Source organism: Ixodes scapularis, unplaced genomic scaffold (assembly GCF_016920785.2).
Source record: "Ixodes scapularis isolate PalLabHiFi unplaced genomic scaffold, ASM1692078v2 PGA_scaffold2__306_contigs__length_199485367, whole genome shotgun sequence".
NCBI lineage: Eukaryota > Metazoa > Arthropoda > Arachnida > Ixodida > Ixodidae > Ixodes > Ixodes scapularis.
Genome location: NW_024609857.1, coordinates 162,061,732 through 162,133,820, shown reverse-complemented (window position 1 = coordinate 162,133,820; position 72,089 = coordinate 162,061,732). Strand labels below are relative to the sequence as shown.

Below are 72,089 nucleotides of genomic sequence, written 5' to 3'. Positions count from 1 at the left end.
GTGAAGGGGAAGCCGTAAACATCACAATGCTGCGCAATCTCGACTGCAGCTTTGACACCGAAAATTTGAAAACGGTCATTCCCCACCCGGAAACTCAAGAGCCTGTCTTTATTTTCCTTTATCCCCGTCACATGTTAAAATTGATGCGAAACTGTCTTTGTGACAAAAATCTTTTGTAGATGGAGATGAGGGCACCATCCAATGGAGACTCATCGAGGACCTCCATGAGGTGCAGAAAATTTGGGGAACAAACTGAAGGAATCGCATGTCCACTGGAAAAGGCAGCCAATGAAGGTTTCGCTTGCAGCGCAAGTCTTCAGCAGATCAGTTGCGATTGCGATAGAAGAGTGCCGAAATCTCAGGGTTTCGGGATTCTATGGAGCACAGTCAACATTGCGTTTTCTGAGGAAGGTCAATGACGTATTTGACATTCTGAACTCTAGACACTTAAACCAAAGGCTATGGAAAAAAACGATGTGTCAAGAGAACATCTGGGATATTCGTCTTATCCTAAACGACGCACCGAATTATTTTGCTTCTCTAAAAGAATCAAAGACCGGAAGGCTCATGACCAGCACCAACCGGAAGTTGGGCTTATTGGATTTTTCATCCGTATCAACAGCGTCCTCAAGCTTCACAAATACCAAGTTGAGGAAACGTCACTGCTGAGGTACCTCCCGACCATAAAAGTTAGCCAAGACTACCTCAAACGTTTCTTTGGGGCCATCAGGTCACATGGGGGATGCAATGATAATCCTACTGCGAGACAGTTTGCTACAGCCTTCAATAGGTTGATTGTGGTAAACGAAGGTGCGAGATGTCACATCTTAAAACTGCCTGCCACTTGAGCACATTAAAATCCTTCATGTCAGCAACTCAGTGAAGCAAGACTCCCTGGATATTATTGACTGGTCCACAGCTCGAAGAAGACTCGTGGAGGAATCAGAAGGCACGAGCATGGATAGAGATGACGATATTCCTCTCGACCACGATTACTTGCTGGATCTAACATTTGTGTTATAATTAATTGAAAGGATTATTACTTGCACTGCTGGGTTCGTGGCTCGTCACCTCCAAAAAAGGTTTCATTGTGGAGACTGCATTACGCACTCACGACCAGAGCTCCCACAGATTCGATCTACTCACAAGGCATAAAATGCGTGTGTGTGTGGGGGGGGGGGGGGGGGGGGGGCTGCTCTACCCATCTGGAGATATTGTGGAGATTTGTCGAGAAGGTGAAAATTTTTTTCTCCAATCTACCCTGGACCACTCCTCCACATCGTCAAAGAATTTGCTCCAAAAGCTACTTGGCAATATTCTCAAATCATTAATTGGGAAGGGCATGTTCAGCACCTTCAATGAACACGTGCTTGACAACGACCTGATGGAAAGCCATGCATTTTATCTCACGCGATGCACCGCCCATAAGTACCTTGAAATCAGGCTGCACAGCTAAGCCGAACTTCTACGCAAAACCTCCACCCGCAGAAGAGAGGACAAAAATGTACATAGTTGGCACAGTTCCAGGGCCATGGAGTGCACATACTCGAATTTGAACAAGGATGATGTGCCAGGAGCAAACAGTTAACGAAAGCAAGGCAGAGAAAATTTGAGGTAACATTACATCTCAGTCTAAAGCATGTTTGTGTCGATGGACATCAGTGTGAAGAGAGCGCAGCAAGAGTTAAAATGCAGAGACGGTACATATTTTCACAGAGTGGACTCTATACCAGTTTGCTTGTGTGCAGTAAAGAGTGTTCATATATAATGTCGTACATAATTTCCAATTCGTTTGCAAGAATATAGTCAATACAACATCTCCCAACCTCGATTAAAGTTGAGCTGGTTCAATTTGTTACGACAGCAATAAAAAATCCCAGTGGACGACCTGCAAAACGGTCGCAACGAAAAGAAAAAAAAACGTATTGTAGCGTGATATAACATGAAAGCGATGAGAGCGCAGCTATTCTTTGCAAACGGGCCCGGAAATCATCGCCGTAAAATCCGTAAGTATTGGGCCAAACTGTTAGGTGTATATAATTTAATATTGCTTCGGCAACTGAAGTAATTAGCGGCCAGGAGATAAAAAGAATACTCCTTGCTGATGCACGCATATGCACGGTGCATTACCCAAAACACGCCAACAGGCAATCGTTAGAGCTTTGACGTTCCACGTTGAATACTACCGTTTTCAGGATGTTAACGGTCTGTAGAAAACAGAATGCAATTACTTTATAGCTGAGGGTATATAACAAAGCGCAGCAGGCGTAGAATCGGTCGGCTGAGCGCGAGCAACAGTATATATCTGTGATGACCGATAAATAAAACCCACCAGCATTACGCTCCCTGCTACCCGCAACCATCAACTATGTGACGGTCATGTGCTGTGGTCACGTTGGCCCAATCAGTAAGAAGGAAAATGAGAAAGAGGTGAGGCGACAAGAGAGCATGGCTTGTGGTGGCTACAGAGCTGATGTCATGCCCCCTCCCACCTTTCTAACCTCCTTGCCCCGGAAGCTTCGGCACTCAGCAGCTAGCACGTCGTGACGACAGCGACGCTAGCGTTGGTCCGTGCTTTTCGCCGTAAATTCTACGACCAACCTTCATATCGCGATATCCGACCAGTCGGTATGCATAGGCAGAGTAAGTCGCTAAACACACTAGTCGGAGAGGCGTTCCAAACACCGAAATTGTATGATAGAACGCTTAAGCCGGGATCGCACTGCTTATGCATCCTACAAACCACAGTCTGCATAGAGATTCGAACACGAGTCAGCGCGAGATCCGTGCATCGAATGCCACTCGGCATTCGAACGAGGGATATTGCGGTGACTCCTGTTTGCAGACTGCCTTTTGCGTGATGAATGAGCAGTGTGACCCCGGCTTTATGGTATGCAAGGATGCATAAAGGAAAAGTAAAAAGAAATGTCACTACGCCTCAACAGAGCAGGACATTAAAAACATATATCGACGACCAATCAAGCTTCGACTCACCTGGCGCCCGAACGGGGACTCCGTAATGGAGTAAATTTATGGGGCACGGCGGTCATTATCAAATACCCCATTAAGCTCTTGGTATCAACGAGAAGGCTTAACTACAGAGTTAACAACGAAGGACAAAGACTGCGTAAAAAGCGGCAGTGACGCGTCGTTGCAAGCTAAATTTGAGTCGGCAGTTGCACAAAGCGAAGAACTTCAGCGGATCCTTTCGAAGAGGGACGAAGCAATCACTGAATTGAGGCAACGCATCACAGAGCTTCTTAGCCGACAACTGACTGTACCCGAATCGACGCCCGTCTACTCCGCAAGGGCTGCAGGGGACAGCGCTTCCCTGAAATTCGTGGAGATCCTGGTGTACGGATTACTGTCCCCAGTAATACAGAGGTTAAACTGCTTGGAAGTCGCGAGCACGAGAGGCAATTTTGAAAGCAGCGACAAGGGCTTTAACCAGCAACGGCAAAATCATAAAAAGTCTAAAAGAAACAAAGAGCAGCATCGGTCGCTGCATGCCGAACTACAAGAGAGGGTCCCAAACTCATGCAGCACTTCTCAAAGCAGAGACAAAGGTTCGAACCAGCGAAGCCGGGGGAGATGCCTGGGATATACCATCAGCCATCAAGTTCCGCCATCCACCGAGGCCGTAAGCGCAGCTCGCGTTCCCTCCAGTGATGTAATTGGTTGGTTCCATCGGGGCGAACCTTCCGAAATTTTTGGTTGGATGCGCTTTCAGCAAAAAAGGGTCATAAAATAAATGTTGGGCTGCAAAAAAAAAAAAAAACTTTATATTTGAATCTTATTGATCGCATACCGCTTAGTGGGTCAAAAGAAAGAGGGTAGAAAATCAAAATCCAGCTTTTCAAAATGAAAATTCACAACTATAACGGACTATTTCGTACGTTCTTTCCTTCGAAATCTTTCTGCCTTTTTATTGTGGTACACCCGCGGCACCCAATGCTCGTCGGCTTACCCCACCTCCCGCATTGGAAAAGAGCACTGCGTCACTCGGACGAATGCGAACGCGTCAACAATCAATTCCTCGACAAACATTTAAATTCGCATTCGTGGCCTATGAGTGCTGTGGCGGCACTCATCATCGCTAAGGGATGATAAGTTCCATGGTGTGCTTGTAAAGGACGGTGGAAGTTTGAAGTCACCCAGGCAGCATACCAATGCTGGACCTACATTGGGCCAACAATGGCAAACGCTGGCTCCGGAGGTTGGTCCAACATTGGTATTCTGGCCAAGCGCAACTTCTTCCAATGTTGGCCCAGCCATTGGCACCAACGTTGGGCCATCGTTCAACCAATGTTCCAGCCATCATTGGCACCAACGTTGGGCCATCGTTCAACCAACCTTCCAGCCATCATTGGCACTAACGTTGGGCCATCGTTCAACCAATGATCCAGCCATCATTGGCACCAACGTTGGCCCATCGTTCAACCAATATTCCAGCCATCATTGGCACCAATGTAAGGCCATCCTTTAACCAACTTTCCAGCCATCATTGGCACCTCTGTTAGGCCATCGTTAAACCAATATTTCAGCCATCGTTGGCATCCACACTATGTCATTGGCTATGCCAATTTTGGCTTTCACACTAATTCAATGGCTATGCCATCATTGGTATACAACTTCATTCATTGAATAGGCCGTTATTGGCAGTCAAGCTAATTCATTGGCATGTCCCAATGTTGATGCCATATCTTTAATGCTGGCTATGCAATGATGGCAATGCGTTTAAATCCTGGTTATTCCAACATTGGGTTTCAAGAACCCCTGGCCAGTTTCGTATTAGCAGCCCACTGCAAGAAAAACATTCCGGGCACAAGTGGCAAGGTCCTCCTATGCTTTGTCTATGCACTATTTTATCTGGCGAGCAAATGACTAATTCAAGATCAATTAATACTTTTTTCGGAGCTTCTATTGAAAGGGGCTAGGGAGGAGGCTCAGCGGGGAGCCTATGCCTGGTCCTGGGGAGGGTCCTGGGGAGGGTCCTGGGGCGAGTCCTGGGGCTGGGGAGCCATTACGGCTTCCGAACGCCTCTTCCTGCGGCCTCCCCTGTCGCAAGACCCTGGCAGCCACTTCAGCACCATTTTAGAGCGCAGCTCTTAGGGGCCCGTTTCCGGCTTGAGCGGCGTCGCCGTCGGCGTCGGCGTCGGCGTAACCGCGCGGTGCATCATGGGAAATGTCCCATAATGCACCGCGCGAGCCCCCCACCGGGGTCACGTGACCTCGTGGGGGCACGTGACCCCCCCGAGGTCACGTGACCCCGGTGCATCATGGGAAATGTCCCATAATGCACCGCGCGAGCCCCCCACCGGGGTCACGTGACCTCGTGGGGGCACGTGACCCCCCGAGGTCACGTGACCCCGGTGCATCATGGGAAATGTCCCATAATGCACCGCGCGAGCCCCCCACCGGGGTCACGTGACCTCGTGGGGGCACGTGACCCCCCGAGGTCACGTGACCCCCCGAAGTCACGTGACTCCCCTGAGGTCATGTGACCCCCTCCTCGAGGTCACGTGACCGCCCGAGGTCACGTGACCCCCTCCTCGAGGTCACGTGACCGCCCGAGGTCACGTGACCCCCGCCGATGTCGCGTGACCCCCCGATGACGTCATCCTCACTGATGACGTCACCGGCATCCACATCGTCATCGTCATCATCACTGATGACGTCACCGGCATCCACATCGTCATCGTCATCATCACTGATGACGTCACCGGCATCCACATCGTCATCGTCATCATCACTGATGACGTCACCGGTATCCGCATCGTCATCGTCATCATCACTGATGACGTCACCGGCATCCACATCGTCATCGTCATCATCACTGATGACGTCACCGGCATCCACATCATCGTCATCATCACTGATGACGTCACCGGCATCCACATCGTCATCGTCATCATAACTGATGACGTCACCGGCATCCACATCGTCATCATCACTGATGACGTCACCGGCATCCGCATCGTCATCGTCATCATCACTGATGACGTCACCGGCATCCACATCGTCATCGTCATCATCACTGATGACGTCACCGGCATCCACATCGTCATCATCATTGATGACGTCACCGGCATCCACATCGTCATCGTCATCATCACTGATGACGTTACCGACATCCGCATCGTCATCATCACTGATGACATCATCAGTGACGTCACTGATGTCGTCACCGGCATCCGCATCGTCATCATCACTCATCACTCGCTGATGACGTCATCATCACTGATGACGTCATCAGCGACGTCACTGATGACGTCACCGACATTCGCATCGTCATCGTCATCATCACTGGTGAAGTCATCAGTGACGTCACTAATGACGTCATCGGTACCCGCATCGTCATCGTCAGTGATGACGTCATCAGTGACGTCAGTGATGACATCATCGGCACTGGGGGTCACGTGACCCCCAAGGTCACGTGACCCCCCACTGGTTAGTTTAACCCCCCCCCCCCAGTGCCCTTCCCTCCTCCTCCTCAAGAGCTGCGCTCTAATTCGGTGTTACAGGGAGTTGTAAGCGGCTTTCATTTTTTAAGCTGCCGATTCTTCAATTGTTAGCTTCGCACTGATAGCATCTACGAAAAGATCCAAAGGTCGAAGATCAACGCTTTCAAACCCACATTAGTCTTAGTAAAGCACACTCCCAAGCAGCACGTTGTGAATGGGCCAAGACTCTACATAAGGTCACTTGTTTCTGTGGCATCGCGATGTTCTGAAGAGCTTGGTTCACAATGGACTAAAAGTTCTTCCGCAACCTCAACAAAGTCGTCGTGAAGTCAAGGATGACTGGCTACCATTACCTCTTTCTGAACTATGTAACTGAATATATAATGCACAAGCAAATGAACCGACGCGATCAAGCCACGAAAGGCAGTGATGGCTCAATTTCTCTAACAGAAGCCTAGCCGCGGCATCCCTCCACTGACAAAGGCTTCCTGAAAAGTGTCGCTCTCGAGCTATCATCTGGCACCCATGCGAATTATTCGTTACCTCTGATGGGTATCGTCTGGAAGGTTGGATATCTCAAACTTATTTAAAACGTCCCGAGCTGAATTAACCTATTTATTACACGAAGGAAACGCGTAAAGAAAAAGTACTCGCACATGAGTTTGTAAACAGGTAGCAAAACAGACACAAAATATTCTCTTAAAATTTCCCAGAAGCTTATTACACCCAGCATGTTCCGTAGAGCAGTACAAACGTGCAAGCGATCTGCGAAATGCAAGGAGGTACGGGGTAATTCTAGGCCACATTGTCTGTTCTCCCGGCAGCTGGAAAAATATTTTCCCCAAAATTCTCCCGACAGACGCCTCTCATTGGCGGTGGGAGTCAGTTCATCGAATGACGTTTCATTGTGTTTCATCAGCAGATTGTTTTACAAAATATGATTAGCTTTCTTTTCTTCTTTCTGGTAACAAGTTACCCCAAATCATCGCCGCAAATGGCATGTAGGGGGGGGGGGGGACGCGTGGGTTAGAATTCTTGTAATGAGCCATCGCAAAGCGTCGCCGCGAAGCAGAGTAGACGGGTCTGCCGGCCGGTGACACTCCCGCGAAAAAAGGAAGTAGATATTCTGCTGCCGGCAAAATAGCCCTGGGAAACAAATGCCGGCAGTTGTGTCCTATTGGGTCTTGTATAAAACGAATTGTGAAAACAACTATTTTAAGCTGTACAGTTACTCCCTGGTAAGGTGCCCGTCTCTTATGCGGCGGGACCCTGGTTTAATCGTCAGTGTGGGATTACTTTTCTTTTTTCCTAGGCATATGGCGATACTTACGGCATTTGTTGTTTTTTTTTACGATTAACACTGAAAAAAATAATTAAAGTTGTTAACGAAACTTTATGAGACTCCCTTTCGGGCGGTGAATGGAGGACAGCGAGGCTTGGGACGCCGGCGCGCCGCTCGGAAGCGGCGTGTACAGGTGGGGCAATCGGGTTTATATTTTTCTAATGAGCATCCGCAGACTGTGATACACGCGCTGTCCATGTGATACAAGCGCCGTCCAAAACTGGCGGAATTTGTTTTCCCCGGGCTATGTCCTCAGTCCCATACCATTTAATTAAGCGAAGTTTCGTGCACAACATTCGTTTTTTTTTTTTTTTGGTGTTAATCATTAAAGAAAAAAAAACATGTAAATATCGTAAAATGCTTAAAAAATGTTCGAGAGAAAAACAAATAAGCCCGGACTGGTGGATTGAATCAGGGTCCCGCTGTGTATGAGACGCACTTTACCAGTGAGCTACTCTACAGCTTCAAATAGTCGTTTTCACGATTCGTTTTGTACGAGACCCAATAGGGGACAGCTGCCAGCATTCTTTTCCCTGGCTTCCGGCAGAATATCCACCTCCGCGAAAAAATTTCCCCGCAGCGTGCGATTCGAGAAGCGAGTGTCGGTGATATGTTAGTGTCGACGAAACGTGTCCATGAAACGTGTGTACATGAAAAGTTGTCCATGAAACGTGTTTCCACGAACAGCCGGGAGAACAAGAAAGCCAGTATTCTACCGGGAGTTGCATAATTTTAGGCAGCTAATGGGAGGCGACTCTTCGTAGAATTTCGGAAAAATTATTGTCCCGGCTGCCGGGAGAATAGACACCGCCTAATTCTATAAATAATCTGGAAGAGTACCCGTAGAACAGCGGCCACTCGTTGCCAACAAGCAGGTTGCCATGCACTTACCAAAATATTAGCGGACTTCAAAGATGTATTCCGAGATATTCGTTGATATGGGCACTGGAGAACAACCACATACACACACAAACGAGATGGTAGGGCTCCGTGAAGATTCAACACGATGCGGTACAAGCTGCCATTTGCCGAACCAAACCACATCAAGAGAATTTCTGTGGCTTCTTCGAAGAAATCGCTTGTTGCCGATATACGCGTAGGACTTTTCAAACACTGAGCCACACAGGCCGCAGCCAGGGACAGGAATGCTGGTAGGGAAAAGCATATGGGTTGCTGGAGAGGAGAGGAGTAAGCACTCCCCTCCTTGCAGCATTTCGCCTGCATCCTGCTTCTTCAAGGTCTCACTTCCCAGGCGGGTGCGCACACAAAAGGCTTATCTTCGAGGGTCAACCGAACAATGAACTAGGCGAGAGGATTTGTCAGTGGATACTTTTGTGAGTTCGTACCAAAGTTGATAGTGCAGTGGATGCTATGTGAGTGGTCTACCAAGCAGTGTCCTTCAGGCAGGTGTCGTTCTATGCCTTGTGACCCGCTTGGAGACTATAGTCACGTGACCGTAACCGGAGACACGCTTGGCCTAAAATACGCATAGCGTTTACTGTGCTGTCAATACCGAGTGAACAGGACAGCAGTACGAAGGCTACTCGGGGACAACTTTTCTTGGCAATGCAGTGGAATGTACAGGCCCGCCCTCCCTCTCCCAGTTTGAGCGCTGAATATAGCTGTGCGCGCCCTATTGAAAATCGCTCTGACGGGACTTCAGGATTTTTTTTAAAGGGTGTGAAGGGGACTTCAGGAATATCTGAGATGTTTGGAGGGGGCACCGATATTTCCTGGTGGGTTCGCTGGCCCCGTCAGAGGCTCTCCTGAAATGTCTGAAGTGCCCTTTACAATGCCTTGAAATGTTTGAAAGCCTGTCAAGAACTTTTCTAATGGGATTGGGAAAGCCTTCAAGCATCTTGAGATGTCTGTGGGCAACGGCTTAGGTGGAGAAAACACATTTCGCAGAATTAGAACATAGCTGCTTATTGTACGCTACGGGAAAAAATAAGTATTTGGAGAATGCCGATCGTATATGTGTACCGTCAGATTTCTATTACTGCTCTTCTATCAAATACGAGTGGGCCCCTGGACCCGTCTGTCACTGCCCGGGTGTTCGGTCGCCGAGGAGGCCACTGAAGGCGACCGCCCCATGTGGAGAATTAACGAGCGCTGGCCGAGTGGTGTTGGCCGAGCACGTTTTGAGACGAACGCAATCCTGACCGCTCAAGGCGAAATCCGTGCAACCATGAATGAAAAAAAAAGAAAAAGCCGAGAGCAGTGCGCGCTTTCCAGGAACAGGGACGCACGCGGGAGCGACCCGTTCCGGGAACCGGTTCCTCCACGGGGACGGTCCCCAAAAGCTGTGCCTCTCTCCGCCCGGCGATGGGGAGAGGTTGCAGGGCTGCCAGGCCAGCGCTAGGCGGGAAAGGGTGGCGTGTGCAAGCGGGGGAGGCCAGCCGCCAGTATAGCCATTTTCTCTCTGCTCTTTGGCGGTTCCGGCTAGCCCACGAGTCGCGGCAGATGTTTGGATCGGACCAATTTCCTCCAGGAAGGTGAACATGCATGGCTTTGAGGGCTCGCCCCTTGGTCTGTTTTGATATCCGTGCAGTTTCTTCATTGGTTCCGCAGGTTCGGCGCTGGCCGCCTTCAGCACCGCTCGAGCGCCATCATGTTCAGCGCATTCAACGAGATGGTGGCCGGTGTCGGATTACTCGCTGCAAAGCCTGGCAGTCGGGGTCAGCGTCCCACCGCATGTTGTGCCTGCGCACTGGGATTATGGCACTGTGAGTCCTGAGACGGAGGATGGCGGCCGCTGTCCGGACTTGTTCCTTGCGCTTCTTCGTCCGTCCGACTTCAGAAGCATCCAGCGAGCGAAAAATACGCCGAAGACGCCGGTGCGACGTCATCATGGACGAAACCGTGACTGTGCTCGGGATTTCTCAACGGCGGCGGGTGCTGCTTACGAGTTCGTGGTTTTCGCTAAACGTGCTTACTGAGACTGTATGTGTCCGTGAGGTGCACCTGCTCGGTTTTATTAGCTGAACCACCGTACATCAGGAATATACCCAGCGGCATTGTGAGTACTTTGAAAGATATTTTTCTTTGTGATAAAGAAGATAGTTGTCCCTGTTTGATGTGATCTCTTTCGTCTACAGCTCCTTGCGCCGGGTTTGAACAAACGTTGCTTTTTATCACCTTTTTGAGTTATAATATGCTTGTAAAACTAAATGTCTGCAATAAATTTACAATAATGTTTTGAACTGAATTTTTGTCTATGGTTCACAGTCATTTGGGCGTCTAAAGGGTTAATGGGCTAAAGGTTCTGACGGGTTGAAGGGCTGTGGGGCTAAAGGGTTTTTCTATGGGGTATCCCAGAAGGGTTTTTCTGTAGGGTATTTTTGAAGGGTTTTGAAGGCCTGTGAGGTCCCATAATCCTTCAAGGCTGACGGGCCCTTTAGAAATATTTTCAATAGGGCGGGCTCTCCTCCTTGTCACTGCATTGCGAAGAACAGTTCTCGCCGAGATAGTTTTTGGAGTCCCGAAGGAACTGCCCTTCCCAAATGTTAACCAAAAACGGGATGCATGAAGATGCTATGTTTTACGCCGTAAAACCCACACTCTAAACTAAAATGCAAAAATAACAGCGTATTCTTTCTGCGCACGATGTCCCCAAATAAATTGAAATTATAAAGAAAAATATTACTCAGATATAACCTGTGCCATATATTTCGCAGCACGCTAATATATTTTTTGTTTCGCGAGGTTTGTGTACATGTAATGAAAACTGTACCATTTCTTAAACCATGTAATTATAAATGCAACACAGATGCAAAGATCCCTAAAGCTGACGTTCAAGAAAAAAAAACGCGAATCTCACAAAACGATGGCAACACATGGAGGGGTTCTGGGCTCGAAAGTGCTAACGACTTATCATATCGCAGAATAATAAAAAAAGAAATATATCAGCAATAGTGTCTGCATATTTGAGGAATTTACAGAACAGTGAGGTAATAGGACGTCCCTAAGGTGGCGCAAAAATCACGATTAAGTAATTAAACATTTGCTTCGGGTGTTAAAAAGTGTTTTTAATGTATATTTCGTTGTTCTCGACGTGGGCGTCGACGGACATAGCGCCGCTGCTTGCGCCCCTGTCGAGGTGAGGACTACTTTTCACACGTTGTAGCGACACTATATCGCGCTTATAGCGCGATATAGTGTCGCTATATCGCGCTTATCGTGGAAAAATGTACACGTTGTAGCGATACTATATCGCGCTTATAGCGCGATATAGTGTCGCTACAACGTGTACATTTTTTCCCGTAAATTTTTTCCCGCTTGCAGCCTCAAGCGAGTTGTTTCGAATGTCGGTGCAAGACGGAGCAACGGCGCAGCAATCGCGGCATGAGAACCGACTACGCCTCGATCTGGCCGACCGCGCACGCTCTGCTGTAAAGTGAGCGTGGGAACTCCGAGCACGGTTAGCTCACTGGTGTTACAGGAGGCTGCTTTGTCGTTGAGACTGTGTAAACGCCTGCGGAGCCATTCCAGTGCTTCGCGCATCTCTCGCGCAGCATCGCAACCTTTTTGGCGCCTGATAGGCCAAGAGAGCCCGTAGCATGGGCTGCGGTTCATACTAAGTTGAAGCAGAGTAGCCGCGAAGTAACTTCTTCATGAAGAATCTATTCAAAATACTTTTCAATTGACACCTTTTCCATCAAATAAGTATTTAATAAAGTTTGCCAATTAGTTTTAATTCATGAATAACTTACTTAATTACAGCGTCTTCCTAGCAGCCTTTTTATCACGACGCCTTCTGGCAACAGTGATCTTCATTGCCTAGAGTACTTCATTCGTTTTTAAAGCTCGGTTCCAGAAAACGAGGCACCCTGATACCTTGCGCCAACACATTTTCAATGTTGGTAACCCATCGGCTAAGACAGGCCAACGTTGGTCAGCCTAAGCCAATCGAATACCAATGTTGGTAAGCCATAGGCTAAGACAGGCCACTGTTGGCCAGACTAAGCCAATCAATTACCAACGTTGGTAGGCCACAGGCTAAGACAGGCAATTGGTGGCCAGCTTAAACCAATCGATTACCAACGTTGGTAACCCATTGGCTCTATTACAGTTTATATTTCTGTTGTTGTCACTACCAGTCATTACAGCAGCTGCCGTATTTTGTACGCACTTTGAAGTCATTTTTGGGCGAGCAGACATAATGCTCAGCTCCTTCTGTTATATATTGCGTGATAACCTTTCTTTGCAGATTGAAATGCGCATCCACTTTATGTCCCCTCCTACCTCAAACATAGGGTGTTCGAGATGTTAATTCAACGCGATGTTTTATTCGTGAAGACATGTAATTGCTTAATCAATCGCTGGATATTTGTTTAAGGTTTTATTTTTCTGCTAAAAATATAAGTGCTTTTTATTTATTTTTAATTTTGTCCGGTTCAGTCTGAATTATAGGCCCTGTTTTGCGGCTCAGCAAAGTGGGTTGCTTTGAGATTTTCAAGATCACATACAGCTGACAATACACCCGTTTCTTAGGTACTGGGGAGGCGGCTGGAGCTTTCGGGGTTGAACCCTGCCTCCCTCCTCCCCCCCCCCCCCCCCCTTTTTGGAAATGTTTCCCGGCTGTGTCGCTAAATGGGCATAAGAGAAGAGGCACTATGCTTTTTGCCGTATAAACATATACACAAATCAAAGGAAGCGTGCATTTTGTATTTCGCGTGAAATTTACTGAGCATAACTATCAGTTTTGGGAAGACGCGTGTTAGTTATAGTCGGTGACAGGTACGTAGTAGAAGCTCCTCCCATTTCTTTTCATATTTGTACATCGAAAGATCGGGAGGAGGCGGCTTCCTTCCCAGCGTTTACTTTTAACCTGTCACCGACTACGGTTTTTTTCTTCGTGGACGTTCAAAATTGCTACAGCTGGCAATGCATACAGCGTTCTACTTTAGTTGCTAACTTGCTCTGCGTGTGAAAACAGAAGAATCGTTCCTTCCCGGAGCCATAGCTACAGACTGTTCTCAGCGTGCGCGATCAGCACATTAAAATAACTAAGCCAATTAATTATAGCATCGGTAAGCCACTGGCTAAGACAGGTCAATGTTGCCCAGCCTAAGTCAATCGATTACCAATGTTGGTAATCGATTGGCTTAGGCTGGCCAACATTGGCCTGTCTTAGCCAATCGATTACCAATGCTGGCAACTCATTGGCTAACATAGACCACTGTTGGCCAGCCTAAGCCAATTGATTACCAATTTTTGTACCCAATTGGCTGAGACATGCCAATGTCGGCCAACCTAAGCCAACCAATTGCCAACGTTGCTAAGCCGTTGGCTGAGATTGGCCAATGTTGGCCAGTCTAAGCCAATCGATTGCCAACGTTGGTAAGCCATTGGCTAAGATAGGCCAATGTTGGCCAGCCTAAGCCAATCGACTGCCAACGTTGGTGAGCCGTTGGTCGAGTCAGGCCAACGTTGGCCAAGTCAGGCCAACGTTGGCCAGTATATTCCAGCGTACCACCAATATTGGTTGTACGATGACCACATTGGCCCAACATTGGACCATTGTTTGCCAATTAAATACCACTGTTGGCCCGACGTCGTGTGCTGTCTGGGTTCGCACCGGTGCCCAGCACATCAAGACACCGTGATTTCTTATTTCGCGTTTCAGTTGAGGACAGAGGTCGGCATTTTAGGTCGCCCTCACTCACCCTCACCCTCACAGCCACACTGACCCAAGTCCCTCACTCACCCTCACCCTCACAGCTACACTCACCTTCAGCCCCTCACTCACCCTCACCCTCACAGTCACACTCACCTTCAACCCCTCACTCACCCTCACCCTCACAGTCACACTCACCTTCAGCCCTTCACTCACCCTCACTGAACCTCACGGCCCTCACGCACTCACCGCCCTCACGGCCCTCACGCCCCTCACTCACTCATGGCCCTCACGCCACTCACCGCCCTCACGGCCCTCACCGCCCTCACGGCCCTCACGGCCCTCACCGCCCTCACCGCCCTCACGGCCCTCACCGCCCTCACCGCCCTCACGCCACTCACCGCCCTCACGGCCCTCACGCACTCAGAGCCCTCACGCCACTCACGGCCCTCACCGCCCTGACGGCCCTCACGCCACTCACCGCCCTCATGCCACTCACCGCCCTCACGCCCCTCACCGCCCTTGCGGCCCTCACACCCCTCACGCCCCTCACGCACTCATGGCCCTCACGCCACTCAGGCCAGCTTCAGATGGGGCGATTTCGCCCAGAAACTTTACGTCGCAACACCAGCAACACGGGCTGCCCGTGATCACACGCAGCAAACAATTGCTGCAATTTGCCATCGTCATCATAAAATTTTATTTTTCTTGTACTATTTAGACACCATTACGCTTTATAAACGTGTTTTTATGCATTTAAACCTCGTTAAGAATACTAATGCACCTTTCTGAAACAGTTTATTTCCCAAAAACGATCGATTTCAAACCAGAACTAAGTCTTTCGGTGTCATCATCACCGGCACGAGGTATCACGTGCAAAGTTTGCATCCCTGATTGGATGCAGCCGCTTCAAACGTATTCGAATTGCTCCGAGTTGCTTGCTTATTTCGAGCCGGACCCGATCTCAGTAATTCGTGTCGATCTAGGGAAAGCTAGAGAACAACCCGCCATTAACATCAAAATTGCTGAGAAAGATGCTCGATCTGAAGGGGGCCTCACGCACTCACAACCCTCACGGCCCTCACCGCCCTCACGGCCTCAGCGCCCTCACCGCCCTCACGTACTCGTAGCCCTCACCGCCCTCACGGCCCTCACGCCACTCACCGCCCTCACGCCACTCACCGCCCTCACGCCCCTCACCGCCCTTGCGGCCCTCACGCCCCTCACGCACTCATGGCCCTCACCGCCCTCATAGCCCTCACGGCCCTCACCGCCCTCACGGCCCTCACGGCCCTCACTCACCCTCACACTCATGAGTTTTCCTGGTTCAGAAACTGACTCACCCTCACCTCACCTGTGAAGATGAGGGTGAGTGAGGGTGAGTGAGGGCCCTCATGAGTGAGGTTTGCCGAGGTATGGTTGAGGATTAAAGCTAATGGGAAAGAAGTTAAAAATCGTTTCATGAGCCCTTTAACTCCAACAAGATGAGCACTTGGAATGACATGAAATACGCGTTTCGGCGGCACTACAGTTTAGAAAGCCCTGTAGAAAAGCAACGAGCAATGTTCGCTCGAAAACAGACTTCTACAGAAACGTGCTTGAATTACGCTATTAAGAAGCTGCAACTAATAGAAGAACGTGTATTCACAGGAACCGAAGCCGAGAAGTGTGAATTGCTTCTTGAATCGCTGAACCACAAGGCGAAGGGAAAGTATTACGATAAAACCCTATTGAAAATCGCTCTGATGGGACTTCAGGATTTCTTTAAAGGGTGTGAAGGGGACTTCAGGAATTTCTGAGATGTTTGACGGGGGCACCGATATTTCCTGGTGGGTTCACTGGCCCCGTCAGAGGCTCTCCTGAAATGTCTGAAGTCCCCTTTACAATGCCTTGAAATGTCTGAAAACCTGTCAAGAACTTTTCTAATGGGGTCGGGAAAACCTTCAGGCTTCTTGAGATGTCTGTGGGCAACGGCCTAGGTGGAAAAAACACATTTCGCAGAATTAATGAACATAGCTGCTTATTGTAAACTACGGGGGAAAAATAAGTATTTGGAGAATGCCGATCGTGTGTGTGTACGGTCAGATTTTTATCACTGCTCTTCTATCAAATACGAGTGGGCTCCTGGACCCGTCTGTCACTGCCCGGGTGTTCGGTCGCCAAAGAGGCCACTGAGGGCGACCGCCCCATGTGGAGAATTGACGAGCCGCGGGCCGAGTGGTGTTGGCCGAGTGGCGTTTTGAGGCGAACGCAATCCTGTCCGCTCGAGGCGAAATCCGCGTAACCATGTATAAAAAAAAAACAAGAAAAAAAGAAAAAAAAAAACAAGCCGAGAGCAGTGCGCGCTTTCCAGGAACAGGGACGCACGCGGGAGCGACTCGTTCCGGGAACCGGTCCCCCCACGGGTGACTGTCCCCAAAAAGCAATCGCCCCTCTCCGCCCGGCGATGGGGAGAGGGTGCAGGGCTGCCAGGCCAGCGGTCGGGGGGAGGAGGGTGGTGTGTGCAAGCGGGGGAGGCCATAGCCATTTTCTCTCTGCTCGTGTGCGGTTCCGGTTATCCCACGAGCCGGGGTGTTTGGAGCGGACCAATTTCCTCCAGGAAGGTGAGCATGCATGGTTTTGAGGGCTCGCCCCTTGGTCTGTTTTGATCCGTGCAGTTTCTTTCTTGGTACCGCAGGTGAACCATAGTTCGGCGCAGGCCACCTTCAGCACCGCTCGAGCGCCATTGTGTTCAGCGCATTCAAGGAGATGGTGGCCGGTGTCGGCTTACTCGCTGCAAAGCCTGGCAGTCGGGGTCAGCGTCCCACCGCATGTTGCGCACCGGGATTATGGCACTGTGGGTGTTGAGACGGTGGATGACGGCCGCTGTCCGGACTTGTTCCTTGTGCCTCTTCGTCCGTCCGACTTCAGACCAGCAAGCGAAAAATACGCCGAAGACGCCGGCGCGATGTCATCATGGACGAATCCGTGACTGTGCTCGGGATTTCTCAACGGCGGCGGGTGCTGCTTACGAGTTCGTGGTTTTCGCTAAACGTGCTTACTGAGACTGTATGTGTCCGTGAGGTGCACCTGCTCGGTTTTATTAGCTGAACCACCGTACATCAGGAATATACCCAGCGGCATTGTGAGTACTTTGAAAGGTATTTTTCTTTGTGATAAAGAAGTCAGTTGTCCCTGTTTGATGTGATCCCCTTCATCTACAGCTCCTTGCGCCGGGTTTGAACAAGCGTTGCTTTTTATTACCTTTTTGAGTTATAATATGCATGTAAAACTAAATGTCGGCAATAAATTTTCAATGTTTTGACCTGCATTTTTGTCTATGGTTCACAGTCATTTGGGCGTCTAAAGGGTTGATGGGCTAAAGGGTCTGACGGGTTGAAGGGCTGTGGGGCTAAAGGGTTTTTCTATGGGGTATCCTTGAAGGGTTTTTCTGTAGGGTATTTTTGAAGGGTTTTGAAGGCCTGTGAGGTCCCATAATCCTTCAAGGCTGACGGACCCTTTAGAAATATTTTCAATAGGGTAGCTTCAAATCGCTTGATGACTTGCTAGACTCCTCTTCGAAGTTTGATTGGGCAAGCGGAAAGGCCAAAAAGCCTGAAGAAAAGTCATTAAAAGTTTCGAACTTCCACGAAGAAGGGGCCTATGAGCTCTGCACTTTCGTCAAAAATGATTGGCAACAGCAGCCCAAATGAAAATGTCAGGAATACGGTGCAGCGCGCGGTGCGAATGACAAACCACGGTCAAGATTGACCAACCAAGGACAATTCCGTCACCAAAACGATGCAGTCTATACCAAGGCTCAAGGATTCCACCAAAAAGTACTCAAGCTTTGCCTAAATTGCAAACAGGACTTTTATTTTGTTACATGGTACCCCCAGCCTCTCACTCAAGAATTTCTTGAAAGGCAGCCCTATTGAAAATAATTCTAAAGGCCCATCAGCCTTGAAGAATTATGGGACCTCACAAGCCTTCAAAACCCTTCAGAAATACTCTACAGAAAAACCCTTCAAAGATACCCCACAGAAAAAACCCTTCAGCCCCACATCCCCTCAACCCTTCAGACCCTTCAGCTCAAACCCCTTAGCCTATCAACCCTTTAGACGCGCAAATGACTGTGAATCAGACAAAATACAGTTCAAAACGTTATTGAGAATTTATCTCAGACATGTAGTTTTACATGCATACTGTAACTCAAAAAAACGATAAAAAACGTTTGTTCAATCCCGGACGGAAGCAGCTGTAGACGAAAGCGATCAAACCAAATAGGGACAACTGATTTCTTTATCACACAAAACAAAATATTGAAATCTTTTTTTACACAGTACCTACATCGCCACAGAGGCATTATTGTAGGGGGTACATGATACAGGAAAGTAAAACGATTTTACGTCACATTGTATCAAACATGTTCATGAAAAGTAAGACTATTGATTAAAAGAAGTACAATAAGACTGTTACAAAACTGTCACACAAAATCAGAAACATAACAGTACAAAACAAAAACTACAGCAAGCCACTATTAAAGGATGTCTAATAATGAGGAGGAAAACATACCATCCGAAGTCTCAGTGACCACGTGCTGCGGAAGACTGTTCCAATAACTAATTGATTTTGGGAAATATGAGTTCTTAAACATTTCAGTTCTACACCTAATATTCTTTAACTTGGCGGGTGGCCCACTCTTGAGGAAAGGTAATCAGGATTATGTAAGTAGTTGTCCTTCACGATACCTGTTTGTCCTAAGTAAATATTTCTGAAAAGTTTCATTCTAAGATATTTTCTCCGCGAAACCAGAGATTTCCACTTCAGTTGTTTCTTTAAATCTGTTATGCTTGAGCAAAATTCATAATTATTTGCAACAAAACGGGCTGCTCTATTTTGCACGCGCTCTAGTTTCGATATTAAATTTATGTAAAACGGGTCCCTCGCTGGACAAGCATACTCTAAGATTGGCCTAACATTAGTTACGTATAACAGCTCCTTAATATTTCTTGGGGCCATCTTGAAATGCCGTTTGATAAACTTTAAAGCGCGGTTTTCCTTTGCTGTTTTGCGTCGACGTGCTTAGTCCAGGCAAGATCGCTGCTAAGATAAACCCCTAGATATTTGACATCAGCTACCTCCTGAAGGGCAACACCGTTCAACTGATATGGTCGACTAAACGCTGTGACGAAGAAGGACGTCTATCCGCTCCCCCGCATCGACGATACGTTAGACCGACTGCGCCACTCCCGATATTTTTCGTCGATGGACCTGAAGAGTGGTTACTGGCTGTTTGAAGTTGGCGAACGTGACCGGGAGAAAACTGCCTTCGTCACTCCCGACGGACTGTACGAATTCAAAGTGATGCCGTTCGGACTTTGTACAGCACCAGCCACCTTCCAGCGCGTCATGGACACCGTGCTGGCAGGTCTGAAATGGCAGAGCTGCCTCGTCTACCTGGACGATGTCGTGGTATTCTCACGAGATTTCGATGAACACCTCATACGACTTCGAGCCGTGCTTCAAGCCATCAAGACCGCCGGCCTATCACTCAAGCCAACAAAGTGTCGGTTCGCCTATGGGGAACTAAAGTTCCTCAGCCACGTCGTGAACAACAAAGGTGTTCTACCTGACCCCGAGAAGACCCGCGCCGTAGCTGCATTTGCGCCGCCGTCTGACAAGAAGGCAGTGAGAAGATTTCTGGACTCTGTGCCTACTACAGGCGCTTTGTTCGAGACTTCGCCAAACTATCCGCACCGCTGACACACCTCACGAAGGACGCCGTAAAGTTCGAGTGGACAGAAGAGCACCAGAGGTCATTCGACGTGCTCAAAAGAAGACTCCAGACGCCCCCGATTCTTGGCCACTTCGACCAGCTTGCTGAAACCGAGATCCACACCGACGCCAGTAACACCGGACTGGGTGCGGTACTAGTCCAAATGCAGGACGGCGCAGAGCGAGTCATCGCATACGCAAGTCGAACGCTGTCTAACGCGAAGAAGAACTATTCAACTACTGAAAAGGAGTGCCTCGCTGTCGTCTGTGCAATATGAAGCGAAAAATAGAGACTCTAACCAAAAATTTAATAAACATTTACCCGACGTTTCGGGACCAGTTGGGTCCCTTGCTCACGGGTGAGTGACGAAAAGAAAAGAACACGTGTCGTCTAAGTGCACATACGGATGTAGGGGGCTTTGCTCACGTCGCGCAGTCCCGAGACGCAGCTGCTGGGCAGGGAGTCCGAAGAACGATTCACGTTCCCCTTTGTGCGCTGGATAAACCAGGACTCAACGAAGAGCCGCTTTCGCCAATTCGTTGAGTCCTGGTTTATCCAGCGCACAAAGGGGAACGTGAATCGTTCTTCGGGCTCCCTGCCCAGCAGCTACGTCTCGGGACTGCGCGACGTGAGCAAAGCCCCCTACATCCGTATGTGCACTTAGACGACACGTGTTCTTTTCTTTTCGTCACTCACCCGTGAGCAAGGGACCCAACTGGTCCCGAAACGTCGGGTAAATGTTTAATACATTTTTGGTTAGAGTCTCTATTTTTCGCTTCATGTCTAATCCTAACCAGGCAGAGGGCTGCCGAACGTTTACCTTCAAGTCTGTGCAATAACAAAGTTTCGCCCATATTTGTATGGAAGTCCTTTTCGCGTGGTCACAGACCACCACTGGCTCTGCTGGCTGGCGAATCTGAAGGACCCCTCCGGACGCCTCGCCCGGTGGAGCCTACGACTACAGGAGTTCGACATGACCGTGGTGTAAAAGTCCGGCCGGAAGCACAATGACGCTGACTGCCTGTCGAGGGCCCCAGTCGAGGCCGGTCCTTCCTGCACCAAAGAACACGACGATGAGTGTTTTCTCGGCGCTCTAAATGTCAGCGACATGGCAGCACTCCAACGAGACGACCCTGAGCTGCGAGCACTCATTGATCACCTAGAGGGACAAGGAAGCGCCGTTCCCCGCGGTTTTGTACGAACACTGCCAACCTTCTCCATCCGACAAGGTGTGCTCTACAAGGAGAACTTCAGAGACAACAGCACGGCGTGGCTGTTGGTGGTCCCTTCCAGTCTTCAAGAAAACATTTTTCAAGCCTGCCACGATGACCCGACGGCGGGACACCTTGGTTACAGCAGGACTCTTGCCAGGATACGCGAAAAGTACTACTGGCCCAAGCTTGCGAAGACAGTGCACCACTACACCCGATCTTGCCACGAGTGTCAACGACGGAAGAAGCCACCGACGAGACTATTACGCCGCCATCGATCAGCCTATTTCGCTGCCATCTGCCCCATTCCAGCAAATCGGTATGGATTTACTCGGACCTTTCCCACCGTCGACGCAAGGAAACCGATGGATCATCGTCGCAACCGATTATCTCACGCGGTACGCCGAGACAAAAGCCCTTCCATCAGGAACGGCTGTTGAAGTCGCGAAGTTTTTCATCGAGTCCATCGTCCTCCGGCACGGCGCTCCCGAAGTCCTGATCTCAGACCGTGGATCATCATTCATGGCACAGAGGCCTCCCACGCAAAAGGCCAGGGTTCGATTCCTGGCCGCGGCTACACATTTTTGTTGACATTGTAATTTGATGTTCTGGTGAATTCGAGAACCGTCTTGCTGATTCAAGGTTAGAATGTTCTACGCGCCGACCCTTCTACGCCGAATGCTCCAGAAGCCCACGCGTGTACATAAGCGGCTCCGCGTGGCAAGCCGGAGTCAGTTTTCGCCCCAGCGTTCGACTCTGCTTTTACGCCGACTTCGACGCCCGCGACGCTCTGTTACTATCTTTTGTACCCTTTTATTTTTGGCACACGTTCGCCACATTAAACGTTTATTTATTACTGTTTATTTCTTGTTTATTGGTCACCACCCGTGACAATATATCAAAAAGAGAAGTGGGCCAAGTACAGACCCCTGTGAGACCCCCGAGGTTACATCCGCATATGGAAAATTTTGACCACCAACAACTACGCATTGTTTACGATTTTACAAATAATCATTTATCCAACCAAAAAGATAGTCAGGAAGGGCCAAGAACGACAACTTGTGCATAAGAAGTGAATGTGGTACTTTGTCGAATGCTTTTTGAACGCAGGCAGTCAACCTAAACATTTTTATCTAGTGAAAGTGAGAGGTCATGTAAAAACTCAGTGAGCTGCGTAGTGCACGACAAACCAGCCCGAAAACCGTGCTGAGACTTGGAAAAAAAAGTATTGGACTCAAGGTGATTAACCATATTTGAATATATGATATGTTCAAGTAACTTGAAACAAACGTAAGTTAAGCAGATGGGCCTGTAGTTAGAAATTAGGCTTTTTTGGCCTGTCTTATCGATGGGCACAACATTTGCCGTTTTCCACTCCAAAGGTAGCCTGCCAGTAAAGAGCGATTTGTTGAAAAGAATAACTGGAAAAGGTTAAATTGCTGCAGCACAGACTTTCAGAACGTGGTTAGGAATGCCATCAGGCCCCACGGCTGAATGAGATTTCAGATTATGCAGTAATTTCAGTACGCCATAATCTTCTACAAGAAACTCGGGCATTGTATCAAAAGTTGTCTCCAAAGATTTTCGTACAACAAGCTCGGTTGTCGAAAAGATAGATGGAAAGAAGTTATTGAAGCTGTGGGAATTAAAAGGAGGGAGGATTACGCACCTTTTACACCCGGGGACCTGTCCGGTGCTCAAAGGGGAAATCCGATGCCCGTCCCACCGCGCGGCCGACGGCTACCAGCGAGGGCGGTCGCCACGCCGGGTTCGGCCAACGCCATGCCAACAATGATGATCCCGGTATCCAGCAGCGTTTATTGAGTACCAGGAGTCCCCAACAAGACACTGCGGTTAAGCGAGCCGCGTACACAGTGTGCCCGCATCGCCAGCCGACCTGAGAGCCAAAGGGTAATTGCGAGCGGAGTCATCGCCGGTCGGGCGAGCTCACGCCGCTGCCCGTTGTCGCAGGAGTTCGGGGCCAGGGCTCTTGGCAGATGGACGTCCACAGGTTGTGGGGACGCCGACTGTCAGAACCAGGGGAATCACTAGCGTGGAGTCATCACCGGTCGAACGAGCTCGCGCCGCGACTCGACCCGTTGCCCGGAGTCCAATCCAGGACTCTTCGACCACACGGCCGTCCACTCGGAGGGCAGGTCGACTCCCCCTCGCGCGATGTCGCTGTTGCCCCGAAATCGAAGAGACGCGCGGAGGAGTGCGAGAGAGTAGGTCAGCATGGTGGCGTAGTCTCTCCGACACGATACGGAGCGACCGGGCTAGAAGTCAGACGGCTTCGCCCGGAACGGCTTCGGCTTACGCCTTCTCGGGGGAGGGAAACCAGTGGCTCCCACATTCCCCCCTTCCTTAAAACATTTGGCACCCCTTTCAGAGAAAGGGGCGCCGGCTCTTAAACCCCCAAAATACAAAACCTGCACGCTGACAACACGGGTGCCAGTCGCGCTTACAAATAAAAAATGGGGGCCTTGGTAGCCCCCGGAGTTGCTGCCGTAAATGTTCCACATACCGGAGTTCACGACGCTCTGCTGAGGCGATGCACTCCGGTGCCGCAGAATAAATCCAAGAAAAGTTCTGGGGACGTTGCTCGGCTCACGCTGCTTGTCGTCGACTCGGTGTGGGCCGACCTCCGTTGAAGCGGGCACGGTGACACGCGCAGAAGTCCGCCCATGGTCACTCTCAGGGCATCGGTGCAGAAGACCAGCGGCAAGGGGAAACGCCGGCCACCGAAGTCGAAAGCGCCCCTCAAGCCGGCATGAGGTGACATCCGTGACCAGGCCCGCATCAGGAATCCTGGTTCAGTTGGGCGCCTCGTTGGGGTCCGACGACAGAAGGACGACAGCGGCCATCTTGCCCCGGCCGGAAGTCAGCTTCCTCGTCTGCTGCTCCTGGCCGCCGTCAGCTGCGCTAACTCCCGGCAGCGTCAGCGATGACGCGCATCCGGCAGACCCCGCCCCGCCGCTCGGCATGTCCCCCGCCGTCGTACGTAGTGGGGGATGGCAGGAAAGGGGGGGGGGGGGCATGAGCATCTTCCTGAATGACGGAAAGAAGAGCCCACGCAGCACGCCGCAAATATCTCTTCACCCTCTCCAGACCCGCAGTATGGCAAGGTCGAAGGGAGAGGTCATTGTTCTCGGTCGACACACTGCCACCGAGGGGAAGCAATGGTCCCTGAGAACAGGTTTTGGCCAGGTCCTCATTGTTTCTGGACTCGACTGCCCGCGTACATTAACCGGCCTACCGCAGGGTGGGAGGCTCAAGTTGGAAGGCAGGCCACGCGGTGCTACTAACAGAATTAGAGGACACCCTGCACACGCAAACTGAAGTCGCCGGGAACTGAGCCGACGACTCTCCGCTGCCAGCGGTGGCTGCACCAGGAGCCGGGCCGGGGACTGCGAAAACAACTAACTCCGTAGAGTCTTCGAGCTGCACGCATCCCTAGCGAAGCGCACAGAACGAAGTAGCTAAAACGCCGCCCGTCTGTAGTACGTTGTGCCATTATAACGCAAAGCCGTTACTCGCGGAATTCAGCAGAAGCTCAAAGGTGTCAGCAAAACCAGTCTATCCCAAAGAAAACCCTCGCGCCAACCACAATACAAGTGGCGTACAGCGCGCGCGCCCACAGTATGAAAACTGCTTCTGGACGCCGGCGCATGCGTGGCCTACGGCTCCCGGAGCCCGTCGTAGCATTACGAGCTACTTGGCGACGTTAATGGCAGACGCACCACCCGACTCTCTCGGAGAGTCCGACACCCCAGTGTCAAAGAAACGCGCGTATTTACAGACCCAGATTGTCCCGCTGACCCATAAGAAGCTTTTTGCTGCTAACAACATTCGTCGCTAGGTCCCCGGGGGTCAATGCAACGCGATTTCCGTGGCAGGGATGCTCTGCGGACGCCGCCAGAGGCGACGACCCTCTAACTAGGTGGGGGTTGGCAGCGGAGTTGGCAACTGTCAGGCAGTGGGGGACTGTTGCTAGCGACGCCCATCACCAGAGGGAACAGGTACGATAAAGACACGAAAAGAGAATGAACAAATCGTGACTCACTCAGGTTTCCGGGCGGCAAGACACGAAAAGAGAATGAACAAATCGTGACTCACTCAGGTTTCCGGGCTGGCTCTTGGACTTGGTTCCCAATTCCGGGCACCGATGGGATTCGCAACATGGCGGCTCACAAAGGGAGCCGGCCTCCCCAATGGAGGCTTCGCCATCTTGGCATGGCGCGGCGGAGCAGTGCCACGACAACGATAGGTGCCGTGGCTCCACGTTGGGCGCCATTTTGTGGGAAATAAAAGGAGGGAGGATTACGCACCTTTACGTCCGGGGACCTGTCCGGTGCTCAAAGGGGAAATCCGATGCCCGTCCCACCGCGCGGCCGACGGCTACCAGCGAGGGCGGTCGCCACGCCGGGTTCGGCCAACGCCATGCCAACAATGATGATCCCGGTATCCAGCAGCGTTTATTGAGTACCAGGGGTCCCCAACAAGACACTGCGGTTAAGCGAGCCGTGGACACAGTGTGCCCGCAGCGCCCGCCGACCTGAGAGCCAAAGGGGATAATTGCGAGCGGAGTCATCGCCGGTCGGACGAGCTCACGCCGCTACCCGTCGTCGCAGGAGTTCGGGGCCGGGGCTCTCGGCAGACGGACGTCCACAGGTTGTGGGGACGCCGACTGTCAGAGCCAGGGGAATCACTAGCGTTGAGTCATCGCCGGTCGGACGAGCTCGCGCCGCGGTTCGACCCGTTGCCCGGAGTCCAATCCAGGACTCCTCGACCACACGGCCGTCCACTCGGAGGGCAGCCCCGACTCCCCCCCGCGCTATGTCGCTGTTCCCCCGAAATCGGAGAGACGCGCGGAGGAGTGCGAGAGAGTAGGTCAGCATGGCGACGTATTCTCCCCGACACGATACGGAGCGAGCGGGCTCGAAGTCAGATGGCTTCGCCCGGAACGTCCGCGGCTCACGCCTTCTCGGGGGAGGGAAACCAGCGGCTCCCACAAAGCAAACAGCCTTGAAAAAGTTATCGGAGGTCAGTTCATCATTGTTCGGAATTGCTGCAATGCCTACAGATTCACTCTTGCCCGATTTTCTAACCGTTTTCCATAGTTCCTTTGGGTTAAGTAATTTTGGTCCCAGCGCATAGTAGTAGTGTTCCTTCGCTTGCTTAACTTTAGTCTTAAAAATATTATCCAGCCACCAAAGTTCAATTTGTGTGGCTGGGTCCCTCGTTTTCTTATATTTTAGAAAGATTCTTCGCTTTTTATTTACAAGACGTTGCAACTCCTTTGTCATCCCCGGTTTGTCATTCCTGCGCCTTCTTGATAACATCCTAGAAGGAATATATTCAGTGATAAGAGAAGAAAGTTTATTCCTAAACAGATTCCATAATTCTTCAATGTCAAGCAATGTGCACGCACATTCAAACTCAAGAAGATAAGCCAGGAGGTCAAAAAACAAGCTGTCGTAATCCCCTCGGTCAAGGAGATAAACTTTTGGGGGGCATGGCTTATCAGTCGTAGTGTGCTTACATGTAGCATTTGTAATGATAGCTTCGTGATCACTGATACCCGGAGCCGTCGTTACCGAACGGATGGCGGACGTGCGGGTGATTTGTAAAGAAAAGATCTAGTATAGATTCACTTGTTGCGGCGTACCTTGTTGGAAGCAATACAAACTGTTGCAACTGATGGGCGTCTACGAATTCCTTGAAAGTTTTATACAGTGACGAAGAATTTCGCAAAAGTGACAGATTCTCGACCCAATCAATGTCCAGAAAATTGAAGTCGCCACCAAGAATAACGTCATCAGGCGTTATTGCAGATAACACATTAGAAATACACAAAAGGGGATTCAGTGAATTGTTACTTGGGGGTCTATAAAATGCGCCTACAGTTAAAAATTTATAACCTTGAAGTCTTATCTTGCACCAAACAAATTCGCACATACAGTCTCGGAATTCAAGAGCTGTGCTTTGTAGGTTTTTCGAGACGAGTAAAAACACAAACCCTCCCCTCGAATTTCTGTCTTTGCAGTAGACTTCGTAGTTGGGTGGAAATATTTCGGAGTTGGTTATGAAAGGGTCAAGCCAAAATTCTGTACCACAAACAACATCAGCATCCGTTGTAGCAAGGAGAAAAGCAAGGTCATCCTCCTACAGTTTACTGTAACAAAAACAAGTTCCTGTACGTCTGGCCTTCTGATATCGCTTTTTTGCCGTGGCTATACAGAGGTTTCAAACACTGTGTCGGCGTAAGGATTGTACTGGTATGTTTTACCAAGAATAACTAACATATTGTATCGTAGTTTAAATTGGGCGTTTTGCTCCCTGGCGTACTCTAAAAGTTTGCGTCGTGAGAGTTGTATCGCAGGTAAGAAATCCTCACCAACGGAAAAGACACTCCCCTTTAGTTTATAGGCGACGGACAGTATTTTTTGTTTATCTTTAAATGACAGAAACTTCGAGATAAGCGGACGCCCCCCTCTTCGGAAAAAACTGCCTAGCCTGTGAGCACGTTCTATGTTAGTGGGCTCAAGCTTTACACCGAACTTATCGGAGCAAAAGCGATCACCTTGGCCTCAGATTCTTCCCAGGTTTCAATTGCTATGTCCGCCAAGCCATAAAAGATAAGGTTGTTTCTGCGCGATTGATTTTGCACTTCATCCTGTCGTGCGGTAGTTATTCTAAGTTGGGAGTCAAGTTCCAGATTCGCCGTTTTAATTTCAGCAACTTCGTCTCTCAAGGATTTAACCATAGTCATCTCGCTCACAATAGCTGTTATCCTAAATGACAAGCCCTCTGGTTTTCTTTCGAACGATGTTTTGCATATCCCTAATGGCTTTCAATTCATTCAACATTGTTTTTTGCCCCTCGTTCATGCTAGGTATTACTAGCATAGAATCGACTAGTTGTTTCTCCTGTGCAGAAGTGAGCGGGCCTGGGTTCGCTTCTATATCTCCTGCCATCAATAGTCGTTGTTTCACGACCCTAGCCACAGCTAGACTGTATTTAGTGTAGCAATCGGTTATACCAACATACACTTTACACAAAAAGTTAGGTCTCAGTGCCGACAATCCAGAATGGCAGTTGTGGCTTACATACTTATAATGGTATGAAAGACCCACCTGGGGGTAGGAGCAGGGAGAGTGAGCGTCCCGCCGACATATCGGCACCGAAACCCGAGGGTGGATGGTCGAGCAGTTTCTGATATACACTCCTATCACATGACGTGGAACAAAGTTGCCTGCTGTACTCACGGTTGAAAGTCAAGCACAGCTTCGAAAGATCCAGCGCCGAAGCGTTGCAGAGCCAGGGCAGGATGACCGGGCATGTACCGTCGCTGGGCGACGCATCATTTTTGACAGCTGACGTGTAAACGGTGCCGTACTGGACGAGGATCAGCCACAGTACCTGTAGGAACAGGGAGAGTGAGCGTCCCGCCAACATGTTGGCACCGAAACCGAAATTAAAGTACTCACAATGCCGCTGGTTAATTTCCTTATATAGGGTAGTTCAGCTAATAAAATCGAGCAGGTGCACCTCACGGACACATACACACACTAAGGAATCACGTTTGGCGTAAATTACGAGCTCGCAAGCAGCACCCACCACCGTTGAGAAATCCTGAGCACAGTCATGGTGTCGTCCCTGACGCCGTCACGGCGGCGTCTTCGGCGTCTTTTTCGCTAGCTGGATGCTTCCGAAGCCGGACGGACGAGAAGGCGCACGGAACAGGGCCGGACAGCGCATTTCAAGTGAAGCCTAACGTTCCCACTGTCCTGGAAAACTCTGACCTCGTGTCTTCGGGCCTGCGGGGACACATCATTAATGCAGCTCGTTAGCTGTGAATCTTCTGCGGGCGCCAAACGGGTCCCAGTCGTTTGGGGATCACTTGAACTCAGCGCGGTCCTGGATTCTGGTTCCACCAGAAGTTTTATGGACGAAGTTGTCTGCAGGAGACTTCAGATTACACCTTCAGATCTTCCCTGAAACTTGTGGGAGCAAATGGGCTGCCACTTGAAAATAATGGCGAAGTGAGTGTCGAAATTACGGTGGACGGAAGATCAATCTGACAGACTTTTGTGGTTATCAACATTTAAAGGAACGCCTAGTCTTGCTGGGAGATTACTTTTTACGCTAATCAAAACCGTTTATCGACTGTGGTACAAACACGTTTCCATCCAAGCCGAAAAACCACTCAACGTTTATGCGACGACTACCCAAGTAATACCACCTCTTTCCCGGAAGGTAATCGAAGTCATGTTGGAAGCCCCAGCCAGCGAGACGAGTCGTGATATCTTCTTCGTTACAGGTTCTCAGTCAGCTACTGAGCGGCACCTGTTGGTACTGCAACAGAAAGATATCGATGCAGGAACATAGACTTTAAAACTTTTGGCTACACACTTTTCCTTGAGGCCATCCAAAATACCTGCGAGGACATCTTTATGATCTGCAGTGAAAGTAGGAGCTTTTGAAGCGATTGACTGGTCTCCTGTCGAATAGGAGTCAGTTCTGCAGTGTCCGAATTTTTCATATCTTGAGAACCAGGAAGATGTGCCAATAGTTCGCAACGAAGCGCAACAGATAATAATTGTTGAGTTGAGCTTTAACGTGGGAGCTTTATTGAACCCCGAAGAGCTGGAGGAAGTAACACAACTGTTGATGAAATATCGTTCTGGTTTTGCAACCGACACTGCACACCTGTGGTCTTGTAGGATGGAGAAGCATTTCATTTTTACTGGTGCTGGAGTTGAATTTCACCTGCTCAAAGAGGTTCGGTCAAGGCAATGATAAAAGACCTTATGGCCGCTAAAATTATCCAGCCATCCAAAAGCTGGGCATCACCACTTATTCTAGTTTAAAAAAAAAAGGACAAGTCGACAAGAATTTGTATGGACTAAAGGAAACTAAATGCTGGAACCGGAAACGTCATCTACCCACTACCAGGAATCGATGATGTTCTGGCGGCATTCAAGTATTCGTCAACGTTGGACCTATTATCAGGATTCAACCAACCAGAGATGGAACCTGGTGACACGGGTTAAAGGGATTTTGTTACGCAGTCTGGGCTATGTTAATTCCTGATAATGCCGTTCGGGTTGAAATGTTAACACGCGGTCTATTGGGAGTAGGGGATTACTTTTTCTAAACAGCGTACCCTTTTCGTTAAACAGATTTTCACTAAACTTAGTCTCTGCTTTTTCTACACTGAGCTTCGATAAAAGGAGCCCGTTCTCTAAAACTTATTTCGATGAAATGGCGTTCGATCAACCGTAGTAAGTCTGAATTTGATGCTGCGCTGTTGTTTCCGCGGCGGCTTGATGCGTCATCCCGTTGGCACGTGGCGCGGCGTTTTGCCGGGAGCGTGGGGGCAATGATTTCCAGCGGCTCGGGAGGATTTTGTGACAGTCAGTAACAGCGGTTATTCACCTTCGTCTTTGTAAAATATGCTTACCAAATTATTTGCATAAGTGGAAACACCTTGCCCCGCAGTGCTAACTAAGCCTCTCAAACTTTCTGGCGCACAGCGAAACCGTTCAGAACGGTGCTTTTGTTTCGCTCCGGTTCAGATTCAGCTCCAAAATGGCGCCGAACATTTCAGTTCGGGTTCTGTTTTGGTTCGGGCAAAATAAGCGGTTCAGTTCCGGTTTCGGTTCGACATCCTGGTCAGGAAGCCTGAGGTTATCAGAAGGAGAGTATTAATTGTTTTTAGTGGCGAAGCTCCTTAGGGTCTAGCCTTGTCCGTCCGGCGTCCGTGCTCACATCGATTGCCTTCCCATATGTCTTCCTTAAAAAAATAAGAAATGTTTGGGCAGTCGACAGGATTCGAACCTGTGCGGGGAGACCCCAATGGAGTTCTAGTCCATCGCCTTAACCACTCGGCGGGGGCTCTGAGATGTGGTAGTAACTCAAGAGCTGGGGATGTCATGCATGAAATGTTGCATGTAGCCGCTTAACGTCTATACAGGAGAGGGCGCTGCGGTCAAATGTTTATACATTCGCGTTAAACTTTGCATGCATTGTCTCAACGTTTATAAACGAGAGGGCGCTGCGGTCAAATGCGTATATAACCCCGTTCCATACCACATATTCTCATTCTGACATGAATCAGGTAGTGTCACTTTATCGCGGAACTAAAGAGACCTCCACTTTCTCGTATCATCAGCACCACCAGAGCTTCGCCCCAATCAACATCCTTCACCACGTGGAGATGCGGTCATTTTTTTTTTCAACTTATTACTGGGATCAATGAACGGCCCCTATCTCAGGCGATAGCCTTTGTTCGCCAGGTCTGAGCAACCTCAGCTAAGTCGGGTGATTAGATATTCCATCTTTATCGCTCGTTGCTTGAATACGCGTGCGGAGCTCGAGGTTCGGGCACAATACCCTTTGGCTAGAGCTTAGCCCAAGGTTCCGTATAATTCCCTGCACGGACTATGGTTTTCCAGGTGTTTGTGTTTCTCGCTGCTTTATTGGGCCTTCTACTGTTATATCTACTCAGGTAAGACAGTTAATTTCCACCAGTTCTATCTGGGAAGGGCTCGGAGATCTTAAAATTGCTTATCTATTGTCCTCGACAGCCTTAGAATCGTAGGCCGTGGGGCCATTAGCCAGACGATAAGAATTCCAAAGACATATCACGAAGCTAGAAGCATCATTTCTCGTTTCGGTCATTGCTTCCGGTAGGGTCGCTTCGAATATGGTCGAGTTTTCTACGATATCCGCACCAAGGCGTAGAAGTAGACAAGCAGCGGTCTGACCTGAGAGAGCTAACATTAGGCATGCCACATGAAAGCATCCTAGGACCCCTCTTTTTTAACTTTTACACATCGCGACACTGTTAGTGCGAACACGATATCGGCGCACTTTCGCATTTTTACTACGCAAGAGTATTAGCGTGCCCTAAATTTTCTTGCCTACACTGGAGCCCCAAATGAGCACTTTCCGTGCCAATAAAATCTTTAATGAAATCCGTTTATTTTTAAGAGAAAAATAAAAAAAAAAAACGGCGATCTCTTGTTCGTGCTAACAGTGTCGCGCTTTGTGAATTAAGGATCTAGTGAATGTAGACGACAATGCAAAGTTTATAATATACGCTGTGTTAATGCCTGGGGTACGGACAGGCTGGAGACCGGGTCCGTGCTATACGGATGACGATGTTTTAATGGGACATGATGAGATGATGGTGGGTTCCATGGTAAGTCACGTTCTGTCTTCACCGTGCGTGCCCGCGGGTCCAACTTTTTTATCCGCGGTGAAGTGGCGATGCTGCGTCACCGACGGGATCCTGCTGTGATTGGTGACGGCTGTTGGCTTCGATGAAGATGAAGTCCAACAGCCATTCTTATTGGCCGGAGGTTTATGTCGCCGTAGCCACAGCTTGTCTTGATGTTGGAGAAAGAGGAAGACGAAGACAGATTGACGTTCGTTACTTCGACTGATGTTCCAAAGCCTTGATCCCGGGTCTTCAAGAGGGTTTCTGTCCAGCGATGGTGTTGCGGACCGTCCCTGTAAGTGAGCCTTACATAAAGCACGGCCTCGCCGGGGTTGGGAACGTAGCAACCGACGACACCACTTTGTTCTTTTCAGGTAAAGTTGGGGATCAGGTTCTCCAGTCGGCGAATAGCAGCTTAACAAAAATAAATGCCTGGACACTTTCCAACTCTTTAGTAACTAATATGGTTAAAATAAAGGCAGTAATATTTTTATCCAAGAATTCAATATGTTCGAATATTCCTGTGCTCTCCTCGGAGGATGCAGAACTGATATTGTCCAGAGTGTAAAGTTCAGAGTGTAAAGGTTCGGAGTGTAAAGGACCCATGCACTTATATTCAATGAATATATGGGCTGGGACGCGGCAGTGCAATGTGTGTAGCTGGAAATATTTCGCAGATTGTAGGAATCATTTATAAATGTCATGTATTACCCCGTTCAGTGATAACTAGAGGTGCCGCCAACTTTTTTTGAAACTAACGTTCGAAGGTCGAACCAGGGGGTTCAGATGGTTCGAGACGTTTCGCTTTATCAAACTTTTGCGTTTATAAATTGTATCGTTTTGAGCTTACGACCTGATTATACTCAAAAATTCGATTATTTCGAGCGTATTGCATTAAGAAATTAGCAACTTACGAACTTTCGACCTGACTAAACAAAAAATTCGACAATTTTCGAACTCACGAATTTGTTTCTTGAAAAGTTAAAAAAGTATCATAATTTCACACCAGCCATCTTGAAGAGTGCAACAAATTGCGAATCTCATCAGGATTCAAAATATTGCGCCGAAGCTTTTCTTCGTTGTGTTGTAGATCAGTCGGACGCCAGGATGAAAATAAACATATGTTTATTAACGCATGGTTCTTTCATCATATGACGAACACGTGATACGCACCACTACAGCTTGCGTGGTTGATAAGCGATAGGAATGAAAAATGCAGCGTCATTATACAGCACCCCTTTCTCCTAAGATTACTTAGACAAACAAAAATGATGCTTGGCTAGTCACTAACGCCATTACGTATAACTGGTCGTCAATCGCGTGTTGATCTTCGCGGTTTGACTTAATCTCGGTCGGCTTGGTCCGAACTTGGTTTTGGAGTTGCTTGTGGGCTTGTCTGCAGCTGCTTTGGCCGTCTTGACGTAGGAGGAAGCCTGACGTAGTAGACTACACTTGTGACTCTCTGATTCGGACCTGGTCCATGCGCTCCTCAGCTGGTTCCGGTGTATGTGATGACGCTCGCCATTGTCCAGCTAGATAGTGTACAACACCGGGTCTCTGACTGCCACCATTCTGGCCGCCTTCCACCTTCGGCCTGGAGAGAAGCTTTTAGCGTTGACAACGAAGCCGACACGGTACTTTGTTCCTTTTCGGTCGGTGCAGCTCAGGCTCATGTTGACGGTCCGCATTAAGTCTGTCCTCAGCTTTAGCTCCATCATCAATTCTTCTGGGGATTTTCCTGTTACAGAATGTGGCGTCGTGTGCTGCTTAAACAGGAACCGATAAATCTTGCACTCCGTTGAGCCTTCCTGTTGCTCCTTCGATGTCTCTTGAACCTCTCTTATTATCCGCTCCGCCCTACCATTCCTGGCAGGATGGTAAGCTGCACTGAAAACAGCACGCACACCATTACACCTCAAAAACGTATATGACTCTGTGCTTGTGAAGGCTGTGCCGTTATCCGAAACGACGACATCTGGTACGCCATGTGTTAAAAACATATTTCTTTAGCTTGTGACTTCAGCGGTAGTCTTTATGGATGACACGACTTCCAGCTGTACACAGTTACTGTACGTGTCTACAACGATTAGAATACTTCTCCCTTGACTGCACCAGCGAAATCAATGTGTATTCTGCTCCACGGCTGAAGAGGCTTGATTCCAAAATAGACTGAAGCCCTGGGGTCGCTTTGCCGGTTACTTTGACATCACTGACAGTACCGCACAAACTCTCCAATATTGTGGTCCATCTTTGGTCATTACATGAGCCCTCAGGCTGAGGTTTTCATGGCACTCATCCCCGGATGATTTGCATGCAGAAGTTGCAGTATTCTTTCTCATGCGGCTTTAGGAATGACAACGCGATTCCCCCACAGTATGCAGTCTCGATGCAACCCCAACTCGAACGTCCGCACCTCTTAAGGCGCAAACGTGATGTCCAGTTACGTCAACGGCCAGCCACTAAAAATTCGGTCCTTCTTGGTCACCGCAGCGATGTGCGTCGCTTGCAGCGGTGCGCACTCAATCGCTTCCAACAGGAGCACGTACCCAGGTGGCTGTGGCTCGTCCTCGTCTCCTGGAGCTGGCAGACGACCGAGTGCATCGGGTTTGGCGTTGTCTTGGCCTCGCTTCTACTAGATGCGGTAGTCATAAGCAACAAAATCCAACGAAGCAATCTGGGCGACACAACTTCAGGCACTCGCTTGTTAGTGTTAAACAGACCCAGTAGCGACTTTTGGTCAGTTATCTCCGTGAACTCCCACCCAGCGAGGTACTGGTGGAACCTTTTTACCCCAAAGACCACCACAAAACCCTCTTTGTCAATCTGGGCATAGTTACGCTCACTTGCGCCGAGAGTACGTGAAGCATACGCTATGGGTTGCTCCTTTTCGTCAACTGTACTATGGGCCAGGACTGCCCCCCCGCCCCCTACAGGAGATCCGTCGCTCGCAGTACAGAATCAAAAGACGCTTCGGGTACACTGTCGGAGCTACGTAGGGTCTTCAGCCCCTCAAACGCACGCTGATACTCACCTGTCCACTTCCATTCCTGGTCGTGGTCCAGCAGTGGATACATTAGTTCCGCCGCTTCAGGCTTGCCCTTCAGGAAACTGCTGTAGAAATTCAATAACCGCAAAGAAGGCTTGCAGCTCTTTCTTGTTTGTGGGTGCCTGCGCTTGCTGGATGGCGCCCGTCTTGCTCCAGCTCGGATGTATTCCTGCGGAATCAATTTTCTGACCCAAGAATTCAATTGTCGTCTGATTGAATTCGCACTTGTCCTTCTGTAATCCTAACTGTGCGTTTTGCAGACGCGACAGCACGGTCTGTAATCTTTCCGCGTGCTTTTCCGCATTGAATCCGGAAGTCAAGATATTATTACGAAGATGTGCGGCCGGCAGAAAATGACAATGACGCGTCCACTCAAGGAGATAGGAAGTATTTTATGGAAGCCGGGCCGTGCGCGCGGAGCTGGGTGTGTGATGGTCAGACACGCCACTGCCCCAGCGTCGTCACATCCTTCGACCCATTTCCCCCGCTTTTAAAGAGGACGACCCGGCCCATGATTGAAGTATCCACAAGAGTAAACTGAAAACCCACAAGCACATAGACATAGAAGACAAGGCAGAAGACATGAATAGACGAATGACTGCTACCGGCCGCGTATAATGAAAATGTTCTTGAACCTTCAGCCTCACTCCACATCATTGCCGATCTCTGTGCCAGACACAGTCCCACGACCTCACGATCCGGGCTGGGGAGTTTATTGGACCGCTATCAACATAGACGGGGCTTGAGAAAGGGCAGGGGACCATAAACTCGCGTTTGTGTCTCGATTTCGTGCCACTACTTTATCTTGTTCACGGCACTCTTTATAGAAATTCTCGTAACTCATATTCGTTGAACATCTCTCTCTCACAGGCAATTTGGCATTTCAGGTAGTTTGCGGGGCGGGGGCTGCGCGGCTGGGCTATGGTATGGAGCTCAATCGGCTGCGGCGGAGGTCTGCTGCAACCAAGGTCCGGAGCGATGATGACGAAGAACGAAAGATGATGTACCCCGCACCTGTTACAAGAATGTGCGGCCGGCAGCAAATGACAATTACGCGTCCACTCAATGAGATAGAAAGGATTTTATGGAAGCCGGGCCGTGCGCGCGGAGTTTGGCGTGTGATGGTCAGGCACGCCACTGCCCCAGCGTCGTCGCCTTCTTCGTCACAATATCATCAAGATAAGCTTTCACGCCAGGAATACCTGCCAACAACGTGTCGATGACTCGTCGGAACATTCAGGGCGCCACCAAAATTCCAAACGGCAGCCGTCCGACCTTAAACAGCCCCTTTGTCGTGTTGACTGTAAGCACCTCGTCCGATTCGTCGTCTAGCTGTTGATAAGCTTGAGCGAGGTCAAGCTTGGAAAAAAACATTGCTTGAACCCATAGTTCCGAACGTTTCTGAGGTAATGGGCAAAGGATGCCCGCGGGTTTTAACAGCTTTGTTTACCGTGCTACGCTAGTCGCCGCACATGCGTAATGTCCCGACTTTTTTTCTTACCACAACCCGCGGTGTTACCCAGTTGGAGCACTCTACAGGCTCACATACTCCTTGTTGCACCAAGCGATCCACTTCCTTGGCCACGTCATCCTTGAGGGCTAGTGGAACTGGGAGATCCTTGAGAAACACCGGTTGGGCGTCGTTTTTAAGCTCGATGTAAACTGGTGGGCCTTTGAAGCAAGGATGGTCACTGCGGAACACTGCAGTGGCCATCCTGCGGTGTTCCGCAATATAAGCGTACTAGTAAGGCGGTATAAGCGATTACAAACCCTACACAAATATTTTAATCCGGCTATTTTTCTACGGTTCGAGAGTAGTGGAAGACCTAGTGTTTTCAACAAATCTTGAAATGAGTCAAATCGCTAATATTTGCGCCGCCTTCCTTTGATTTTTTTTTTTTCCAGTAAATCAATATTTTTATATGGGTCCCAGATTATTGCGGCATACTCCAATGTTGGCCTAATATAGGTTTCGTAAGCCACTAACTTTGCCTGAATGTGGAGCACTGTTAATATTTCGTCTTAAAAACCAAGTTTTTTCATAGCTGTACAACATACTTCATTGATATGCTTAATTTAACTCAAGTCATTCGAGATTGTTAACCCCAATTATTTAAAACTGTCTACCCAAACTAATGGACAACCACCAAAATCATAAGGAAAAGAAATAACATTTTTAGTTTTCTTAGTCGTTCTAGCAAAAAGAGTTCGTATAGTTAGTACACAAATTGCTGTGTTAAGTTTCTTTTAAAAAAATTTAAAAAAAAACACGATGGTGCAGGAGGAAGACATTTTCCTACTTCAGGAGCATAGGCATACCCGGACCTCCGCCAAATTTAATATGGGGTAACATACGAGAATACCACAAAAACGTAAGTAGAGTTTTGAAAACGTATCCCTTGTTTATTAAGACATAATTGTCACTATAGCTACCTACAGCTCAAGAAACACATGGAATGACTTATATTCGCACTTCTAGCCTCGTGATTCCTTCTTCGGTGGTATTATTGGCTAGGGCCGCAATCTGATTGACTGCGCAGTGACAATAAGCTAGACTCGCCACACTCTGCATTTCTTAAGATGCTAGTGAACTTAATTGTATTAAAGAGAAGTAAGCAAAGTTAAACGTTTTTAAATGCAAATTGCAGGGAGTTAGCACACTGACGCTGACATATTCTGAAGCGCAAACATTTCCAAAGTATTATTCTACTGCCTACCAATTAAATATTTTATTTTGTTCTGGTAATACAAATGATGCACACTAAGCTATATTTGGGTGCTATACCGCATTCAATCTTGACTCTAAATTATTAAGCTGCGTTTTTGTTTTTTTGTATTTTGTTTTTTGCATGGTTTACAATGCTAAGAGCTTAAGGCTCCTGCCACAATATATTTGTAGACACATCAATAGTTTAGCTTGCAGTAAACGTGAACGTTACGAGGGAGGTTCGCCGAGGAGACGTCCAAAAAGCGCATTTATATGAACAGAAATATTTTAACTTTGAAACGCATTTTAAGACAAAACTCTGAGTTATATGACAAATCTCGTGATGCGATATAATTATTTTATAGGGATTTTACAAGGCGTTGAACGAATGGTGCCATACTTATGGTGACATTTTTGGGTAAGTTCGTTTGGTCCACTTGTACATATGCAATTCGCATCTGCAAAAAAGAAACGCAAAGAAGGATATTTAAATATATTTTCAATTTATCACAAATACAAATTAGTCTTGAAACTGGTGCTTGCATGTTGGTCTTCGTGAAGTGGTTCAAATTTTTTATCCACTTCAAGTGAACTTTACTTTGTTGAACCTAAGCAGTACCGATTTTGCAATTTTTATTGCTCAAACATTATATAATTTCAATAGGCTTCCTTCCTTTTAAGGCAAAGCTTTACATCAAGTTTTCCACCTGCAGCTGTCAATAGCAGTAAGAATAAATAGTTTCCGTGTGGTTAAAGGGGCCCTGAGGAGGTGTCCGAGATCGCCTAAATATGGCGATAACTCACTCTGCGGGCTCTGAACATCCTAAAAGTTCCAAAATCACGATCATGCACGGCCGATATCCCTATTCAAAAATCAATCAAAGATCGCAACAATCGCATCATCTCAGGTGATGGGAGGAGCATGTTCTGGGCAGCAGGGCTGACATGTGACCAATAACAACGCGACATTTCGCGGAGATTGCAAACGTTATTACAAAATCTGTATGTTTCTATAGATAATAAGAACAAATAACAGTATGAGACAGATGTTCCTGTTTCGCGGAGGGGAACATAATACTTCTATAATCCTTTCATGAACAGCGCACGGGTCCACCGGTCGGAGACGCGCGAATTCTTCCCTTGCTATTCGCTGACAGTAGCTCCGGTTTCGGAACATGCTCCTCGCCTGAGATGACCTCTGTGTGTTGAGATCTTTAATTGTTGTTGTTGTTTTTTTTTTTTTTAACAAGGGAGTCGGCCGCTACCATAATGATATAGAGATTTCTAGGATTTTCGTAGCCAGCAGGTTGAGTTATCGCCATATTTATATTATTTGCAAAACTTCTGTAGGGTTCCTTTAAAGGGATACTGAACCGAGATTTAGATTTCGCAAAATTAGGCCACAGAAGCGTTGGACGGGACGCTACGAACTCCAAAACATCGCTCATACATCGATATCTCAAACAGATGGCCGAACTTTTGGAAAAGAAGGGCGCGATCAAGCGAGGTCTTTGACGTCATTGTCCTCCAGGAGAATTAGAGAATGAGGAGAAGCGGCCTCACTTCTCTCCTCCTCGCTCCGGTTCACCAGCTCGACGGGACGTAGCGAGGAGTAGAGGGACTGGGAGTCGGGACGTGCCTTGTCTCGTCGGCCTCGTTGGCCGTATTCAATCGCGCACGTCTTTTCCAAAAATACGGCGATCCGTTAGAGATATCGCTGTATGAGTGAGGTTTTGGGGTTTGGGGTCCAGCTTTCTTTCGTGAGCTCGAAATTTCGGTTCAGTATTCCTTCAAGGGAGTTGTAGTTGTACTTTTGCAGAGTATAATCAAATTTCGAAGTGTTCTGCCTTTATTTTATAGTCGGGTATTATAGCGAGATTTAACTACGCAGCTGACGCGCTGGGTGGTAACTATAGCACATACTATAGTATGTTTATAATAACTAAAAGTTTAACAAACGCGCTGGGTGGCTAATAATCTCCCCACTGCTTTCTTCGCGATTCATCCTTCGGTGTGTTATTGGCAAATGCCGTCATCTTATTGGCTAAAAGGCGATAATAGGATTCCTTAGTGCGTCATAGGCTCACCAAGCGCAGCGTCTCTAATGCTGTTAGTTTTCATAGCTTTCACATCGAATGCGAGTGCTAAATGTTGATTCAATAAATTAACAATTGTGGCACCAGTTAGACTCGAAACTTTTTTTAAGATACCTCGAGCTTCGCTTAGGTTCAGGATATTTGTGGCACTTTCTGTTTCATTTCTAGCCTCCTAAAAGTCTAAAGAAGCAAAAGTTTCTGATTATTTCCCCGCCTAATTCTTACACATTACAGTTTTTCTCTCTTTCCCTAGATTCTACAACGGTGACGTCCCAACGCTAGTTGTGAAGGACCTGGACATGCTAGAGTACATCTTCGTCACAAACTTCCAAAACTTTACTGACCGCGGCGTGAGTTCACAGCGACTCTATACTTCGTTTTTCTCTAAGTTCGAGCGCAGACGATGCGAAGATCCGTCAGAGCCAATCGAGCAGCGACAAAAAAGCATCGTCATGCCGCTCGTCGTCATTTGGCCCTTTGCTATCACCAAATAACTCCAATCTAACAGACAAAGAAGAACAGCATCATGGTGCGTTTGCTGTGTGTGATTGGTTGAGCCGTTAATATGAAACGCTCAAAGTCGAAAGACGCCATGACAAGGAACTTTGTGGGGCTGCTCGAATGGCTCAAGTCCAGGGTCTTTAAAGTTACTTCAAAAATGTACCTAAGATACAGTAAGTTACTCATACAAAAAGGTACCTGGCTACTCGCTTAAAAATGTACTATAGGTACAGCTACTTCAAATATACTTTATTTATTTATTTTCCCGAAATTTGTCAGAATATATTGGAAGTAAAGATCTTTATGCTGATGATGGCACAACAAAAACGAGCTCGGTAAATCTGCTTTATTGGTGTCAGTGCGATGTCTACATTGGAGTTGAGTCTTCACGCGCCTCATCTCCACGCTCTAATTGGTTCACCGAGGCCACAGCTTCAACTGTTTACCATGTCACGCCAAAACCGCCGAAACTCGCTTGTTGACGCTCTTGCCCTCAGATCCGGTGCTGACTTCCACGGGCCCAGAAGACGTCGGCCGCATGAAGGAACACATGAGTCGAGTGCATATGCACCTAACGTTCATGACGACGATCGAAAGGCTTCAAGCTTCCTCGTATTATTTTTTTTTTTATTTTTCTTTCGTTAGTCGGAAGAAAAATACGCGCTTTTTTTTCTTTTGTATTTTTTTTTAGTTTTGAGAACTGCAAAATATGAGTCTGATTTATGTATTATATAAGCAAAGTTACATTGCTTTACGATTTTAATTATCATTTATTTTGAATTATATTGTATATTGTATTTATGGCAGAAGAGAGCAACCACAAGGACAAGATACAGGCAACAGAAGCTGCGCACATCTTTCAAGTTAACTCCTCTCTTTCACAGCTGCCAGAGGAGCTTCAAACACACAATGAAGTAGATTTTGGTTCGAGGTGAAGGAAGCAGGTCGCTATTTTCTCTAAACGGAGTTCCGAAGTGATCAGATAAATTGGTGTCGGTAGAACGACATCACTAATCCACCGTTCTTTCAAATGAACACCGCCATTCGCTAAAGTGTCGTTCGATGAAACATCATGAGCTGGACGTCGTTCGCTAAAACGTCGTCCGATCAGGTCAGTGCCTCCCACGTCGTACCCAACTCAACGTTAATCACGGTACATGGTAGTGTGTTTATACTTCAAGATGTGCAGTTCCTACCATTTTGAAGAAGTGAATAGAAAAGTAGCTGTAAAAATTAACTTCACTTAGTTACAAGTAGGGCTCCGTGTTTTCGAAGTTTATTTTTCGTGAAATTCGGAGGGTGTTTATCGGAGTTCATTTTTTAGCGAAAATTTGGTGTTTATCGGAGTTTATTTTTCGTAAATTCCCAATTCTCCGAAATTCGAAGATTAATGTCGCAGTGTTTCCTATTCAAAAATAATAAAGAATAGCCAGATGCAAACGTATGCTAGATAAAAAATAAAACGCGCTTGTATCAATTAAGATTTCTTCAGTTGAATTTGCCGTTGGTGTCATTGGCAATACTAATTTGTCCCACGACAAAAGTCGCACACATGCGTGGCTTCAATCAACGTCGATGCCTTAAAATCAATAAACTGCCCGAGGTAGTCACAAGGGAGCTCGTAGTCATTCCATCAATCTCTCCCGCGGCCACGCGAGGTGGAGTGGCTAAGGATGTAATAGAGAGGTTTCAACTGCCCGTCTTCCCTATTTTATACAATCTCTATGGTCCATAGGTTTCACTGTTACCCCCAGAAACGTTCCCTCACCTTTCTCTAAATCCCAAATCCCGTGGCCCAAACTGGAAACCAAAAGAGTGGCTTTTGTCGTGACACGAATGGTACGATGACTTGTTTCCGTGAACCAACCTTGACGAGACAAGCCGTAAGACCCTTTTTTGACAACGGTCCTAGGCTTGAAAGATAATTATGGTGTCATTTTCCCAGGACCATTATTACCGCGCTGCACAAATTAAAAAAAAAATGTACTTTTTTTTTTGCTGTTTGGGGGGGGGGGGGGGGGGGGGGATGGCAAGGGCACATAACGATTCGGAGTTTATCGGATAAATCCGAATCGACAAAAATTTTACCGGCGGGTGTTTTTCGGAGTTTTTCGCATTTATCCGAAAACACGGAGCCCTAGTTACAAGTTACTTGAAAATGTACCTAAGATGCAGATAAAGATACCAAGAAAGAAGTACCCAGGTTTGTACCTCACGTACAACAAAAGTACCCAGATACCGGTTTCCAGTTACATACACCTGGGTACTTTACAACCCTGCTCAAATCCTAGCCTCGGCTGCGGTCGACCTTGGAGTGAAGCGGAGCGTAGTCCCCGTTACGCTACATCCAATTAACATGCATTACGGTTTCTGCTGTAACTCAGATATCGTCTAATGATATTCCAGGTAACCATGAGAACCGACGAAATGCACTCTTCTCTCGGGAAGTGCATTTTGAATGCAAAGGGAGCCCAGTGGAGAAAGCTGCGCGGCTACGCTTCCCTTGGATTTTCTATAACGAAGCTAAAACAGGTACGTTTGGATGCGTTACTTACACTTACGCTGATGTAAGCCCCGCAATAATCGGCGGTCAATCTACAACAGCCGCACTTGCCCTGGCAAACAGTGAACGCTTAGCGCGCCCTCGTCGATTGCATCCTTGTGCCCCTCGCGAAACTCGAACGGTCTCTCCTTGTGCCGGTGGAGAGCTTGCCGAGCGGCTCAAACCGATCCGTGGGAAAGTGGCGGAGCGCATCGAGCGACCGGGAGACGTTTTCTGCACTGCTTGCTTCGTAGAAGTTTGGTCAATAGTTACTCGCAACGTTTTAGTTTCGATATCTGCGTTAGCGTGGTTGTCGCAGCCCCGAAAGCGATAGCGAAAGCAGTATTTAACGATAGAAAGTTTTGCGAATATCAAAGGGATGGCGGTGCTGTTTCAAACCTAGTTACCACCTGTTAGAAATTCGGCGAGGAGGCACGGCGCGGTGCCAAGGTGTCGACGATCCTGCCAAACAGCCGGAGTTCTCAACACCGATTCAATTCCCCGCTAAATTTAGCGGGGAATTTACTTGCTGTTGAGGTCACGTGACGTCAATGTTCTCGCTAAATCTAGCGGAGAAACTTGATTTGTTATGATTAAAAAGCTGAACAAGACGACGGACACAGAAGGAGACACAGGCACAGCGCTTTTTAATTATTATGAATCACCAACTTGCCCAACTTTCTACCATAGAGTTATTATAATGTACGCTAGAGGTTCAAGTGGCGCTAGTGTGCTGACGCAAATTGAAGCAGACAGCAACCAGCCTAAAATTGACTTCCGGTAATGCATTTCTATGGGAAAAAGTGAGTGCATTTTCCCTCTGCGCTCGATCATAAGAGCAAATATCCCGAATAATTCGTACGTTCTAGGTAGCTTGGAACATTTCTCAGTCAGGCCGACGAAATAATTGGTCAGTTACGGTGTTTTTCTTTCAAAGTCATCGCATTAAAAACGGTTCTAAAACAGCTTCGTACGTGTATTTATGTGCACTGTCGGACACTGTTAGCGCGAACACGACGTCGGCGCTTTTCAGCGTGGGGGATATACGTGCCAAACGAACGAAGAACATCTGGAAATTAAGAAAGATGGCAAGAACTACGCAGTAACACCGGATCAATAACTACACGTGCATATACGATCAAAATTAATTGAAGGCCACGTAATCTATTTCTATTTTAAATAAGTAAGTACCGTTTTATTCTTTCTGCTCTGAGCGAAGCTGCTTGTTCTACGTTCAAAATATCACTCGCACGCTCGAAATCTTTGAGAACAAGTGCCCGATAAAAGCTGCCCGGCAGAGAAAAAAATACGAAGAGACAACCTTTATAGCCCACGGACTTTGTTCTCTACGTTTTGAACGTTTTTATCCGCTCATGCACGACGGGGTCATTTTTATATAGTGACAGGACTGGCATATTATCAATATATAAGCGTCACCGGATTGCTGGCGAGCCTTGAACACACTCTACATTCCTTTCGATTGTAATTTTGCTTCGAATCGTCGCTTGTTTTTACACACCTGCTGCGGAACACACGTTTGGGACTGAAATGTAGCGAAGTTAAACATCGGTCACTTATGAAGAAAAATGCGCTAACTAAAGCAATTACACTTTTACAGTGTTAATCAAGGTACATCCTATTCGGTACGACCCAAATAACCAAAGTGTTCCGAGTTATTTTCCGGCGAAGAGACAAAATGCACGCGCGCTTTCCCATAGGAATACACGGGAAGACTGGAAAAGTAGACTGGTTGCTGTCTGCTTCAATTTGCGTCACGGAAGTCGCATAAACACTAGCGCCAGTTGAACCTCTAGCGTACATTATAATAACTCTATGCTTTCTACCCTCGTCAGCTTGATTTGTTCATAGGTGACGCGGCATCAAGTCATGTGACGTCATTTTCCCCGCTAAATTTAGCAGGGAAACTTAATTGGTGTTGAGATGACGTGGCGTCAATTTTTTGACTGAATTTAGCGGGGAAACTGTGGGAGGAGGGGAGGGTATGGAGGAGGAGAAGGTGCGCAAGAAGAGGAAGGGAGGGTACGGAGTAGGAGGAGGGGGAGGGTACGGAGGACGAGGAAAAGAGGAGGAGAAGGAGAGGATGAGAAGTAGGAGGAGGAAATAAGGGGAGGAGGAGGAGGGGAAGAGGCAGAGAGGGTCGGAGGAGGAGGGGAGGGTACGGAGGAGGAAGAGAGGCATACCCTCCCTTCCTCCTCCTCAAGAGCTGCGGTCTAAGTTCGAGTTACATAAATTTGTAAACGTCTTTCCTTTTCTCGCTGTGTCCTAATTGATTTCCCAAAGACATCGTGTCAATATATTTAATTTTGTTGCGCTTAAGAACAACTTCAAAGGGCTGCCCAAACAGGATGCGTAATCTGAAATGAGCATTTGCTAGACGTGAAGTGGAGGTTGTCGTCCGTTTTCGGAATGTTTTAGCAGGCTTTTTTTTTTTCTTTTTTTCTTGCCGAGGGAAATTTTTTTTTTTCAGCTTGCGTTCTTGGACAGAGGCTTGGAGCGTGCTAATCACGGGAATCCGTTCAACGCAAGGAGTTACAAAGAGAGAGGAGGAGGCAACGTTAAAGGGTGTCCAAACAGGATACTACAAAACGCACGACTCCGACAAATCGTGCGGCGCTTCGCTTCCGCCCGCCGGGGGGAAATTTCCCCCTGTCAAATCTGCCGGGGGGAAACTTCCCCCCGTCAAATCTCCCCCTCGCTACCCTCGCTATCTCCACGGCGGCCTTGCTCTGCTCATCACGTGGGTCCGGAGAGCCACTCACACGCTCTGTTGGCTGTCGGTCAATCGCTCAAGGCTTCCGCCGCTTTGGAAGTCCCGAAAACGGGAAAGGGAAGACTCGAGTGTGAGGGGGCAAGCCAGGCGAGCGCGCGTCGTGTCCGACTCCAAGGTTGTGTCATCTTCCAGCAGTTCTGTGGATTGGATCGGATTCCCGCGGCTCTTGTTCCCAACGTACCTCGTATAGACAAACAAACCTGGTTGGTTTGGAGTTTAATAAAATAAATGATATACTCTTAAGTTCTCAGTGTTTCTACACACAACTAAAAGTCTCACTGTTGCGCACTGCACTTTATTTTTATTTATTTTTTTCTAGTTACGAACGTGGATTTTGACAAAGAAAGCTGAGCCGGGGCCGCCGAAACGTGTGCTTCGAAGCAGGAATCTCCCAAATCCACCCGAAGCCGAACCTCTTTGGCCTTCCTGCCGAGGTGGCGGCGGTAGCAGGGTCGGCGACTTCGTGAGCCGCGGGAGATAGACAGGCATCGGGCTCACTATTGGCAGGTGGCGTGTGACGTCAAGTCCGACGAGCACCGACGTCAAAGAAAAGTGGACAAGGCGAGGAGGAAAGTCGTGAATTTGGCTTGGCCGGTGTCCAACGATTTTTGCAGAAGTCGTGTGGCATGACGATTTTTGTAGTAGCCTGTTTGGACAGACCTTTTCTAGAAGAAGGCAGTTAGGAAAATAACCCCTGAAACACGGACCCCTCGCGTCTACCGAGACCGATCTAGTTACGATTACGGCGCCGCCCTTTAGCGGCTAGTCAAAACACGAAAGTCTCTTGATATAGCTACTGCAAGATGGAACCGCGAGATGGCGCCACCGGCCCCTGCGCGACTCGACTGGACCGATACGTGCAGCCGTGCAGTTCCCGGAGTGGTCGCGGAGGAGAGCACTGGCGGCGTACAGATCGGAGTCACTTAATTCAAAGCAGGCTGCTAAGGCAGTGTCCGAACTGAGTTCTAGTAACGTGGGGTGAAGGCGACATACCCGTTCAAGTCAACCAAACAAGAAAATCCCACGTGTAGCCGGAAGTAGAGGTCGTGGTCGGTGGGAACGCCCACAAAGGGGCCCAAGAGTGTCCCTCCCGTCCAATAGCGGCTTTGGGTTTTGTTCACTTTTGGTCATTGTTGGGCGCGTATCCCCCAAACCGGAAGTCTTCCTCGGGTTCACCTCTGGTGTCCTCAAGTCACTTGCAGAAGCTTCCTACCTCCATGGTACAGCCAATCACACGCTCTGGTGGCTGTCGTCAAGCCATCTGCTGTTGTTGTCTGTCCTCAATCCTCCCAGAGCAAGAAAGAGGAGGGAAGGACAGCGAGAAGGAAAGCCGTGCTGTTTATGTGGCTAATATCCTCACTGAAAACATACGCGCGCGCCGCTAATTTCCTGCTTTTAGTAAAACGCACTCGTTTCTTTATTTCTCTTTTTCTTTTTTTGCCGGCATTGGTAGTAATTTGTTTGGAGAGCCCTTAATGCCGTACGTCTAGAGCGAGGGTATCCAAACTTTTTGGCTAAGAGACCTGTCGCTGTCTCGACGGCCATACTATAAATAAGTAAATATGAGAGAAAATATCGTTAGGGTGCAGGCGAGCTGGGGAATTTTAACCACGTTGAATTAGCCTGACACTGGGGTAGAGAAGAAACATTGCAACGTAGAAGAGACAAAATAGACAGCACCACCCCTCAAACTCAGCTAACTCGTTTCAAGGTCATCTCCACCATTGTATTCGGTTGTTTGCCGGTGAATGTGTAATGTATAGAAAGATTAAAAGTTCAGATGATGCCGCCCAGTTGCAAGTAGACCTTGATCGCATTCATGGTTGGTACTCTACGTGCAAAATGAATTTAAATCATAAAAAGTGTGTTAATCTTTGTTTTACAAAAAAAAAAAGTTGAATCTCGCTATTTTATTAATAATAACCCTATTACAAAGAAGCTTACGTACAAATATTTAGGTGTCATATTGTCATCTGATTGCTCCTGGAATGCCCACATACAAACATTAGTTCTAAAAGCTGGCAGGACGATGAATTTTATTCAACGTAACTTCAAGTGCCCACAACCTAACCTAAAGACAACTACTCATTTAACATGTGTTAGAACCAATTTAGAGTATGCATGTTCTGTCTGGGACCCAGCCCAGAAGACGTTGATTAATAAGCTGGAGAAAATACAGAACAGGGCGGCTAGGTTCGTTCTTAGACAATACGGGAGAAAACAAAGCTGTACGGAAATGGAAAAAAAAAATGTTAAATTGGGAACCACTTCCCCGGGGTGTATCTCAGAACGTCCCATTCGCATTTCGCCCGCTCTCGGTTCGTCCCACTCTCGTTTGAACCCTCTCGTTTGAACCATCTCAAAAGACCCGAACAGTTTTCTTCGCATTTAGGCCTATTTGCAGTTAGTCCTGTTCGCACTAAAACCGAACAGCGCGTGGTACGTTTTCAGCCGTGGACTGCCTGCGACGGCTCGTAGAGTACGCTGCGGTCCACTTTAAGAAAAATAGAGTACAGTCTGTGTGTGTGTGTGTGGGGGGGGGGGGGGGGGAGGGGGGAGGGGGGGGAGGGGGGGGGACCACTACGAGTACACCCTACCATGACCCGGGAAAAGAGAGACCTAGGAAGCCGTGCTTTGACACAAAAGATCAGTTCGGTATTCTATTGTCCAGCGCCTACTACCACTTCCGGACAACCCAACGAGCGGGTCCTGACCTTCGCTGCATGTTTCAAGAGCACAAGGGACGTATTCCAGGATCTATTAACCAAACCGCGGGATTAATTATACACCAACTCATGTTTACAAACAAACCGGAGCGTCCGGAGCGCCCCTAGCGGACGCCACCGGCGCCGCGTATGCGCGATGGGGGGTGTGGGCAAGAAGCTCGACGTCGCCCATAAACAAACCATTGAAATGCGATGTTGTCGGCGTCGGTGTGAGTACCCGCGCTCTTTTTCGCGTTGGAATGGTTAATTCTACGTCCTCCTAACGATGTCTGACTACTTGAGCGGCGTCAACGAAATTAATGAGGCTCGTTACACCGTAAAACTTCGCGTGAATAATCTGACATGCGGCGATTCATTCCGCGTGGACGCCGCAGAATGTACGCTAAAGCCTGATTCACATGATGAGATTTCGCTTGCAATTTTCAGTAGCAAAGTCGCTCGGACTGCAAACGCGTGAACTGTAGCTGAGATGGTCGACGTCGATACTGAAAATCGCAAGCAGAATCTAACCAAGTGAATCAGGCATAACAAGTAGGTGATGGCCACTGGTAACAATGATGAACATCTCCTTGTATCTACTGTTTACGTCGAGCCTGCTTACTAACCTTCAAATTTAGTCTTTTGAGGCCTGCACTTACTTCTTACCGCAAGTACCGGGCCCACGTTTGGTCTACGGGCCGGTGTCCTCTAAAAGAGCAGACGACAAGCAGAAACGTTTGAAAGAGCAGACGACAGTTCGAACGACCGGGTGACCGTTTGAACTTGAAGACGCACTGAACGTAGTCCGCAGGTGGTCCGTACAACTTGACGGTTTTCCGGCGTTCATTTTGGAACAAAACAAATAAATCTGATGACCAGAAGTATCCGTGAATTCAGCCCAAAATGCTTCCCGCCCAAGCAATCGTGGTCCGACGGCGTCTGGTTTTCCCTTTTCACGGCACATATCCACGTTCTCAGACGAACCGAGCGCATGAAAACTGACCTTCAAACCTTTCTCGGCCCTTTGGGTACAGCCCCAGTCGCAGCATTTTGACAATAAGTCAGGTTTTTGTCTGGTTCCTTTCAAAACAGCGCAGGAATACACGTCTCAGATGGACACTTCCGCCCACAGCCCCGGACCGGAAGTGCGTCCGACGCGCCACCACCGCGCCGTGACGTAACAGAGATGAGTTCGTGTATAGCACACGTGCGTGTGTATGTGAGCGCTGGCGTATAGGCGAGTTGGGAGGGGCGGACTTGAAGAACTTAGGGGGATATACGGAGACCCAGCCATAACACCGACACATTGAAGTGCATCCAATTGATTTTTTTTTCTTTGGAAGGTAAAACGCGAAGGATGTGACGACAATAGACCAAATGCGGCGGGCCCAACAGAAAAGGGCGCTTTGAGAATGGCCCTTGAGAGAAAGTCCAAACCAGAAGGTCGAAACGAGAATGGGCCCAAATCATAACTGCCCCACTCTCCGTACGTCGGGAAAAACTGCGACTAAAATTTTTATTCTCAATAGCTAAAAATAAAACAGGACTAAATAGCGAGAGTTACTTCAAACAACCCTATTATGACTCTAGTCGTAATGATCACAGTCTTAAAATTAGAGAGTACCGCGCTATGGCATGCATGTTCGCGAATTCCTTTCTTGTTCGAACGATTGTACAGTGGAATCGGCTGTCTGAATAGCAAGTGTGCTGTTTGAATGAAAATGTGTTCTTTTCATCCTTATAAACCCCCCTGCTGTAACGCCCTTGGGCACTGCGGGGTAATTATTGAATAAAAAAAATAAAGAACACAAAAGGACTAAGTCTGTACATTTCAAGCGCCACAGTATCTGTCACACAATGCAAGAATGTTGAAAAACCTTACAGGTCGACGCGATAAGGCAACATCCATCCTCCTTCAAACTTCAACAAAAGTATCTCTTCCCCTTTGTGAGAGTGGTCTCAACGTTTCTACAACGAGTGTTGCGTTAAGCATGCTTAGAGAAGTCGCTATCTTTTAGAAATTCAAATTAATTGATTGATATTTTGGAGACTCATCATGGGAGGCGTAGCTCGGTGTTATCGATGGATACTAAGGGCTTACGCCGTTCCCTAGAAAAGACTCGGTTAAAGCATAGAGTGTGGGAGGCATTGGAGATGCATCTCGTTAAGTTCCAATCGGGCTCAGGTATATCGGTGGAAAGTTTCTTAACAATTCTGGAGTTTTATCAAAAGTCAACGGTAATGGAGTACGAAGGAAGGAAGTATATACAAAAAGGTGTTTGTATAGGGTCATCAGTCGCGCCGATTTTAGTCGAAGTTAACTTAAACTCTTCGGATCATGCACTGCACGATAATCTACAGGAGTTGTCCTCGCGTGTATGGCAATAGTGAGTAGATTTGTAGATGACATCCTAGTATGTACGTACGTTTATGGAAGGTCTATCAGAAAGCGTACAAGGTGTGATGATGTCAACGGCTCCAGAATTAAAGTTTTGCAGTGGAAAAATAGGAGGAAGATGTTCTGCAGTTTTCTAGATTTACGTATTCACGTAAATCGAGGGCTATGTTTAGAATACGTAGAAGAAAATTCAAAACCGGTTTTGCCAAGAGTGAGTTGTCATTCGAAGACCACAAAGGCTGGGATTGTAACGTCATTTGTCAGGAACACGTTAGAAAGGTCGCGTTTCTATTATATCTCTGAATCGGCATAAAGGCAGTGGGAAAGGATTATTAGTGTAGGATACAATGACAGTTTTATCAAACGGCAAGTAGAATTGTTTATCAAAGGCAGAAGAGAAACGGAACAGAATTCAAGGAAACGCTTTGCTGTAATCCCATATTTTCAAGAGATTTCTCACAACCTGAAGGCATGTGCGAGGCAGTTTGGAGTGGACACGGTCTTTATTTCCAATTTTAGGTTAAGTAAGTTGACGCCATATCAGACAAGTGTGAGTGAGTGCAAAAAGGCCCATCAGGAAAAATCGGTATGTTTCGAAAATGGTATATTGAAAAAACTACCATTGGAATGTGGGTTTAAGTATGTAAGACAAACGTTACGCTGCATCATTGACAGATTAAACGAACATTAAAGAAATGTGAAGAACATTGCACAAAACTAGGAAATCGCAAAACATATTCATGAATGTAACAACTGCACTGTGGTCAGGTCGGAGACAGAAATCATAAACACAGAGAGGAACGATGTAAAGAGAGGAGTGAGGGATTCTGCGCGGATAAAATATCTTGGTAACTGTATAAGTCAGACTTCACTACAGTTCGGAAGCAATTCAAACATCTTTCGAAAAATGTAATGTTGATTTTTTTTTTAAAGTGTGATTTGGGTTGTTTGAAGTATGACCCTGATTGTGATTTTCCAAAAAAACTCACAGCTTTTTTTTTTTTTGGGGGGGGGGGGGGGGGGTGGTTTGGCGTGTGATGGCCCAAAAATCTTTTTGACGCATTTTTTTTTTTTTTTTAGCTGCGGGAGGGCGTTTTTTTTTTTTAATTGGAAGTGGAAACTGTGTTTAGAATAGAAGGAGAAGAGATAATTTTGTTCAAGTTTCAAGGAGAATGGATCTTGCCTTATCGCGTCGACCTGTAAGGTTGTCTACATTCTTGCATTGTGTGTTGGAGACTTTGGCGCTTGAACTGTATAGACTTCGTTTTTTTTTTTTTTTTTGTGTGTGTGTTGGTGGGGATGACCTGAGATTGAGGCTATATAAGGAGAGGAACTAAACAAAGGAGTTAGCTGAGTTTGAGACGTCACCCTGTCTGTCTTGTCTCTTCCACGTTTTGATGTTTCTTCTCTATCCCAGTCTCAGGTTAATTTAATATCAATGAGGAAATATCAATGAGGAAAATATAAGTAAATAATCCTATAGATCATTATTTAAATACCACATTGAAAGTTAGAGTAAACATTAAAAAAGAAGAATACAAGGTTCCGTGGATATATAGTTTATTTATAAATCCAATATTTATATAATTATGATATTGCACAATAATTGGGACCCAGAAAACTCAATTGGCTTCAATCAAACCGCATAGAAACTTTGGCGTGTTCCAAAAGGCAGAAGTCTAATGAGAATGACAGAACTGATGCTGACAATTTGCGATATATTCGCCACAGGACATTAAGCACAAGGTACACATGGCAACGTGAAGGAATTTAATATATGTAGTTACACAGGTGTGAAACGGAAGACAAATAATAACAATAATATTAATATTATTATTATTAATTGTTTATTATTGCGTGCTTCAGAACGACCGAAGTCTTCATATGGTGATGACGCTGTTCAATGAATAATTATGACGAGAGGACACAGTTTACGATAAGCAGTTTTCTTTCGTTTTCTCTCGTATCTTCATTTACGCGGTTGGTCTGTGTTTCTTTACGCGCGTTTAGTTTTGCGCCTGGTGGACCTGCTGCAAGCGGCTCCATTGGAAGAACCGCGGCCAGCCGAGGGCCTGTCAAAAGACCTTTGTGGGGCGGATTTGGCCCACGGGTCGGGGTTCGGAGACCTCTGGAGCCCTAAACTCCTCAAACACAAAGTTGGAACCGAAAGTTCCCGGTCCGCCCCGATTGGACATAGGCGAAAAAAGCGCCAAGTCATCGTCGTGATGGGTCAATCGGTGCGCTTCGTCAACTGCGATCCCAACTTTGTGATCGCTGAGTTTAGAGGCTCTGGTCTAGAGCGCGCTGTTCACGTTGCTTACAAGAGCCCGCTAACTCGTATATTCCAAGAAACGCCCGCGCGTGTACTTACCCGCAGACCGCTCAACGAGCCAATCTCTGTGATATAGGAAATCAGCTCAGCGAATGATGAGGCGGAACATCCGTTTAGACCAAAAAGATGAAGTCTGCACTGTGGCATCACGCAATGCAAAGCGTCGTGCTTGCATTGCGTAATGCCACAGCGCACACTTCATTTTGAGCTCTGAACAGATATTCCGCCTCAATATTCGCTGAGCTGATTTCCTATATCACAGGGATGGGCTTTTGGGTGTTCTGCGAGTAAGTAGACGCGCAGGCATTTCTTAGAGTGTAGAAAGGTCTACACGTTTCTATGATAGGATGGCTGAGTGATCAAAACCGACTACGGCTGGAGGTCACTTACTCTCCTACTGAGCACATTTAGGACGGAATCTTGTTTTCGAACAAGCCACGGTAATTGGTCGGGGCAGATAAGATAGCGAGAAAATCAATAGAGGCTGACACGTGAACAAAGGAAGATGGATATTGCTGTGCGAACCAAGCTTCGGTCCAAGTGCGTAGTAAATCAATAGCTTGTTTTGACGCGTGACAACTGACTAAATCATTGTTGCTGTATTGTTTTGTTTCTTTTACGAAATGCTTATCTGAGAGTTAGAGCTTCTGTTTAGCTTCGTATTCTCTGTTCTCATTCATTACGCTGTGTTATGCGTTTCTTTTTTTTTTTTTGTGCTTAACGCCTTCATGCAAAACGCACGAAAACAAATACTTAGAACTAACCTTTATGTCATGCAAAAGGTATAAGTAATTTTCTTTTCAATTCTTATTGAGAGAATCGTGACCCTCGGATAGCCGGAGTTGAATGGCATCAGGAAACGTAAACGGGACCCATTTTTCTCTCGAAAATTTCTGGAAATCGCTTAATTTTTGAGCGAGACAACTGGTAGTTTTGAAACGATTTTTATTTGGTTCGGACCGCTGGCGCTATATTTGGCCGGTAAATTACCGTACGGCAAATGATTTTTTTTTTTTAACGGCAAAACTTTTATTCTTTTTTAGCGGTGTTACATATAGGAATGAATAGATTAAAAACACCACTGCTTAAGCTCTTTGTTTTCGAAAAGGCAGCGTTTGTTGACAGGAATGTCTCTCGCACCGCAACGCAGATGATGCCTCATATCAGCGGGCAGGCTGACGTTCTTCTCGACCACCTGGGGGAAGTGTCCGACCTCGGGAGAGAGCTGTCCACGTTCGACACGTTTCAGGCTTTGGCAATGGACAACGTAGGCCGGATCTTCTTTGGACTGAACAGCACATTTCAGCACAACGTCCACGATGCCTTCATTTCTAAGGCCTTCAACGTTATACCCCAAATGATGACCGGGCCCTTCCATTTCATTGCACGTAAGAATTACCCGTCTGCCGCTGATTCAGAATGAGACTTTTGCTAGCGTAAATATAAGTGTTCAAAACATGTCAGCTAAACAATACTGACACTATATCTACACTACAGTCGTTGAAAGCTTAGGAAATGTGGAACGTGGCCCCTTTTGTCCTTGCTTCTTTTTTCATGATTCATTTGTGGGCGTTTTTATGGGCGAACGCAGCAATCTCATTGGCTGTGGAATGATAATGAGATGCATTGAACTCGCCACAATCTTACTGTATCTTCCTGTGCATAAGATGCACTTTTTTTTCCAAAATTTTCTGTGGTGCGTCTTATATAACGGCACGCCTTATACGTATTTTTTTTTTCTTTTTGGCAAACTCTGAAGGAACTTCTGTTGACGCTGATTAGTATTTTTTTTAACTATGAAGACAACTCAATGCAAATGATGCTTCATAAATGCAAGTCAAGCCCCAGAACTAGAGGTCCTTAACAAAAAAAAAAGAGTGTCAAGAAAACGAAAAGAAACAAAGAAAACACGTCGCTTTGCGAGTTCTGAAGTCACAGAGGCTGCGCGAGCCTCAGAAGCCGCAAGCGGTGAGCTATTTCCCGCGATATAGGTGCGTCTTATACACAGGTGGCATCTAATATGCTCATTTTTACTTAGAAACTTGTGAAAAGTTGTGGGTACGTCTTATACAACGATGCGTCTTATATACCGGAAAATACGTAGTTCCTTAAGCTCTGGGTGACTGCAGTTTAGCTTAACGACGACTAGAAAATACACTGTCAAATGTTTCTCATGGTAATTCGTGAAACTGGTTTTCAAAAATATGTATTTGATATTCATACCTGGTGTTTACTCTCAGAGTAAGAGTTTAAGTTAAAATAGCACTTAACGTAAAAAAAAAAAAAAAAAAAAAAAACTTTATTTTTAGTTTTATTTTTTTATTTTTTTTTATTTGGGGGGGGGGGGGGGGGGGGGAACTGAGGTATCGACATTGCTGAAGGTCAGAGTACGAGTACGATGCCTGGAACACGAAGTGGCAACGAATGACGTCACAAAAGCCGCAGTGTCATGCTCTCGGATGTTGCGAACCTGGTGGCAGTTGCTATACTCGGCGACAACTTTTCTTGGCAATGCAGTGGAAGGTACGTCCCGCGTCCCCTCTCCCATTTTGAGTGTACGCAGGCTTTCCTCCTCTTGCGTACACTGAAAATGGGAGAGGGGACGCGGGACGTACCTTCCACCGCATTGCCAAGAAAAGTTGTCGCGGAGTATAGAAACCCCGGTAAAAAAGTAGGAAGGAACGCGAGTGTCGCTATCGTCGCGGCGTCCCAACTCCTGTCTGTCGGAGCTTCCGTCGACTGTCAATCTGAAGAGCGATCTGCAGAAGAACAGGCGTCCGCCACATACACCACCGCTGCTGTAACACCGCCAGGATTGCGGCAGGCCACACCATGATACTTCTATGACGTCATCAGGGGGAAATCGAGGCGCCACTTTTTAGGACACGGTAAACGGAACAATCGGAGACACGTTCCAGACACCATACATCCACGTGTGTGCCAAGGGAGAATAAATAAACTAATTTCTCTAAATAAACAAGTTAACTCTTTAAGTAGCCGTCTTCTCAGGCGTGTTCCAATGAGGATGTGTTTTTTATAGTAAAAATAGATTAGTGTTCTTGCTATGTTTTTTTTTTTTACTTTATTTTTTTTTTTTTTTTTGCCAAGCCAATTGATGGCACTTTTTCAGCGCAGAAAGTAAGGTTGTATTCAACGCATCATGCCTAAACTGAAATCAAAATGAGATCTTATACGAGTAATTGGTGACGTTAAAGCGTAACTGCCGTTTGGCGGCGTCGAGGTGGCCTCGGATGACACTCCGCTGCGAGATTGTCGGACTCTGACGACACAAGCTGCTGGAACTCATTTAGCTATTTTAATGTTTAGTTTTGGTAGAAGTGTTCCTTTACACATCAAAACGTACTTTGGATTTCTCAACTATAGGAACGGCTATTTTTCGTTTGGACCAAGATCAAAAAAGCTCAAATGGATTGTCCCAGCTAATGCAAACATTTAATAAAAATATAACTACGGAGTTTTAGTTACTAACTCCTCAAATTGTATTATTACAGTATTCCCCGAACATCCGCCGCTACGGATACCTTTATTCCGAAGGAATGCATTTTTGGAACCATTTCAATTGTTTTTCAGGCATTCTTTTATCTTTCCTAAATAGCTGTTTCGGAGACATGTATTTTTTTTTTATATTATTCTTTTTTTTTTTTTAGATTGCACGACTTCTTTTGGAAAAATCATGAAGCCACTCTTCTGGTTGAACAGACTATTAGGAACATTCGCCATTGAAGAGTTTTCTCGCGATATCGTCAAGATAGTGGAGCAGAGAAGAAACAACCCTTCGGTAAGCACCTAAATATGCAGGCACAATACAATGCCTTTCAAATCCAAAACTTTTTTTTTTATAAGGGATGTGAATGGAACCATAGAACATACCAGAAATATCGACAGACAACCGAAACTTTTTTTAAATGTATTCTGTTGCAGTGTAGAGGTTACTTCATACTTTTTACAAATTGTTATTTTATAGAAAAATATTTGTTCACTCTTTTATACACACTCTGCTAAACTTATCAAAATAACAAGTGTAGACATTACAAAATTAATGTTTTTCTATAGCAATCCCTTGACTTTACCTTACTCCACGCACCACCTCATGCACAATATTACCGCGTGCGTGCGCGAGATGGCGGCGCGCACGGCTGCCACAAGGTGGGCAGAGGGTTAGAACCCCCCCTTGTCAGATATGCATTTTACCCTTGATATTCCTCTGGGGCATTGCATGTTCGTGCTTGCCATCCCAGCATCAAGTGCATCAACGGAGAAAAATTTATCATTAGTGGTTAGTAATTTTAAAAAGGCGAACCAGTCTAAATCCGTCCATGTTGACGACACTCTGTTTCTTCAGGAACCTCAACATATATGTGCGTTTTCTTCTTTTTCGACAGTTGGCACTGAGTTGTTTTTAAGCACATGGTTCCGAGCACGTAGTTGAGGGTTTATGTTTAAAACTGGAATCGATAGGAGTTGTTGCCATTTTTAATATTGTTATATTTTCCCAGCAGTGTGTTCGCGCCTTACCACTTACACACGATTACTTTGCTGCGGCGAGTGAGCGCCTTTACTCTCCCACTTTTTCATTGCTTGGCCTAAATAAAATAACGCAATGTTATTAGTCGGTCCCTCATTAATTTCTATGTTCATAAAATATGCGTCCGCTTGAAAAGCGTGCGGTTCGCTACGATTACGTCTACGGCATCGCTCGCTTCGTCGGACTATTCAACACTGATAGCAGCGGCAATGAGTGATTGTTATCAAAAATGTTGGAAGCTGGTCATTTTGACTATCACCCGCTGGTGACCAGCTACAGCCATGACGAGATCACCACGGTCAAACTCGCCGTGGTCGCCGTCGTTTGCGACGATCTCGCACGTGCATGGAGGGTGGAAGCTCAAAGGGTCGGGTGCGAGAGTAGCCTTGGAGTAGCCGAGTTGCGTGAGAGGTTTAGGTCGTACCGTGGCCAGGAAAACTAGGGCGAGCATGGGGCGCCTAGAATGAGAGTGCGTTCATGATCACGTGGTTTACGGTTGCCATGGTGTGACTAACTTGGGCAGTGTTGCCTGATCGCCAGATCAAAATTATCAACATTCGTAACTTTAATTTCGCCACTACTAGAGCTCTAAAAATCGCGAAACTTTGTGCTAAGAAGCATTCCATTTCAAGAATAATCTACCCGTTTAAAGTAAGCACGATACATTTTATCTTTTTAGGTTGACTGATTAGTGATCAGAATAAGCCCGACACGAAGTCAGAGCACGACGCACATCTCAGTTCTTGATCGCATGTGTTGATGCTGACAGAACATAAATTCAGAAATCCGAAATGTTTTTTTTTTTTTTTTTTAATCTTGTATATAGTTCTTTTCCCTCAAACAAATTGCCACATGTTCGCTACATGTCGGCAGCAGTGGAGAAAGCTTTTTTTTTTATATATATATAACAAGAGCGAATTTTTTGGACTTTTGTTATCAAATCTTGAAGAAAAGACAATAAAACATAGCAAATGGCTGCTTATTTTGCCCAGCTTCGAAGAAACGACGTGCTCCAGTGCCTTCTCGATGCTGAAGTAAGACCGGATGATAAAAGCAATAACAAATCAGCGAACAACGTCGCCATCGAAACCAAAGGTACTTCCTGGTATCGTTATGTTTCTAGGGTTAATCTTGTCTTCGCCACTCAAGTAGGAACGATTGTAACTAACGAAGCATTTTTATTATTATATGAGATATTCGGCTTCTCTGTCTAAGAAATGTTTCTGACGGGTTGTAACATAAAAATGCAAGAAAGGTGTAAGGCGATTAAGAAACATCTCTGCATATTTTAAAAAAAAAATCTGATCAGAAAAGACTTTTGTTGATGCGCTCAAGGACGAAATATTTCATTTTGAACAGGCGGTATCAGAAGGCTTCCAAACCTGACAGAAGAAGAAACAACACTACATGCAACACTTCTCTTTCTTGGAAGGTAAGTTCACCAGGCAAGAGTGCTGCAATTTTACATACTTTTTTTTATTCTAGAAATATCTAAATGCATGTAACCTTTATCACGTTTCAGTTCCTTCTCTGCTGAAAATATTATTTGATTAAAAATCAGGGCTACGGTTCGTTTCTTAATATTTAGGCTTGTTCCAGATAGCAGGTGTACCCCAGACATGCGAATTAGAGACTCTATAGAACCCAGTAACTCCCGGACCCGTTGTAACAATGATTCTTGAATAGATAAGACTCCGTCAAAAAAGGACTAATATGGCTACCGACCAAGTCGTGAACTACGAAATTTGATGACCGGAATAAACATTTCTGACAGGGAAAGTAAAAAGAAAAGCCCACATTCCTTTAACGTTTTAGAGGAAAAGAAAAACTGTCGAACATTTCAAAAAAGAGTATTTGCAGAAATGAAAATGCATGCTGCTTCCTCTACAGGTATGCTGTTGCAATTTGAAACACTCGTTTGCTAGTTTTTCGCCTCTGCTGTTGATGATGAGATCGTTTATAAGAGGTAGAGACAACTGGCCCCAGAGAAAATCGTTCTCCAGTGGACTGTATCCTTGAGCTCCTGCTATTTACCCATATATTTAAGTAAATCTCTACTATAATCCTTTGCAACTTCCATTCAACAATAAATATGCAGCAGGTATCACCTATGTTGGTCAATAGACGGAGAGGACATGTATACCTAAAACAAAAACTTTTTTTTAATTACGCATGTGCCAGATTAATATTTTTCCTGTCTGACGATTTCTCCAGCATGTTGTTACCGTTGACAACTTTATTATAAATTTGATGTGAACGTAATGGGAGTACAATGAGGATCTGACTAAGTTTATTTATCTGTTGCAGTTTTCAAACTATATCAATATCACTTTCGTATACAACTTACCTTTTGGCTAAGCATCCTGACGTTCAAGAGAAAGTGAGAAAGGAAGTGAACGAGTCAGTTGCAAAATCGGTAAGTACTGAATTCTTCTCCTTGTTACCCAAAACTCGACTCAATCGTTATGCTATTATGCTATTATTATCCTTACTGTGTAAATATTCCAAACATATATAAACAATCTAAATGCTGAGGGCATGTAAAGGAAACACAAATTAAACTACTGTACTACTACAAAATAGCTAATTATGAAAGATAACACTAATCATACTGTGAGGGTGTGATAAGTCTTATGAAGTCTTTATACCACAGGGCTGTCTTGATTATGACACGGTGATGCACAAACTAAAGTACCTTGGACAAGCGTTGGATGAAACTCTCCGAATATTCCCGCCGTCCCTCGCGTAAGTCCAACCTGCAAAAGACGTTTATTGCCGCTTCCGGGACTTTTCTACCCCCAGATCGTGAACACGCTTCTGTGGCATTCTGACTGTATAATGAATCCTGTTGCTGTATCCCGGTTTTCATATGGTCCCAGTCCCCCTTTTAGAACCCTGTAGAATTCGCTCTGCAAAATCTCTCTTCTTAAGTGAAGTGCCTGCCCCACCGGTGTGCTGCGTCGCATTCCTGCGCAATGATGTTACATCAGCTGCGCTTTCTTTCATAATCAGGCACCATTACCATCCACCACTGCTTAGGACACCCATGGTAACGACGACGATCAGGCACCGTTGATCGGTTGGCATTACGAGACATATAAGGACTGTGATATTCGAACTGTTCCAGGTTTTTAGCGATTCCTGATTAACGCAAACTAGAACGAGTTATATATTGGGTGCTCTTTCTTGAGTCACCTGTTAAGAAATCATCAATTTGTCCCTGGGAACGGTTCAACCAATATATTCTACATATAAGGCATTTGTTGCTTGGTCATGACGGGACATTAACAAGTCCCCCGAAGACATTGAGTATGGCACCACCTTGAGCCAACCTTCACGATTCCTGACTTGAGCAATTGAGTGCTGAGGCCTTGGTCAGCTACCCTAGTTACTGAAAAGGAGGCCGGTCTTGTTGTCAACCACATTGTAGAACTCACTGTCGCTTGGACGTACAGACGAATGCAGCCTCATGAGAGCTCTAGCTATACACAAGAACGCCACAACCTTGATCACGACCTTGATTTGGAGGCAGAGTCACGTGGCTGGTTGTCTCTTCACAGATGAGTTACGAATTGCGTGTATGGGGGTTGAGCACTTCGACTGTGGTGGAATGATCCACCACACAACCGGCGAGTAAAAGATATGCAGTAAACAAATTGTTCCAAGTAAGAAAACGCAGTAAAACAGCCACCGCAAACGTCCCAGCTTTGCGCTATTCACGTCTCAAGTAGCATGCGTAGTTCTAAAGTTAAATAAAAGTATATATACTGATTTCAGTCGTATGAGTACTAAAAAAATGGTCTGCGTGCTCAGTCATAATGTCGCACATGAGACTATGATACGGAAAAATTAAGAAACGTTCAAGCCGAAAAAAAGACAACAGTAGAGAAAAAACGTGTCAAACGCAACTCAAATAATTTAGTTTTCTCGCTCGTTATATACACCAGATGTCGACGTCACCGACCTATTCACAGATACACTCGTTAAAGACACAACAACCAAATGACCACTTAACAGCAGGAGCTTCATACCGGTACTTTCGATGAATGGATCTTTCAATGAAAAACTTTCGATGATGGGTCATTCGTCGAAACAGTACAAATGTTTTCACAGTGGTTATGACCTTGAGACTTTCTTTCACAATGAACAACAACACTTTCTACAAAAATGAAAAAACAAATTTGGAGGACAGATGAAAATACAGGAACATGCCGACCTGGTACATATTATAATTGATTATCACCAGCTCGTCTGTACACTCACTGTTATTCTTCTTTCAGTTTTATGACAAGAGTGGCCAAAAATGATTTTGAGTATAATGGCATAAAATTCAAGGCAGGTGTGAGCATTATATCCCCAGTGCTTCAAGTACACATGGATCCGAGGTACTGGCCAGAACCCCACAAGTTCGACCCTGATCGGTAATGTATTTGAGCAATTTGTCATTGATGCTACATATTAAAAGCTTCTCTTAAAAGGCACATCTGTCTGGTCGGATGTAAATCTCGAGTAGGTTATAACAATGTTTATTGAGAAAAAAAAAAGGAAACTTTAACAGTAGTTCAATGGAGAAATCTATGCCCATATTTAACAACTGTACATTGAATTAAACTGCGTTTCCGACAGCAGAAATGCCATATCGGCAAGTACAAACAATCAAAGAGCATATGTTGGATGCACCTTAATATGTGCATTATAATTTGGTTTAATTTATTCCGCTTTAGTCAATTTAAAGGAGTTGTGCAAAGATTTTAACGTTGAAAAAATTTGCATCTTCTACTTTTGACATTGTTTACCTTGTCACAAACGACAGAAACCACATCTCCTTCCTTCAAAATGTTGAGATTCCGCCGCGTAATCGCGGGGCAAAAATTAGAATATTTCCCGACCTGAAGCCGCGAGCAGCAGCCATGAGAACCACGCGGCATGACGTCAATGGGGGACTTATAAAGAAATAGCAAGTTGTGCAAATACCTGCTCGATGAAAGGGAATTTTTCTAGAATTACTGTCGTTCGAACATAAATATAAATGCGTCAAAAACCTGGTATCATCGACAAAACTTTCATTATCCGGAGTTTCAGCGGCGCCATCAATCCGAGGTCAACAAAACCGGCAGCTTTATCTGCTACCGCGAGCAGCCGCCAGAAGCCGGAGGGGGACGGGGGCAGAGCCGGACGGGGATGGCCGCCGGACCCGGGCGTTGGCACTTTCCTCCTTTCGCCATGTTGATCGCGCTGGCTGAGCAAGCACGTGGTCACGAACGCGTGAGTTCTCGCTGCTCACTGATGGCTCTAGAGAGAGAGCTTCACCGGAACCCCGCGCGTCCCCCATTCATGTCCCAGCGCACGTGACTCGGAAGATGGTGAAGGAGTTAAAAGGTGCCGAAAACCTCAATCTTTGTCAATTTTTACAATGAAAACTAGGACATGCAGGTAAAGTCGATTTTTTTTTTTGTGCTTTACTTCAGAAAGGTTGAGACAGCAACTCCCAAATTATTTAAGCAAAGCACTGAAATTGTTGCACAGCTCCTTTAACAATTATCGTCGTCACTTCTGATTGTAACAGTCATTGCGACTTTTTCAGTAATTCAAATGTCGACCAAAAATTGTTTACTATTCAAGAAATGATTCAATGTGCCTATTTGTGACGGTCAGAAGAGTGAACAAACGACTCAACAGATAAATACTCGATTTATGTTCCCGCGTCGTTTCTTGCTTTATTTGTTTGTACACATACGCCCTAACCCTATTTGTTGAATTACAGATGCCCCAATGCATAAAATACGAAACTTTTAGCATAACTGTATGTGTACAAGGCAGCTGATACCAATTTTTACGACAATAATAGCTTAACTTATAGACAAACTACCTGTTTTGGAAAGCGAAAAAAAGTCACTCTGTGGCACGAATGCGTGGTTATGTATACCCCTTTTTTTATTGCATCAACGCAGTACGTTTGAGAAGCAAAAGCACAATGCACGCATATGGTACAGTGGTGTTCTCCTTCCCCTAGTGGCTTCCCAGCAAGTACGCTATAGAAACAACTTTGGTCTCAAGCTGGTCAATAATAAGAACCTAACTTGCGCTATATCACGGTTCCGCCCCAAGTCGTTAGTTAGTGTCAACAATACATTTCTTTGGTACTTATATGCGGAGTGTAAGTTCGTCTGCTTCATGCACAAGGGTTACGATGATGTCAGAACGTCGAGCTCTTACTGGCTGATTTAAAAGAATTGGGGGTAGACCTCCAAGCAACTAGCACTGACGTCCACCTACTATCCATTCAATCAAAGCGAATCAAAACTCGGCGGTGTTCTGACGTGATCGGAACTCCTACGCAAGAAGCGTACGACTTTCTCCCCGCATTGCTTTTCTCTAGCTGGCCACATAATTTACATAGTACCAGACATGAACCAGAGATGCTACGTATCAACCGAATAACCAGCAGTAAAACCTTCATGTGGCAATCGTTTGGTATATGCCCCAAATTGACATTTGAAAACCGTACGGCCATAGCCTAACCGCTCATTCACACTGGAAGCGGATCCGCGTTCGCAATGCGGTTTGGAACGCGGTTGTATAAAGATCCAGTACAATTGCACGCGCACTCGATGACATCAAGTACGCGTGCAATTGTACTGGATCTTTATACAACCGCGTTCGCAACCGCTTTGCGAATGCGGATCCGCTTCCAGTGTGAATGAGCGGTAACTCTGACACGTGTTGGCAAGTTAGGCCTAGACATGCCAAATGACATACAAACTATCAGGAGTGAAACCTAACATTTGCACTTGTTTGCCAAGTTGGGGCCAAAATACGCAGAATACGGCCTAAGAAGGTCAAGCTTGGCTCTACCACGGCTTTTTCTGGCCTTTTATTGCCCTAGATTACCAGACAAAAAAAAAGAAAGACGTTTAGAAATATCTGTAATGCAAAATTAGAGCGCAGCTCTTGAGGAGGAGGGGAGCGCATGCTCCTCCTCCTCCTCCTCCGTACTCTATCCTCCTCCTCTCCTCTCCTCCTCCTTCTCCTCCTTCTTTACCCCCTTCTCTCCCCTCCTCATCCAAGTCAGTTTCCCCGCTAAATTAAAGGGGGGGGTGGGGAATGACGTCACATTACTTGGTGTCAAGTCACCTATGAACCAATTCAATTTCTACGCTAGATTTAGCGGAAAAATTACGTCACGTGACCTCAACACCAATTCAGTTCCCCGCTAAATTTAGTGGGGAATTGAATTGATGATGAGGTCACGTGACGTCAATTTTTCCTCTAAATTTATCGCGGTTACGCCGACGCCGACCATCCCGGAAACGGGCGCCCAAGAGCTGCGCTTTAAAAACAAATTTTGGGCCAAATGCACTCTGCTACCTGGGTTGACACGCATTAATCTGCTTCACTCATGTATCGACCGAACTTAATCTTATCAATATTTTCAGGTTCAGCCCAGAAAATATAGAAAACGTCCACAAGATGGCGTTCCAGCCTTTTGGCCACGGACCCCGCAGTTGCGTCGGATTCATGATGGCCGTTCTCGAAAATCGCTACACCCTCGCAAGAATGGTTCAAAGCTTTCGATTTGAGCTCGGTGAAACTCAGAAGGTAGTCGTCATTTTTAATGTCGTACAATCCAATCTTGGAAAAATATATATATATATATACCACGGTCTTTAAAGGTAACCTGATGCATCATAAAAAGTTTTAAAAAAATAATGTTTTCATAAAAATATACAGATCATTTATCGACGACATTCGAGGTGCTTCCGCCATTCCCATTGGTTAGCCTAATGTATCCCTTGAAAAGGGGCTTTCGAAGATCGTGCACTTCAGCTAGTTTGTGAAGCATAAATACGAGTGTTTGTGTGTGCTTTTCTGCCTCAAAAAGAATACAGTAAAATCCCGAGCAATGCCCCAGCTACGGAAAAATAACACACCCGTTCTTTTTTTTTTTTTTTTTTGGCTTGCGTTGCTATTTTGTTTTAAACACCAAAATATAGCCTACTCCTAGTGATCGTAGTGTTCGGATCAATGATGATCTTGGCGTTAATCCGTCTAGTTATCTATGGCGAGGTATAAGCGAACATTCCTGACTGGGAAGTACAGTCATCTTTCATTCATTGCTCCTCGTCGTGATAGCATGATTGACAGACACACATAATCTAAAAATAGCATTTGTTCAACTTTTCTTGATTGCACACCGAAAGTTGGCCGGCTTATTATTTTTATTCAAATTTCTCTCGGTTTTAGATGGGCTATCTATCGGGGCTTTACGTTATATAAAAGCCAATAAACGAATCATAAATATATTGTTTCCAAATGTGTCCTTGTCGGGCGTATTTATCATACGCAAATTGTGTGAGTTTAGAATTCTGGAAACAAATGGAAAAGAAAACGTATTCATATGTACGCGAATGAAAAACCGGACAGGAAACAGCCTGGTTGAATCCGATACTCACAGAAGGTGCCACACACGCCCAGATGTGCTGAATCTCCTTTCCGACGTTCATCTCCAGTAAAGTGTCAAGCTTTCGTTACATGTGGCGTCTTCTGTGAGTAGCGGCATGACAAATACTTTAAACAGCTGCCAGTATATTTTTTTTCTTTTCTTTTTTTTGCTGCGCATACAAACAACAGCTTTGTCTTTTTGTTTAGCACGTGTTTCTAGCAGTCCACAACTGCAATATTTGAGTATGAGTACCTAAAGAGCAGTTTGTAGAAAGTGTCATTGCGCTCCATTAATTGTTTTATTTATGCCGCTTAAATTGTAGCACTCGCGAACAGATCGCAGAAGAGCTCAAAGCACAGAGATAACGGAACTTGTCCATTCGTTATCTGCCGCTTCTATTGTTCCCAGTTGTTCACCATGAAGGGTGAAGTAGATGAAGGCCAATTATGCTGGACCAACAGCGCCTAGAAGGCCTGCGCATGACGTGATCGATAGTGGATCCCGCTTCGTGACGCTCAAGCTCGACGAGGGACGCCGCAAAGCGGCGAGCGCATCCGTCATGACGTCGCAGCGAGCTATGCGGACAGAAAGTCGTCTGCTTCTTGCGTAGAAGTTCCGGTGACGTCAGAACGACGCCGAGCTCTGATTGGCCGACTGAAAAAATAGTGGGTTAATCTCAATGCTAGATGCTTCGAGGTCTGCCCACTATTTTTTTCAGTCAGCCAATAAGGGTTCGGCGTCCTTCTGACGTCACCGCCACTCCTGCGCGAGAAGCAGACGACTTGCTCTCCGCATAGCGGCGAACTCCATGTGAGACGTTGCATGACGCGCTGGCGGAAATACTGACGCAAAGCGGCGCTGCATGAGGGACACCAGTGATAAAGTTTGGAGGAAAAACCTGTCTTCTTGGTGACATTATCGCGACCCGACCGGCTGTCTCTCGTAATTTAACGATTATCTCAAACTGAAGATCCACCTAACTAGGTCGTGCTGACTTATTACGGAAACAATAATATCAGACATTGTTCGGATATATTTTAACGTAGATAAGCTAAAGTCACCCACATGTTAAGAATAGCGGGGCATAAATTCTTGCTTTGTAATTGGTTCCGCGGCCTTTTTATAAGCTCATTCAGCAATCTCATTGACTGCGGAGTTAGAATAACTAAAATTCGCAGATCTCGCCCCACCCTGCCTTTAGCTTTGGTGGTCAGTGACTATGGTGCCTAGATTAGGTTTGACGTGTTTCGAATGAGAGGCGTATTACTTTGATATTGCCTTTAGTGTAAACCACTGTTTAAAAAAAAGAAAGAAACTATATCCACCACACACGGCCTTCAATTTTAAAATATCCAGTGCGTCTACTTCCCCGCAAAACTCAGGAAAAGAGTACGACGAACGACGAAACTCCGAATAGACTTCTAAGGAACCAGTCTGCACTGCGATACTGAGCATGAAGTTTCTGTGTTTGCATTATACTCAGTGTCACAGTATGGACTGTTTTATTTTGAAGTCTAAATAAATCGCGAGCCGTGTTTTTTGCTCACCGCCCTCTCTAGATACCAGCAATTTGCTTTCCCAAGTGCTTTGCAGTAAAGTAGACGAACGGCGTCTTAGGGTGTTGTTACGTATTCAAATTTCCGTAGCCTTCTTTAAAACAAATAGTAAAAAAAAAAGTTTGATAACAACAAAGGGGGTTAAGCTGTTGGTGAGCTCGCATTCCAAGGCTGACGTCGCCGAAAAAAAAACTTTGCGAGCTAAATGATGGTGTAATATTTACGTTTTTTCGCAGGGGATGTTGGACATGGATCCATATGGCATGATGTCTACGCCAGCGAACGGCCCGTGGATTAAGTTTCACAAACTCTAAACGTCAAGAGCTGAAATATTTGTGATACACCGAACACAAAGAATGGCATTGAGAACTAACACATTTATATCAATGAAACCTTGACAAGGTGAAAGAGGAATTTGTTATGGCAGAACCGTGCTAAAGAAAAGACCTACAAGTTTGAATGAACCAGGAATGGGAAAATTTTTGTACGCCTAAAAGAGGCTTCTGTTCACATCGAAGACAAAAGAGACTAAGAAAAAATTATGTAAACAGGGAGAGTTCATTTGATTCGATTAAACTCTGGGACTTACACTAGGAAAACTCGAAAGAATGGGCTTGAGAGGACCATTTTATGATTTTTTCCATGACCTCCTCACGGACAGATTGCAATTGGTGAAAATAGAAAATTCTGTTAGTGGTAAAACACAAAGTGAGTGCAGTGTACCTCAAGGAAGCACTTTGGGCCCGTTGCTGTTTAACATTTACATAAATGAGTTAAGCCTACACTACTACACACTACACGCCACTACAGTTTAGAATCTTCTTATATGCAGACGATACAGTTCTACTATTATCATACAATATATAGGAAAACGCAATTTCAATATTTCAAAAGGACGTGGACATGTTATTGCAGTGGTTTTCTGCCAGTATTATTCCAGTAAATAACAACAAAACGAAACGTATGTGTTTCTGTAATCCCCATAAACAGGTATTTATTTAAATTTGAGGCTTGTCAACTCTTGCAAAAGTACAGCATTTCCATACGAACAGTCTGTAAAGTGATTAGGCATATTTTTTACGAACATATTTTATGAAACCATCACATAAAATTTATTTTAAAAAAGTCTTCGCATACTATCAGCTTATCTTCACCGATTAAAGAGCGTTTATGATATAAATGTTAGGAAAACTGTTTGTATGACCTTAGGAGAGTCGATCTTGCGATACTGTATTACTGTTTTCGGTCAGTGTGCAGGAAATAAAAAGCTAGCAATAGACAGATTACTCAAACAGATGGCGAGTAAAGCTGCGTACGGGACCACATATGATAACATAGTAATAGATAGGAAAATGAATGAACTAAATATAATGTATCCTTCTAAACTATATGAACAGGCATTACTACGATAAGAGCTCGAAAATTGAGGTCAAAAAGAGAAATCTGAGGTACACAGAAAGGTACGTAATACCCAGAATATTTACGAACTACGGAAAGAGAATAAAACGGCATTATAGTCCTTCCCTTTTTAATAAATTAACTGATAGTTTCATTAGCATATCATCCATGCGAACGTCAAAGAAAGCTCTTAAAAAGTGGTGTCTAGAATGAAAAACCTGATTTTACATTCTGTTGCTTAGTGTATATTTACTGGGTCAATTCTGTGTTATGCGATTTTGATTTTCATTTATTGCTTATTATAGTATGTTTCTAATGAGGTCGTATGGTAATTAGAATTTGTTAGTATTTCAGTGATCAGTTCGTTTTCATTTGCATGTGGAGAGTAGTTTATTTTGCATGGCGCAAATATTGCTGTGTTTTAAAATTCTGCTTAATTACTTTACTTATAGTGTTACTCGTAATACAGTGTTCTATTCCTTTTATTTGTAAATGTTTTTGGTCTGCCTGGTCCCACGGACAAGCAATCTTCTTTGCTTTTGTGGGTCAGTTACTGTAAGTACTTTTTTAGAGGAATAAAAAAAACTTTACTATTATTATTATTGTTATTATTCTGGTTGTTCCTGGGCACCAAATAAAAGAGTGATTGATTGATTGATGATTGATTGCAAACCAAGTACAGAAAAACGTTAAGTATAACTTTGCATAGGAAAAAAAGTTTTTTTCTTTTTTTTTGCTTATTGTTGTCATTTTGAGATCTCGCGGCAGGACAGAAAAGCGAAGACCTAACAGGCAGGCCGGCTGCCTGGGTCAGAACGGTTTATTCCGGGCACGCGTGGGAGTATATATAGCGCTGCCACGGCCCAATGGCAAAACAGTTAATAAAACAAACAAGCAGTGCATAACAGTATTGTCATGCTTCGGTGACGCTGCCCGAAGTGATAGCGATTCTCCTCTTCTTACAAGTGAAGGCGATCAATGGGTTTCCAAGTCCGGGTGGATCGTCGCAGCTCGAACGGCACACAGCTGTCTTCTGGCTCGCTTGAGGTCGTTGCGTCGCTGTACAACTCGTTCGCAGGGCTCCTGGGTGAGGGTGCAGTTACCACGGAACCGCTGGCGGCGGGTGCCTCGCTGATTTCCGCCTTGACTTCCCGTAGCCGTAGCTGATCGAGATGACGGCGGGCGTCGCCTCCGGGAGTAGAGACCACAGTCATGCGAGCGCCGTGGTCGCTCTCCACCGTCCCGGGCAACCATTTTTCACCTTGCCCGAAGTTCCGGTATCACACGGCAGCATGAGGGCGAATTCTCGGGACCTGCAAGTCAGGCGAGCACACTCGTCTTGACGGCACAGCAGTGTCGACGCGCGAGCGTACTTGGAAACCGAGTAAAGCGCGAGACACATGCGCGAAAAAATCCATTCGATCCGGCGTCCGATCCGGCAGTACGACTGCCTGATCCGAAAAATTAGGTCGCTTCAGACGTCGGATCGACGGCGATTCGAAGTGCGTCCAACGTGCCAGATAGATTCGCACGACGGACGGATTGTCGGAAGCGTCCAGCCAATGACGGCGCAGCCACGAATGTCATGATGACGTACTGGGTCTGGCGGGACGGGCGCCGGGAAGCCGGACGCGTGGATCCCGCTGACCCATTTGAGAAAGGTGGCCCCGGCAAAGAATGCACTCGCTAACGAGAACGAGCTTCTAACTTTGCTCGTGTGAGCTGAACCGTCAATCTGGGACCAGAGATCTGTGAACGTGGACCTGCGCTGGTGCGCTTGGACCTTTTGGGCGGGGAGCCGAACGGATCGTCGTGTCGCATGCAAGGTCGGAAGCGTGTGTCTCAAACTGTCGCTTGCGGCGATTCGGAGTGGCGTTCGGACTGTCGGATTGGACGTCGGATCGGACGATTCTGCCGTTCATGTGTCTCGCGCTTAAGAGTTCGGCCGGTGATTTCCCGTCCGACAGTGGAGTGCGACGGTAAGACAACAATACTTTCGCCAACTTCGTTTTCAAATCCCCGATTGACAACTTTGCTAGGGACTCTTTCACTGTTCTGACCGCCCGCTCTGCCAATCCATTAGATTGTGGGTGATACGGGGCGGTTCGTAAATGCTCCACGTGATTTCTTTCCAGGAACTCGCCAAACTGCTGACTAGTAAACTGAGTCCCGTTGTCGGACACAATCGCACGTGGTAAGCCGAATCGGCTGACATCTCTCTGAGCTTCCTTATGGTGGCTTCAGTGGTGGCAGAGCGCATTGCGCATACTTCGATCCACTTAGTGTGTGAATCCGCCACCACCAGCAGCATTTTGTCTTCGATTGGCCCGGCAAAATCAATGTGGAACCGCGACCAATTTTCTCCCGTTTCTGGCCAGTTAACAGGCGTGCTTGCTGGTGGCATAGG

General features: G+C 46.5%; 1 protein-coding gene and 1 pseudogene across 4 annotated transcripts; one reads left to right on the top strand and one right to left on the bottom strand.

Annotated features, from left to right (window-relative positions):
• Nucleotides 1–27,627: 27,627 nt before the first annotated feature.
• Nucleotides 27,628–28,852, bottom strand: LOC115309767 (annotated as a pseudogene).
• Nucleotides 28,853–31,775: 2,923 nt separating this feature from the next.
• On the top strand, nucleotides 31,776–70,278 carry LOC115309766 (cytochrome P450 3A14). 4 transcript variants are annotated; one of them, XM_029967972.4, is made up of 14 exons: nucleotides 31,776–31,907; nucleotides 37,949–38,039; nucleotides 38,740–38,792; nucleotides 40,724–40,820; nucleotides 43,378–43,503; nucleotides 54,890–55,127; nucleotides 57,408–57,538; nucleotides 59,278–59,380; nucleotides 59,645–59,717; nucleotides 60,593–60,701; nucleotides 60,939–61,030; nucleotides 62,566–62,706; nucleotides 65,722–65,884; nucleotides 68,521–70,278. In XM_029967972.4, the coding sequence occupies exons 1-14, from the start codon at nucleotides 31,843–31,845 to the stop codon at nucleotides 68,596–68,598; spliced, it is 1,560 nt and encodes a 519-aa protein (XP_029823832.2). In that variant the 5' UTR covers nucleotides 31,776–31,842; the 3' UTR covers nucleotides 68,599–70,278. The 4 variants fall into 4 exon arrangements, with proteins under 4 accessions (XP_029823832.2, XP_040075898.1, XP_040075899.1 ...); XM_040219964.2 differs by lacking the exon at nucleotides 31,776–31,907 and adding an exon at nucleotides 32,530–32,603; XM_040219965.3 differs by lacking the exon at nucleotides 31,776–31,907 and adding an exon at nucleotides 36,824–36,970.
• Nucleotides 70,279–72,089: the final 1,811 nt, after the last annotated feature.

Excerpts from the sequence above, each read along its gene's own strand:
- LOC115309766 (XM_029967972.4), top strand. The coding sequence starts at position 31,843 with ATGGTTTTCCAGGTGTTTGTGTTTCTCGCTGCTTTATTGGGCCTTCTA. Across the intron at positions 59,718-60,592 it reads ACACTTCTCTTTCTTGGAAG|TTTTCAAACTATATCAATAT; the intron begins GTAAGTTCACCA and ends TATCTGTTGCAG. Across the intron at positions 60,702-60,938 it reads ACGAGTCAGTTGCAAAATCG|GGCTGTCTTGATTATGACAC; the intron begins GTAAGTACTGAA and ends TTTATACCACAG.